The 72,089-nt window shown below is 33.7% G+C and overlaps 3 protein-coding genes and 1 long non-coding RNA gene across 4 annotated transcripts; 1 reads left to right on the top strand and 3 right to left on the bottom strand.

Annotated features, from left to right (window-relative positions):
- Nucleotides 1–24,537: 24,537 nt before the first annotated feature.
- On the top strand, nucleotides 24,538–28,765 carry LOC120090986 (transcription factor EMB1444-like). Its single transcript, XM_039048733.1, has 10 exons — nucleotides 24,538–25,325; nucleotides 25,417–25,623; nucleotides 25,997–26,090; nucleotides 26,174–26,215; nucleotides 26,413–26,472; nucleotides 26,663–27,778; nucleotides 27,876–27,977; nucleotides 28,076–28,228; nucleotides 28,316–28,441; nucleotides 28,515–28,765. Exons 1-10 carry the CDS (start codon nucleotides 25,222–25,224, stop codon nucleotides 28,602–28,604), a joined length of 2,094 nt encoding a protein of 697 aa, XP_038904661.1. The 5' UTR covers nucleotides 24,538–25,221; the 3' UTR covers nucleotides 28,605–28,765.
- A 75-nt stretch (nucleotides 28,766–28,840) lies between these two features.
- Nucleotides 28,841–30,187, bottom strand: LOC120090987 (tropinone reductase homolog). Its single transcript, XM_039048735.1, has 5 exons — nucleotides 30,034–30,187; nucleotides 29,749–29,956; nucleotides 29,462–29,681; nucleotides 29,270–29,382; nucleotides 28,841–29,185 (listed from the first exon to the last, which is right to left on the bottom strand). Exons 1-5 carry the CDS (start codon nucleotides 30,108–30,110, stop codon nucleotides 28,994–28,996), a joined length of 810 nt encoding a protein of 269 aa, XP_038904663.1. The 5' UTR covers nucleotides 30,111–30,187; the 3' UTR covers nucleotides 28,841–28,993.
- An 8,018-nt stretch (nucleotides 30,188–38,205) lies between these two features.
- LOC120091235 (tropinone reductase homolog) lies at nucleotides 38,206–39,560 on the bottom strand. Its single transcript, XM_039049174.1, has 4 exons — nucleotides 39,385–39,560; nucleotides 39,089–39,296; nucleotides 38,785–39,001; nucleotides 38,206–38,710 (listed from the first exon to the last, which is right to left on the bottom strand). The coding sequence occupies exons 1-4, from the start codon at nucleotides 39,456–39,458 to the stop codon at nucleotides 38,430–38,432; spliced, it is 780 nt and encodes a 259-aa protein (XP_038905102.1). The 5' UTR covers nucleotides 39,459–39,560; the 3' UTR covers nucleotides 38,206–38,429.
- Nucleotides 39,561–67,963: 28,403 nt separating this feature from the next.
- Nucleotides 67,964–70,817, bottom strand: LOC120091619. The gene is made up of 3 exons (XR_005485757.1): nucleotides 70,627–70,817; nucleotides 68,252–69,022; nucleotides 67,964–68,144 (listed from the first exon to the last, which is right to left on the bottom strand). It is a non-coding gene; the product is annotated as an uncharacterized LOC120091619 (long non-coding RNA).
- Between the last annotated feature and the right edge of the window lie 1,272 nt (nucleotides 70,818–72,089).

The raw sequence follows: 72,089 nt of genomic DNA, 5'->3' as shown, positions 1-72,089 counted from the left end.
GTTTAGGAATTCTTTTAAATAATGCTATTTTAATAATTATCGAAAAAAATATGGTTCGGCTAAAAGAATTGACAAAAGTAGGGTAGTGCAATGGTGGTCTCGTAGACAATTGCAGATAAATCATGTACTCGGTCCACGATTTAACCCAAATCATGGATAGGCTCCATGACTTCTTTCCACATCACGTGAACCAGCTGCTGACCTGCCATACGACTGCCACATTTCTGGCATGCAACTTTGACCATGTAATCGTGGACCAGGTAACTTCTTTGGTTAGGCTAACATTCTTTCGCACAATACTATATTTTGAAGTCGAAGACAAGAGATAAACAAAGCACTTAATTGTGGGGACATATATACAATATATGCCAAGAGGGGGGAAAAACGAGCGTTAGCACATATAGTGGCATGACACCTATTAAGAAGGAAACCTAAAATTTTGAAGTACAAATTAGCATAAGTATGATTTCTCCCTATAAAGGTCAACACGCACAAGTTGTGAGCTTGAAAGAAAGGGCTTGCTCTTGTAATAAATGGTAGTCATTCAAGATTCCATGCTCTCATGTAATTGTAATTTGTAATTACATGAGTTCGACAAACTTACCTCTTATTGATGAATGATACAAATTGTCTCATTTCAAGCGATGTTATGAAGATCGCTTCCATCCAATAGAACACCCAGATTATTGGCTAGGATTATCATTTATAGAAGTTCGTCGAAATGAAGACTTACTAAGAGAACATGGTCGACCAAAAAGTGTAAAACCCGAAACCTACTTTCCCTATTTAAATATGTTTATTGTTGAGTTTAGTAAAGTAAGGGGGTTAAATATTTATGTTAGTTTGGAGTTGTGGGAAATGGGTAAAGGATAGGATTTGAAGAAGGAAAATATTTAAGTATGGGAAACTTGGCTCTCAGGTACTTAATAAGCTAGCCTTACAAAAAGAAATTTTGGCTAAGTGTTGGTCATGAAAATGGTGGTTGAGCATCGAGTAAGCACAAGGTAGGCATTGAGTAAATGCCATCGAGCATTGAGTATGTGCGTCCGAGGAAGGATCGTGCATCGAGTATGTGTGATAGAAGAATGACCATGCAACGAGCAAGCCATCGAGCATCGAGTTTTTCCATCGAGTATTTTCCAGAATACCATTGAATTTTCCATCGAGTAATTACCAAAATACCATTAAGTATTCCATCGAGTATCGAGTTTTGCATGAGCGATCAGCTTTAAACCCTAATTAATCCAAACAGTTGGCTTAATCTAGAGGCCTTAATCCATTAGTGGACGAGGTGGTGTGTTAGAATTTAATGTAAGTTCGTGTGGCTGGCAGTATAAAAAAAGAAGACAAACTTCAAAAGGTCGCTTTGGACAACTCCTCCGGGAAAATCAAGTGATCTTGGTACCGTTGGCATGCTCTATGAGTCTAGTTTCTAAAGCCGAGCCACTGAAAGGAAATCTCATCAGAAGAAGGACGAAGAAGGAAGGAAATAGCGAAAGGTTTCTTTTTCTGGCGAATCCGGGCCATCGACGAAGAATTTAAGATCCAGGCCGAACTACGTGAAATTTCAAGCTTAAAATTTAAGGTAATATTGTTATCACCATTATAAGTAAGTTTGTAGAAGGAACTTTTGCAAGATAAGGTTGTTGAGGTTGATGCCCTAAAGTCTCGTGTCCTGTAGTTTGTAAACATTTTTTGTACGAACGCTTGTGATGTGTAATGTATGATATTTACTTCATTTCTTGACTTTGCACATTTGGATGTTTTATTTGCTTTACCACAAATCAATAAACTTAAAATCCCTGGTTGTCTTAATGTAACTTAAGCGTGTATGTGGTAACATACAAGTGGATCATGTCTTAAGTGATAACCAAAATGGTCTGTAGTATATGGATATAGAAGGGAAACCTTATCCTAGTAACGCTACGGATGCGACCCGCTTTGTAGATTAGTTACAAGTGTCATGACTTGTCACAGATCGTCTAATCCTGATCATTCTTGTAGAGGACATGCGAGCGGGGGTGTCCTATACAAAGATTTTGTATAAGACCTAACCACAAAGTGTTAACGTCTTGTCATATAACTCCGTTCATGACAAATACTTCACTTCACTAAGATGACCATAGGTAACATGACCTCAATCCTGAGTGAGTTGGGAACTCCTGCCATTAAGGGCGGTCCTTTGATTTGCTTGGGTGCGAGTGTCCAGAGCGCCGACTCAAACCTACCACTTTAGGGATTCGTCTAATTTGGGAGCTGGGAACTCAACTTTACAATATGGAGTTCACTCCTTCCTTGAAGCAGGGATAAGTAGATTGATTGCTCCCTTAAGGGTTGATCCTAGGGCGCTCAGACCCAAGAGGTGTTCACACATAGTAATACTATATTGTATTGTTCATTAGAGGGATCAGTGCTACTTAAGGAGTAAGATGTAACTACAGGGGCAAAACGGTAAATCGGCCTAGCTATACTAATGAGCATCTGTGAACGGTCATCGTACTGATGATTGGTTATATCCAATGGAAATATATATCTATGGTAAGAAGAGTTCAGCTGTCGGTCTTTAGTGGAATGCCTGACAGTTAACGGATAGTGGATATCGTGGCTAAAAAGTTTAGTTAGTTATTCATGTACCATTGAAGCTTTGAGCCATAGGTCCATAAGGTTCCCTTGGTAGCTTGGATACAAGTTGAGAATTAGTTTTTGGGTCAGTTTGAAATGTTCAAATTGACAAGAGGGAGTTCGATTATATATGATATAATTGAACTAATTAATCATATATGATATAATTGACTTTATGTATGAGATACATTAATTTGGAGGAAATTGGATATAAATATGATTTATATCTAGTGGAGGAAAAATGCTATGGTTAATATATGATATTAAACCATAGGTTATGAATATAATGTGATTATATTTATTATTTATTAATTGGACAGTTATGGGATAATTGGCCGGCATCTCTTCTATTTTCGTAATGGATGAATAAGATGAAGAATCGTTTTGAGACGCTTAAATAGCTCACGGTGTAGTGCGAGATTTAAAAGGGAGTGTGTCATCGCTTAGTAAAATCAAAGCCTATATGATAGTGTTGAACAATCTCTTATCTTTTACTAAACGATCATTCAGGACCCGAGCTTTACTAAACGATCGTATAGACGATCACTTAGCTTTTCCTACACGATCATATAGACAATCGCTTATCTTTTCCTACACGATCGTATACTTCACCTAAACGATCAAGCATTTTGTCTATACGATAGACGAGTCTTTCTCACACTTGCTTGATCATTGTATATGATCTCTTTTCCTCCTCCCCTCTACCAAATTTGAACAAAGCCCACCATTTGGATTCTCACTCCGAGAATACTGAGGGCTTCGAATGGTGGTGACGTCTCCGTTTCCATCTATTTGTGGTAGACGATTGGGTGTTGCCGAACGATAGCTTGTCGTTCTAGAAAAAGTAAGATTTTCTGTGAAGAAAAGTCTTCAACTGGTATGATCTCTCGGTCTCTTATTTATTGATCCTTTAAGCATGCCAATAATTTAGCATTGTGAACCCATATTTGTATGTTCGAATGTATAGGTGGAAATTCTGTCACAATGAATTAGAAAGATTCACTTCCACTCATAGGCACTCTTATATAAGAGTTTCTTCAAAGGTTTGGGGTTTGAGTTACATATTTTGGAAGTTAAACCTAGAATTTGTTGAACAAGCAGGCAGCTATGTGGATTAGGGACAATGAAGAAGATTTAAAGCCCTAGATCAAACCACGAGGAGTTTTATATTGAAATTTTTAGGTAACATTGTTAACACAATTTTGAGCATGTTTGAAATAGGAATTTTCTTAAAATGAGTTATGGATTTCGAGTTATTGACATTAGAAACCGAATCTAGAATTTGTTGAACAAACAGGCAATTACTTGCTAAACGTTAGTTTGACACCCCAAAAATCCTACTAAGTATTGGGTGTGGGCGTTAGAAAGGAGGCGACCATCTACTGTTTAAGCATTTTAAATTCGACTAAGTACCCTACGCCCTAAGGTAAGTTACAAAGAATTGAAAGCGAAAGGAATAAATGTGAGCTTTGTTTGAAAAGGGTAGCCTCAATAGGGAGACCAAGGTAGTAGCTGAATTAATATTCTTGTGTGTAGGAGCAACACCCATTGGAGAAGCCTACCAAGCCTAAGAAAACAAGCTTAAAGACCCATGAGTGACTAAATGTCTTTAAACTTTATATATAAAAGATCATGCGTTCCAAATGAATTTCATGCTAAGGTTTATATGTTTTCCAAGCAACTAAAGTTTATACATATGATATTAGAGATTTCATAGCATTTCTTAATTATGATGTTTCAAGCTATTTAAGTAAGTTTTACTAGTTTTAGCGCATGTCAGGGCTGAATGTAAAAGTATTGTAAAAGCTAAATGCTTATATTTCATGAAGCATGCATGTCGAAATGTGACAATGCTTTTATGGTGAAAGCTAGGTAAATGCTATGCTTAAAGCTTTATTTACACATATTTTCTATGAATGGTACGATTCTAGTAAGCCAGATGCCAAAGGTATAGAAGGTATCCGAGGAAGTACCTAAGGTGTTGACGGTAGTTAGTATACTCCACGTGTACATAGGTAGTTCAGTATGAGAGGCCGAAGTATGGGTCTCCTGGCCACAGTTCATTATATTGGGACCGAAGTATGGGTCTCATGGCCATGAATGGACGTTGGGAGCTTGAGCTACAAACGCTCGTTCTCAACTAAGGTTTGTAAATATGTACGAGGTGTGATGTTATGTTTTAATGTATGATTCTATAAAAGTTGCTTGAGTTTGATTTCAACATGTTTACATGTTTAATATGTGTATGAAAGGCGTGAGATGAACTGTTTCATACAAGTCACTCACTGGGCAACCAACTCATTATTTCCCAATGTTTTTCTTTTTTTCAGGTAGCGGTCAGATTCCCCGAGGTTGAACATGCTGCCACTTGCCACTCAAGACTTGGCCAGGAAGGAGAAAACTTAGGTTAAAGTTTGTAAATAATATACACATGTTGTGAGAGGAGTCAAGAACTAGTGAATATGTTTTGGGACCCATCGTTTCTGCTCTTATGTTGTTTTGTTGGATGTTTGTTTTGTTTGTCAACTCTGAGATTGTAAATAATTTTCATTTGCTGGTTCGGTTATAGAATATTATCCTGCTAAGTCATAAATGTATAACAAGGCTTTAAGCAGGTTATATAGGTAAGTTAGGCAGTACGTGCTGGCGAGAAGGTCGGTAACTGCTAGCATCACATCCCCTTAAAGGTTAAGAGGGTAAACTAGGAGGGGGTGTGACAAAAAGTGCACGAATTCATTATGAAATGGATTGGAGAGGGGCTAGTCAAAAAGTTTGATGTACAATTTGCAAGGGAGGACATAACAAGCGTACTTGTTCACATCGTTCATTAGGTGCTTCCTATTTGAGCCATTGATGACTTTGTTATTTAATGGACTTTTTACATAATTGAAATTGTTATGTAATGGACTTTTTTATATAATTGAAATTGTTATGTAATTGAATTTTTTATGTAACGAACTTCTTTTATATAATAAACTTTGTTATGGAATTGACTCTATTAATATGTGTTTGCATTCTTTTAGTGTTTGTGCATCATGGATCCTGATCCTTCTAATCCTATGCAAAATATCAATAAAATATTCATCATTTACAATCAATATGGGATAGTTCTTCTGCTGTAGTTTTGGGCTGTCGAAGAAAGGAGGGATCTGCACAATGTACTATCTCGTTTGATCCACGTATTATTCCTTATGTACAACAAGCTGGTTTTCTTGGGGTTGCATAGATTGGATTTATCCAACTAGATTGACACCTCATTACTGCTTTAGTAAAGCGTTGGAGACTAGAAACCCACACATTTCATATACCTTGTGGGGAATGCACAATTACATTGTAGGATGTCGCAATTCTGTTTGGATTACTAGTGGACGGAGGACTTGTGACAAGTTCATTACAATATGATTGAAAAACTATTTGTGATGATCTTTTGGGCATTTGACCAAATGATTTGAAAGGCTCAAGATTGAGTATCCCGTGGTTAGTGTCCCAATTTCTAGAGTTATCTTCTCATGCCAACGACATCAGCATACAGAAGTATGCATGAGCATATATTATGTAGCTTATTGGAGGATTTTTGTCTGCCAACAAGTCGAATTCTCGGGTACATCTTATGTTTCTTCCACTATTGGATGATTTCAAGCATACTGGTACGTACTTGTGGGGTGGTGCCTGATAACTTGTAGAAATACAAGTTATTGTTTTCTTAAAGTTAGAATAATTAGGGTCAAATAAAGAGAAACACATTCATTTCAGAAAAGTATCGTTTTTAAAGAAACGTGCACTACTAACGCTTGATAATGCAGCAATCGTGGAATTTCACTAAGTGTTGTAGAGAAGCCAATGCAGGAAGCATGCGTTGGAACCCAGCGAATTCAAGAAGATACATTTCGCTCGTGCACTTAACGCTAAATCTTAACTTACGGTATGGGCAACCTAACATGCGAAGTCTGAGTAGATTAGAATGGCAAATAGCTACAAGAAGGCTTGAAAATTAATCCTATCACATCACAAGTTGCTGAGTCCAAGTGCCTATAAAAGAGATGCTATCCACCTAAAAAAATAGTTAGAGAGTTAAAAAGTTAGACACCTAGAAGTAGGCAGTAGAATCTCTGTACAAAGTAGTTCCTCAACCGACAACAAGAAGAAGAGGAGTCCGACCACCATTTCCACCGTTGATTACGGAGGTTCTGCTAGAGTTAGAGCTCGAGAGAGACGACCTTCAACACATCCTCACCTCAGTCACGGCAGCAAGCATCTAAAATCAAGCAAAAAGTAGAATGAGATTGACCCCAACGACTTGACACTTTTCTTTCCTTACTTAGCATTTTCTTCCATTATTTGTCTTGATTGAACTGGGATTTTGTAGAAATATTTTGTTAATATTAATTTAATCATGATTTCATCCATTTCCACATCCATGTTCTTACTTTCCTTCATCATGAGTAGCTAAATTTGTCGTGGGTTCGGTGGAACTAAATATTAATCTGCTAAGTCACATGTATGTGCGTTTAACTTGCTTGATGTATACTTAAATGTTTTATGCTTGAATCCATCTAATCAATCGATTTGAGTAGAAATAGTTAATTGCTTCAGAGAGAAAATAACTATTGAACGCATTAAGTAATAATATTGAGTAGCTTTAGAGATAAGTTAGTCATGTTGATCTGTTCATATTTGTAAACACATGCATCTTAGAGATAAGATAAATGTGGCCAATGCATCGAGAGATATTGAAATACTTAAGTAGAGAACAGAACCTAGACACATCATACATGTATACTTAAAGATTACCCGTTAATCTTCCCAACCCCATCTCATTCCCTTGATTTCACATAAACTTGTTGTCTGTTACTAAGGAATCATCACGTTGCCCCAACGCATTACATATTTTGTCAACATATCCCATCTTTCAAACCTCTTTCTCTTACATGTATGTTAGCTTAGCTTAGTTTAGAATCTCAACACATATATCTATACTTAGAATCACACAACGAAAGATCATCTCACCATCTTGCGTTAGTACTAACTAATCCTTGCATTTAACCCTGGGCTTGCCAGGAAACTTGGGCTAGGTTTATACTTAGATCTAACTCAAGAAAACTTATACGCAACTAAGAGCTTTGTATAAAACTTAATTTTTATCTCCTAACGCATAAACTCAAAATAAGATAGAAAACGACACAAGTGCAAAGAATGATTAAAAATGCAACAAGTTTTTGGTGCCATTACTGGGAATTAGGCGATGTAGCTAATAGTAATTTGGTTTATTGAATCTTTCTTGTAGAACTCTCAACTAAAGGAGTATTACAAGCTGAGCTTGAGCCTATAAACGTTTTATAAGCACAAAAGACTCTTTTGAGCCCAAATACAACCCTGAGATTGAAAGAACCTTATGTCAATGAATCAGAGCTAATAGAAGGTGGAGGCAAAGGCAGAAAATAATGGCTAACGATCAAAATAACCAACACATGGCTCAACAATTAAAAAATATTGTCAATAATACTATCTAGATGGCGAACAATAGCAGGCATCTAATGCATGAATATACTTCACCTATTCTATATGACTTTACACCTGGGATCATATATCCAACCCCGATGGGACCAGATTTGAAATGAAGTCTGTAATGTTATAGATGTTACAAACTATAGGGTAGTTTGGTGGAACACGCGGGGAGGATCCCCATGTACACTTAAAGTGTTTCTTGGAGACATGTAATTTATTTGTGATTCCTAGAATCACACCTGAATCTATAAGGCTATCTTTGTTCCTTTGAAGGGAAATCATGAACTTCGAACAGAGAGATTTTGAGACCTCAAGTGATGCGTGGGAATATATTTAAATGGTTAGTTAAGAACTGTTCGAACCATGGGTTGCCTCTCACGGTTCAAATGGAAACGTTCTATATTGATCTAAATAAACATTCCCAGATGGTTGTAGCCTCAGTCGCTGTAGGAGAGATTATGATCAAGTCCTATGATGAAGCTAAAGAGATTTTAGATTGAACAACCAAATAAAACATGGAGCGGGATGAATCTCAATTGAAGGATAGGCGTCGAAGAGCAGGAATGATAGATAATGACGTAGTGAGCAACTTAGCAAAGAAAGTGGTCGCCATGACGAACATGCTGAACAACTTAACCATGAACACATAGCTTAAATTAGAATTTGCATAAGATAGATGCGTCGGGACAACCTGTGATTAGCTGTATGGGTTGAGGCGAGCCACATTCCTCTAATCTTGTCCTCAAAATCCACAATCTGTCTTTTTTGTGAAAAACAACCATTTCTCCAACACTTACAAACCAAGATAGAGAAACCATCCTAATTTCTCTTTAAGAGGCCATCAACAAAACCTAGAGCATTCTAGCATGCAGCAGCAGCAGAGGCAGGGAACCCCATCGAGATTTCAGCACACTCAGCAAGAACCACCGCAACAATCTTACAACAGAGGTATAACTGCGTCGAGTTCCTCTTTTCTACTTGAGGCTCTGTTGAAAGAGTACATAGTTCAGAAATGACGCATTATACTAAAAAGTCAAATTGAAGGAAATCTAAACATAGAGATCCAATGAGCAAAAACGGATTGTTCCAAATCCCATTGTGAAAGAACTTAAACTATTACGGTCTAAACAGAAACGATTATGCATAATCAGTAAATTACAAGCATGCTTCTTAAAAGAATGAACAAGGGATAGAGTATGTAAACCTTTGAAGAACTCTTTTTTCAAGTATCCTTTGATCAATCTCCAACGCGTCCAAAGAAGCACTTGAACATAACGAACATAATAGCCAACAACACGAATTGATGAATCCTCAATCACTATTGAGTCCAACTCGATCCCCAAACCTCGAACAGAACTAGAACACCACCACAAGTGTTACCTTGGTATTCTCGGTGTGAGAATCCAGGAGTTGCGGGCTTTGTGTGACTTTGAAGAAAGAAAAGAAGGAGATAGACGATCGAGTAAGTGGGAGATGTATGAAGTTTATCCTATAGACTAGATACTCGATCGTTTAGAAAAAAGAAGCCTATCGTATAGACTTTGTTATTCGATCATGTAGCAACGAGTAAGCGAGTAACTATCGTATAGTAAACTCGGTATTTGATCGTGTAAGCTGTGAGACACTATCGTTTAGTAAAACGTTTTTACTCGATAGTCCTTTCTTTTGTCAAACAACACAAATGAATGATCATCTGATTTTTGGAAAATGATTTTCCTTTTATCTAACAGTTACCATAATCATTCCAATAACCTCCCATTCAATCGGTTATTAAAGAAAAAGAATAATTATCATATAATTAATATTTAAATAGATATGATAACCAACTTATCATATTATATTTATAGCCTATAGTTTTAATATTTCATCATATGAAACATATAAACCATAGTTCTTTTTCTATGTATGGTATTTAATATAAATCATATTTATATTAATCCTCCAATTAATGTATCTAATACATCAAATCAATTATATCACATATAATTGAATTAATTTAATTATATCACATATAATTGAATTAATTTAATTATATCACATATAATTTAATTAATTTAATTATATCACATATAATTTAATTATATCACATGTAATTAAATTTCCTCTTGTTAATTTGAACATTTCAAACTAACCCAAAATCTGATTTTCAACTTGAACCCATTGAGCTACCAAGGGGACCTTATGGACCTATAGCTTGAAGCTCCAACGGTACGTGAATAACTGACTAAATTCTTTAATCACGAGATCCACCATCCGTTAACTGTTGGTCACTCTACTAAAGATCGACAGTTGCACTCTTCGCACTACAGATATATTTTTGTGTTCATTGGATATAATCAGTCAACAGTGTGATGACCCTTCATAAATCGTTCATAAGTACAGCTGGGCCAATTTACCGTTTTTCTTCTGTAGTTACATCTAACTCCTTAAGTACCCTAATTCCGCTAATGAACAATAAGTTATAGTCCTACTATGACTGAGTTCTCTCTTCCCAAGAGAGGGTGTGGCCAATTCAAGACTCGGAATTAGCCCTTAAGGGAGCAATTTATCTACTTGCCCATGCTTCGGGGAAGAAGTGAATTCCGTCTTGTGTAGCTAAGTTCCCAGCTCCCCAATCAAATGAATCCCTAAATGGTAGATTTATTGAGTTGGCAATCTGGCCACTCTCACCCATACAAATCAAAGAACCGCCCTCATGAGCAGGAGTTTCCAACTCACTCGGGATTAAGGTCATGTCACCTATGGTCATCCTAGTGAAATGTAAGTCTCAATTATCAACAGCGTTATATAAAGAGACTAATCATCTCGTGGTCTGGTCTTATACAAACTCTTTGTATATGATACCCCCGCTCGCATGTCATCACATGAATGGTCAGAACCAGACCATTTGTAGCACTTTACAACACTTGTAACATCTACAAAGCGGGCCATATCCATAGTGTCACCAGGATAAGATATCCCTCCTTTATCCTTATACTACATATCATTTAGATTATTACTTAAGGCATGATCCACTTGTATGTCTCCACAGGCATGCTTAAGTTACATGAAATAACCACGGATCTTAGTTTATTAGATCGAGTAAATGCTTATAAAATAATATTTATTTTATTAATATCAATATGTTTACAGAGTGTTTACAAACTACGAGACTACTAAGAGAATTAGAATACCAATCCCAACACAAACATCCTCCTTAGGAACTGGAGTTACAGGTAGGTCAGATTGCTAATGAACTAAAAAAACGCCTGCAAGGAACCTTGCCAAGCAACACGGAAGCTCCCAAACAACATAACAGTGACAAGGGGCAGTGTCAGACGGTGACACTACGGAGTGGTAAACCTATGACATAGGTTAAGAGAAAAGAATTAAGAGAAAAGATTCACCCTAACCCAACAATGAACACACTTGAATAAACATATGAGAATACCAATGCATCTAAGAAGGCTAGAGTAGAAAGAGCACCTGGTTTTACGATTCATTCTCCAGCGAATACCTCCAATGCAGGGGCTGACGTGCATCCAACTACGCCTTCCCCCAACTATTACAAAAAAAGAATGATGAAAATAAATTCAAGTGTTTCCACACAAATCTTTAAAAAAATTTGCATACCTAGGTATTTGTTAAATAGCATTAAGCAAAGGGATGTTAATTTGTACCTTTTTGAACATCTCAACAAGCTCTAGGTCAGTATCTTCTATCTTAGGTTTTGCAAATCTACTGGGGAAGGGGCCTTAGGTACATACGATTCTGCTTTAGAGGGAGAGTAGTTACATACCTCATGAAAGATGAGAGTTTCCTCGGATTCATTTACCTTGTTTTCTTGCTCATTTACCTTTTCTAGCTTCTGGGAGATGACTGAACTGGGCTAGCTTCTTGAAAGGAAGAATGAATTTCCTTCCCACTTCTAAGAGTTATAGCACTTACATTCTCGTGATCCGGTTGGGCAGAAAGCTTACCAGATGTTTTACTCTCAAGTTTTCTTGCCACAGTTGCAAGTTGAGTGATTTTAGTGCCCAAATTGGTGAAGCCTTGCCTAGTCTCTTGTTGAAAGGATTTGGTGTTTTTTTGGAGTTGGATGTTGTCTTTTTTAAGTTGGTGAAGTTCCTGTTGAAATTTTAAAGAGTGGCCAGTAAGTGATTTTACAACATCCTCTAGAGACATACTTAAGAAGGTTGAAGATGATGATTGGTTCCAGTTCTCGCATTGCCCTTGAGATCTCCATTTGAAATTGGGATGATTTCTCCATCCTTGGTTATAGGTTTGCCCGTGGGGGTCATATTTCCTCTAAAATCCTCCAATGGCATTGACTTAAGCTTATGGGCAAGCCTCAGAAGTATGTCCGACTACTCTACATGCTCTACATGTTTTGACTTGAGGAAGCACTCCCTGAGCTACCTGAGTAAAAAGAGAAACGAGGTCAGACACTTGAGATCTTAGCTTACTTACTTCACTAGATTGAGCAACAGTGTGATTGAGAATCCTTGGCACAAAATTCTGAGAGTTCTCCACCATAATAGATATGAGTTGACTTGCTTCAGTGGGCGTCTTGTCTGCAAAAGCCCCTCCGGTGGGCACATCAATATTGCACCTCTTCGACTGAAGCAAACCTGAATAGAAATATTAGATAAGATATTGTTTAGAAATTTGATGATGAGGGAATAAAGCCCAAAACTATTTATATCTTTCTCAGTATTCATAAAAAGAGTCTCCTACACTCTACTTAATTCCATATATTTCTTTTCTTATATTATAAGCTTTAGATGCAGGAAATTTTTTTTCTAAGAAATTTTTTTTCAAACCATTCCATGTAGTGACGGATCCCTTCAGCAAGGAGTACAACCAATCTTTGGCCACATCCTTCAAAGAGAAGGGAAAGACCCTAGATTGAGTTGCTCTTGTATTACCCCTGAAAGAGTTAAACAACGTGTAGCGTAAGTATCAAGGATCCATAAGCATTCTAATTCACTAATTTTGACAAAAACTAAAGCATGCTCTTCTTAAAAAGTGGGTTTTCAGAACATACCTTTGATGAACTCTCCAAGAAACGTCTGTTCAGCTACTGTCTTCACTTGATATCAACGTGAACCACCTCAAAGCCTTCCCTACTATGCTCTTGGAGCTTTAGGCAGAGCAACTTGAAGATGTGAAGAAACAAGAAAAACTCACAGCAGCCCAACTGAAGAAGAAACTTTCTTCTTCAGAAAATTTTCTCTCAAATTCTGTATCTCTCCTTCTCCAACAACTCCAATCTTCTTTATATATAATAGATGAACATGCAAAGAGATGGGAGTGCATGGCTTGCAGCTCATGCTTGGGGAATCAAAGTAGAGAAGATAATGCCTTTTATGTGAGCATAAAGATGATGGTAATGGAGAAAAATTATTTTCTATTTTGTGCAACCATGCAAATGATTTTCCATTTTTTTAAAAAAAAACATAAAATGATTTAAAACCATTTTAATTCAAAAATTTATTTTCTTAAATTAATTTCATAAATTAATTTCATAAATTAATTTAAAAATTAATTAATTTAATATCAAATATTAAATTAATTTTTGCACAATAATCAACTTTATATATTTAAATCATATTTAAATATTTATTCTCTTGTTTCGTTTAATTTGAACATTTCAAATTAATTTCTCAAGCTACCCTAAAGCTTATCCATTTACGAGCTAGTAAGGGGACCTCGCGGACCTACAGATCATGGGCTCCAACGATTCGAGATTAATCGGCTAAACTCATTATTTCGATCTAACCCCCATTCGTTAACTAATGGGATACTCTACTATAGCCCATAGTTGAACTTCCCTCATTGTAGATATATTATGTCCACTCAATAACTATAATCAGTAAGTCGATCCTTCACAGGTTGTTCGTAATCACATCTAGGTCAAAAATTCCATTTTACCCCTGTGACTACATCTTGTTCCTTAAGTTCCTACTGATCCTCTAATGAACAATTCTGATTCATAATCTCTATGAATCAAATCCTTTCTCTATCATGAGAAGGCAGGGCCCCGATTGTTCAAGACCTGGAGTTAGTAGTTAAGAGAATAACCTATCTGCTAACCCTAAATAGGGTAGGAGTGAATTCCATCTTCCAAGGCTATGTCCCCAGCTATTCATCTGGTCTTATCCCCAAAATGGTAAGCTTATTAAGCAGTGCTATTGGACTACTCTCACCGTTTTCAGATCAAAGGATAATCCCGAACAAACAAGAGTTCATAGTTAGCTCAGGATTAAGATCGAGTTAACCTAGGTTATATAATAAATGAAATAGTCAGTTTTAATAGTAAACGGTCGTTATAAAGAAAAGTGACTATTTTCGTGGTCCAATCTATATGTAAACTCATTGCATAGGATGCCCCCACTCTCATATCTCAACATGAACAATTTGTGGATCACATCGTTTATAGCACCTTACAACTTCTTGTAACAACTATAGAGTGGGCCGCATCTAATAGTGTTACCAGGATGAGATACCCAATTTCATCCATATACTCATTAGACCATTTAGGCTATATACTGTCAACTTGATCCTGTTTATGTCACTACATAAAGTTACAGCATTCAGACTATAGCCAAGGATGCATTTATTGGATTTTCATAATAAGATGAAAATCAACAAGTCATTGTTATTGATAAAATAGAATGTTTAACACGAACTGCGAGTTCTAGGACATTCCTAACAACCTCGTGTGGGCGCATTCCATCAGAAACTAAATGAAACTCTTTCATGTGTTTGTGCGAGTCTTCTTGGGTTGTCCTCTAAATTTAGGCAAGAGATGCACAAGTCCCAGTTTAAGTTTGAATGGAATGTTAGTGATGAGAGGAAAATGTAATCTCTTTTGATATGCATTGATTTCTATGCGTTGATGGTTATGCGTTAATATGAAGAATATGCAATATGCATTAATTGTGTATGCGATGACCATGCATTCCTGTCAGAAGTTTTCTTGCTCTCTTGCCAAGTATAATAAGAATGCAAGTTTCTCAAAATGATTCTTGAACACAAGAACTTGTAACTAAATAATGTTTGCAAAGTAATACGTTTGAGGCGATGAATAAAAGTAAATAGAAAGAAGTTAATGGACTATGCGCTACTCCTACTCCTAACAAAACAGATTGAGCAATGGAAGTTTGACTATGAGAAATAGTATAGATACGACAATTGTTAACGAGTGATAAGATGTTCATGGAGAAATAGAGTTGCAGAAGAGGTAAATTCACCACGTCATTAAGCTTGGTCGTAAGAGTAATCCCAGCTCGCCATACTAACGCATCGCACACCTCTCGGTGGTCAGTCACATGCTTATATCTCTATAACGCATGGTTGCGTTGAACATAAGATCATTCCTACTTCTAGGAACACTGCTTACTTTGTTTATTGTGTTCCACTACATACCCTCTCGAGCAGTTAGTTGTAGCTACTCAGTTCATAGACAAGCATTGTGATAGCCTCACACCAAGCAAAGAGGATTAACTCACTATACTCGTGCAATGCATACCTCTCAGTGGTTTGCTACATGCGTCATATCTCTAGGCCGCATGATTGAGTATTAACTCTTGCAATCAACACTTAACTAAACAATGAATGTAAACAATAATAAAAAAGAAGAAGATGATGAAGATGGTGTTGAAGCAACTAAAGAGATGCATTGATTACAAAATCAATTAGTGTCTTAAGCCAAAATGTAATACAATACAGAGATAAGAAGAGAGGTGGAGGGTTAAATGTAGGCAATCTCTTGCTTCCATCAGATGTACTTCAAGACTGTCAGTGGTGGAGAAGTCTCTCTCGAGCTCTATCTCTAACGAAGCTCCAGTCGTCACTCAAAAAGGGTTGTGGAAGTGAAGAACTTTTAAAGAATGTCTTGCTCACGCTCTCATCTGTGATCACAAGAATCTATCTAAGGCAGAGACTCAGATTGATTGAAGTTGGGCTCCAAGGCTCTATTTATAGAGCTCAAACGCCGACAACATTGGTAGTCCCACTCTGAATCACTGCCACTTCTGATACAGTAGGTAAAATGTCAGCATCATCTTATCTTTTCGATACTCCCAAGGTATGTGTTTATGATCGTTTCTTATGGAGTATCAACGCATTCCACCCACCTTGCGATCAACCTTCTATCACGATTATCATTCTGTAGCTATAACATTCCATGCGACGAACTAGTCTTCATGAAGATTAATGCATGCGATCAGCTTTGCGATGGTCTGGGATCAACGCATGCTCAATTCCTGAAATAGCTACAAGGGCAAATAGGTTCTTTCGGAAGAGAAGGTTTGCGACTAGCAGTAGCTGTCAACGGTCTTTGACACTTAGCTGAATTGTGGCCGTGAGGCTTTTCTCTCGTACCATGCCTGTTTTAACTTCCTTTCCTGTAAACAGAAGTCTAGCAGACATGACCAATAGCTCTTACAAAAGGCAATGTAATTGACGAGGAAAAGTCGGCATTTCTACAAGTTATCACACCCCCAAATTTAGAATCATGCTTGTCCTCAAGCATGCCTCGTACTAAGGAAATTCGAAACTTGCCCTTTGACTCTTCTTTTGCGTTGATCAGCCTCTTAGAATATAATTCACTTGCACCTCTAACATTGGTTGCAACACTGTCCTCAAACTTAGCCACTTCTTTTAAGAGATATTTTTTAAGTTTAATTCTGGCAAGCGTCCACTTTTTACTCATCGCTGAAAACTTTTCTTTTAACTTTTTACAATGTGATCGTTTAATATGATTCAAAGCTTTGCAATTCATTATTGGATTGGGGCATTGAACCTGGTTACGCTCTTCGTTTTGGCTTGCCTCCACGAGTGTCATGCGGGCATCCAACTTTGGTTGCGTGCCATATTCAACTCAACTTTTGTCTTAGATAATTTTAGTTTGTGCCAGTCAAAGGAGTTGTTATCATGCATTGATTCTGATCACCTACTTTCGTTTTGGCTTACCTGCATGGGTGTCATGCGAAGTATCCAACTACGGGTGAGTGTCTTTCACAACTTTAACTCTTATCAGCTTGGGTCTCCTCTTTGCGCTGACAGTGGAGTTTTTATATATTATTATTATTATTATTTTGAATAATCATTGCAATGTTTAAAAAGGACGCATTTGCATGGACCACTGCCACCGCCAAATTTAAAGAGTGGCAGGGTCCTTGCCAAGAAGCTAAAAACAAACTCGCTCAGAAGCTACTAAAGCAAGGTGAGCCATGCAACGTTTAGTTAGTGGATGTAGTGAATTTACATAAGTATCATCATGGATGCTAATCTATCAATGTAAAAGAGAGCAAGCGGACAAAAGAGAATTTCAAAAGGATAATGCATAAAAGATAACAAGAAAAGAAACATGCGAGCAGAATATCAATTGCATCAATACTTAGAATTCACACGGAGGAAATAACCATGCATTGAATGATGGAAAGGATTCTTCTTTCAAAACAACACACCGAGAGGAAATTATTGTCGCACCCACAAGGAGCGAATGCAACACCACATCAAAAAAAAAAAAAAAAAAACAACCGCAAATCCAAAACAACAATAATCAAACTATTATACTTATGATTCTTGATTTAATAAAGTTCATTATTTCATCAATATTCATGAGCTAAACCTCTCTAGGAGTTTAGTAATGTGGATATTTAGGGTTGATATGTCTTAACTTTTGTTGCATATCATTCCACCATGATTTATGGGTTCTCTTTATTGAGTTAAAAGATAGCATTGGTAGGCTAAATTAACCACTTAACAATATAGTGAAACTCTAATGCTAAAAAGGTTAGAGTGTAAACTGAGGTCACGGAGGGATATGAGACTTCGAGCCTAGAAATATGACTGTCATGTCCCCTTAGAAATAAGGGACACCATAGGATAAAGAAATCGAACTTGAATTAATCTAAGAAGCAAACCATGGAAACATTAGGCATTCGCTGCTTAGACCTCCTAAAAGAACTTGACACAAAACCGAATAAGTGTAGTTTTTTGTCCATGCATAACTCATTGCACTTATGCTCACATGATGCGACCGCATCACTTAAGGCATAACACCCGAAAGTTGAAACATTGTTGCCCCCTTTTCATTCGTCATTGTTACTATTTTAAATTTATTTTCTCACTCACTATATCATATATTTTTCATTGGTTACCTTGGGTATTTGGTCCATAGTCATAATCAACTTAGAAATCAATCTGTCCTGTGGGATTCGACACTTGGAATACTCCAAATTTATAACTTCATTGATAGTGTATGCTTGGATTGATATCTCATTTATCTATTACTATTTGTTACTCATACATCTGGTCGATCACCTAACTTAGTAAATGATCACTTAGATTCCTCCTAAGTGTGAGATTCCCTCTCGATGAAATTTAGGCCCCCATAAGTGTGAGACTTCCTTATAATGAAACTTATACTCCTCCTAAATGTGAGAATCTCTTCTCAAAATATAGTAGAATGATTCAATATGATCAACATACCACGTCAAGATCAATAGCAACAAACACTTTACAATCACAAGGATTGACACACTTGTAGATTACAACAAAACCACAAAACAAATGACACAACAATTCTTCAAAAGCGGTAACCCTAAAAAGAGTACAACAACCACTTAAATATGCAGAACATACAAAGAGAACCAAACCTAAACCATAATCTACATAGCCCATAAAAAGAAACAAATCCGTGAGAATAAACACAAAGTATTTTTCAAGTAAAAAAAATACATTCAGATTGAAACAACATTTGCATAAACATCTCGAAGGACGATATAAAAGACAAGATGACAAATATTTTAAGGGACAACTACCACAACCACAACAACCCTAAGAAATTACAGTAACACTAAAGAAACACTAAAATTTTGGTATCCATTAATAGATATTTGTAATTTCCACCAAACAACACGATTCCTAAAGAGAAATAGAGAGGAAAAAAAAGAAAGTAAAGGTGGGTTATCCAATACTATAAGAAAGTGCCCAAATATGGTGAAACAAGGGTGTAGTGGCATGTGGCTTTTACTATTGAATGATGTTATGGTATGTGGCTTAAAGTTCACTCCAACCCTTTAAGAAATCACACTCTCTCTCTTCTCTTTTCTTTTTTTCTTGTCAAATATCTCTCATTTTGATGCTTTGAATTATGTCCCTTCTGCATTCATAGCATTCTATGGTCCCCGCCGTACACTACATAAAGTAGAGCTGTCCCTTTCTTTGTGGGGTACCCTCCCCCTCCAACATTAGGGACCCCCCACCTTTCCTTTCTTCCTAAGCTTTTTTTTCCTTCCTCTTGTCCCATTGATTGGATCACTAGCTAGCCTTTTTTTTTCCTCTCGTTTTGGTCCATACGTGTGTCCAATTCATGTTAGATTGCCTACCCCTATTAACGTGTATTTGTTACGAGGAATTGGTAAGTCATTCTATTAAAAAATATCAATTTTATAACTTATCAACTCCTTATATTATAGATTCAAAACTTTAAAACTCAACACTATTTGAATATCCTTTTAGAGGAACAATAAGAGAGTATTTGAGTATGATTTTAAAATGGTTAAAATCATATTTTTTATATTAATTTTATTCATTTGAAATTGATTTTGATTATATGAAATTCACATTTAAAAGAATAAAACTAAACATTAAATTAATTTTTAAAAAGATTAAAGATAAATTTGAATATGATTTGAACCTTATGAAAACAATTTTAACGTTTTCAAAATAATATTTAAATATGTCCTAAATAAAAGCATTGTCGTGTGCTGTGAGGCTGAACATATTATTGGTTTAAAATAAATATAGTATTTTGCTAAGAGTTTATTTTTCTTTTTCTTTTAGTACGCCAAGAGCATTGTGTTATTGTGAATGGATCTTTGATTTTAAAATTATTCCCAAGTAAATTCAATAAATTATATAGCTTAATTGAATACGTGTGTATGTATTTTAAAAAACTTACCATTAAGTTTCTTTTTTTTTTCCCTATAAAAATGATAGCATATCATTAAGTTTTTTTTTTTCAGGACAGACCTTCTACCCAAAATAAGCCACATTTTCCAATTAAAACCAAACCCTACGATCCACTTCCACGTCAAGCACTTCAAATTAGTTTTTACTTATTTATTTATTTTAAAATTTTTAAATTGTTTTTAAATATAAAAGAATGAATTAAAATATTTATAAATCATAACAAAATTTTAAAACTATCAATAATAGATATTGATAGACGTCTATCACTGTCTATCAATGACATTGTTAGACATTGATAGAAGTCTATTAGTATCTATCAATATCTATCATTCATAGTTCTGAAATTTTGCTATATTTTGTAAATATATTTTTTAGGCCAACTTAAAAAAATTTCAAGTTAGTTGGATTGACAATTAAGTTGCGTTGGGTTGTTGGATTATAATTTATTTTTCTTTTCAATTACAAATATATAAATTTATTTACGACACATGATTAATAATTAAAATCTCATAAAATTCAAATGTTAATGACTAAATATCTATGATATTTATTACAGAATTTAAACTAAAACAAATATTATTACAATTTTAAAAGAAAAATATTAAAATTCACAAACTAATCAATATAAAGTAATAAAACTTTAAATAAAGTGGGTTCGGTGAACCCAAATTTTTCTTTAGCCAATCCGTATCCCAATCTAACCTAACTCAAGAACAAAATCAACTGACCCAATTCTTATATTCTAAATTGGATAGTCAAAATTATTCGAATTGTTGAGTTATTTGAACACCGTAACCTAATGAAGGTTTAATTACTATTTTGTTTAAGCAGCAATGGGTGTCAATAAAATAATTAAAAGAGAGAAAGAAAAAAAAACATTCGTGCTATTGGTTGATAGATGATAAGACTTACTTTGTGGTTCCAATTTCTCCATCAGTTGCTTTCTTTTGCTTTCTTTGCATTTTATTAATAACTAATGTTGCAATTTAACACTACGTGGACATTAAATTTGTCAACTTTTTTCTTTTTAAATTTAAATTGTCAACTTGATCTCCTTATTAAAATTGTACTGTAGTTCTCATTTTGCCCCTTTTATTTCTTTTAAACCATTTTTAATACTGTAGATTACATTGAAATTTGAAATCAATTTCTTTATATAAATACCATAACAAAATAAGTCATCTGTTATAAGCAAACCGCTTAACTAGAAGATTATCCTCATAAAAAATAAATTTTTTCTTTTCTTTTCAAAATACAGTAAGTAGAAGAATTCGAATCAACTACCTTTTGAAAGATTCATGTTGCCAAAAATTGTTTCGTTGAACAAAATGAATTAATTTCACTTCTTATTTAGGTCTATAGTAGTTTAAAAAATAAAAGTAAAAGTTTAATGTATAATATTTATTAAAAAAAAAAAAAGAAAAAGAAAAAAGAGGTGGTGGATGGGGGTCCACCTGTAACACAATAATGATAGTGTTTAAATCAGGACTTTGAGTATGTGGGAAAATGATAGAATGTGTAGAATATTCCTTTAATTGGAAAAATCATAATTCCACAAGATAAGTTTTAATTTAATGGGAAAAAAGTTGTAAAATTCAATGAATCCAAGGATGCCGCATCACTCCATTTCGAATCTCTAATTTTATGACTTTTTTTTTTGTTCAGATATTCAATTAAAATGACTCTTCAAAAGTCGTGGTGCCACCCACATGTGTTTATAATATATGCTGTCAATTGTTATCTAACACTATTTTTAAAAATAAAATCAAATCAAACAACAATATTTATCAAAATATAGAAACTTCACTACACAACAATAAAACATTTTCAAACAAGTTTAACCAGAGCTACAATTTAAAGGATTACTTTTAAACCAAAAAAAAAATTAGTCAATTTATTTATAAATATAATAAAATATCATTATTAATTAGTGATATTATTCCTGATAAAAGTCTATCGCGATTTATCGTTCAATGATAACAATTTATTGCAGTCTATCACGAATAAACAATGATATTTTATTATACTTAAAAGAAATTTCATAAGCTTTACCATTTAAAATAATTACCCCAATTTAAATCCATGTATATACATTTTTAAGCTGCAAATCAATATTTGATTTTAATTTACTTTAGCCAAAATATCATTTTTTTTCTATGATTTTGAACTCTTTTTTTTCTAATACAATTTCAACGCGTTCTATATTTTAATAAAACGAGCAAATATCAATTTATACCTCTAAATTTTTGAATTGTATCAATTTAAACATTAACCTTTAGGGATTGTATCAATAACTTCGAGATTTATATCAATTTAAGTCTCAAACTAATAATTATATCAATTTACCTGAATTTTCATAAGTGTATTAATTTAAACCTCGAACTTTCATAATTGTATCGACTTAAATCCTGAATATTCATAAGTGTATCCAAATAAAACATAATTGAGGGATTAAATTGAATATACTTACAAATATTTAAAGTTTGAATTGATATAGTTATGAAAAATTTAGGATTTAAATTGATACAATCCAAAAAAATTAAAGTCTAAATTGATATAATTATTAATTTATGATCTAAATGGATACAATACTCAAGAATATAAATTGATATTTGTCCTATAAATTATGTTGGTGTCATTACGTAATTTAATTTAGTGAAATGACGTAGAGATAGTTAGGTGAAGTCGGCAAGGAAAAGCTATTTGCTACTATGTTTTATACTTTTTTTTTAAATTGAAAATATTATCTTATAAAAAATAATGGGTATATACATGATGCAAACCAATAATAATTTGAATATACTCAAAAACAGAAATAATAATAATTTGAATATACTCAAAAACAGAAATAATAACAATTTGAAATGTAGACTTCTTCTTTATCAAATGTTTATTTAATTATGGTCTTAAAGAGCTCTCATTCAAAGCCTATCGACTTTTTTTTTTTTGGGAAACAATTGATTTTAGTTTTAAAATTAAACTAATATTTCAAAATTATGTTTCAATAATATCTGGAAACAAATAAAGAAAATGAATAACATAACCTACTTTTTGGAGAACATACACTATAAAAAAAATTGTTATTGTTGGTCATATAATTTTATAATCATAAAATTTTATTCGTGAATCCAACAATTAAAACTGGAAGTTTTATATATGATAATATTGAGTAATAAAGAAAATCTCAAAAGTCTTGATGGCTTTGTTTGATTTTAAAAAGTTGTTGAGAGTCTAAAGAAAGTATGATTAAGTATTTGATTAGTTGAATTATTGGAAGATTTTGATGAATGGAAGATATTCATGTTGATAATAAAGATGACTCAATACATCCAAAATAAAGCAATCAATCTATCTTTTATATTTTCAAGAATTATGATTCTAGAAAGCCATTAGCCCATTATATACCTAAAAAATAAATCCTTCAATATTTTAGCCATGTGGTTTAATTGATTGTATAAATGTGTCGATAAAGATCTCAATTTCCAATCTTATGAAAACGAGTATTTTTTTTAATAATTTAGACCTTATTTGATAATTATTTTATTATTTTATTTTTTTTTTTAAAAAAAATAAGCCTATGAAGACTACTTTAACCTCCATATGATTTAAAAAATTAAGTAAAATTTTGAAAACTAAAAAAAGTTGCTTTCGAAAATGTTGTTTTTGCTTTTTGAATTTGGTTAAGAATTCAACCTTTATGCAAAGATACAAATAAATAAAATGATTACCAAATAAAACCTTAACTATCTTTATATTCCTTTATAAAAGTATTATATTGTTTCACATAAAAGGATAAATTTTATACAAATTTTAATTACTATTATTTTTTTTCTATTTTTATTAAATTTTAATATTGAACTGAAAAAGGAGTAAAAATCAATTACGGATAAGTTAAAAGCTTAATTTTGTTGTACCATTTGGATTATGATACATACCAAATAATGTGATAATTTAAAAACATATCAAAATATTGTGGTTAGTGGGTCGGTTTCATTGTGGTTCATTTTCTATTGAAACGATTTATTACAGGTGAAGTTATCCATTGCATTGTAAATGAGAATCACGAAAAGGATAGGTTTTAAATTTTATGGGTACCTACACTTCTTCTGAAATTAAATACTACTTTTTTTTTAAATAAAATAAATTATGATGTAGCTCTTATTTTTTTTTTTTATGTTATTGGAAAATTATCATTTATTTAATCAAATACGAAACTAATCTTCACTTCAACAAATATATTTATATCTCAACATTCATAAACATAAATTGAGAAATATAGAATAATAATAATAATAATCAGAGTACATCCGAACTCAAGAAGTTACAAAAAAAAAAAAAGTAAAAATGAATAAAACAAAAAGAAAAAAGAAAAAAGAAAAAAAGAAAATTAGAAACCGGATTGAAAGAGGGGGGAGGAGGTGACCGGCGACCGATGGCGGAGGTTGGGTATATAAAAGGTGATTGCGCGTGAATTGGAAAAAGGCCAATTTGGCGCTTGGCAATCGGCCGCTCCATTTTTGTCATTCCGTCTCTTTTCTAATTTTCTCTGCACAAACAAAGAAAGAGACAGGCCATGGAATCAACCGAGTTTGAAGTCTCTCCAATTGTCTGATTCTCAACCCTGAACTTTCATCAATCTCGGTAACTCTCTCCCTTTCTCCTCTTGATTCGTTTCCCAAAAAACGGGAGCCCCATAAACTACTCAATTCTTCTTTATCTCAACCTTACTCAAAACCCCATTGTTTTGTTTTACTGAAACTACCGCAATTCTTTTCGCAACCAATTATCTGATAGGATCTGCTTCATTTTCCTTTTCATTTCTCATGGAGACTGAATTCCCAATTGTCAATGAAACTCTGCCCTTTCCTGCTTCTTGTTGAATTTAACTGTACTATATAGTGGTAGAGTAGAAGACAGGGGGGCGGGGGGTTTTCTTCAGCGATGGGATTATGGCTGTTAGCTTCAACTGGGCCACCAATTAAGCGACGAGCCGGTCTAAGAATAAAACAGGCGGGTCGGGGTTCTTATAGCGGCAGCTAGTGAAGCCCTTTGTTTTTCTCGTTGATTAATCTATATTTCGTTACTTTCGAATTTGCTCTGCTTATTTGTAAAGCGCTCAAGCGAAGAATGGAGATTTCGTCTTCGTCTCTCAACAACCTCTTGAAAAGTCTCTGCACCCATTCACAATGGATTTATGCTGTCTTTTGGAAAATTAAGTATCAAACTCCACCGTAAGTTTCTTGATATATCTATATGATTAATTGTTTATGGCTCAATTCCTTAAGCACTATGGTTAATTTTAAAACCTTGGATTATTTTCAGGATATTGACTTGGGAAGATGGGTATTGCAATTATTCAAAATTGGAAAAACATATGGGAAGCATGACAGAGTATGGAATGATTAAAGACAATGATGAACATGTTACTTCGTACTATGGAACAAATATTTATAACGGTGATTCTGGAAGTTGTTCTGTTGAACTAGCAGTGGCTGATATGTTTTGCCTTCAATATGCGCTGGGAGAAGGGTAAAGTCTTATTTATTGTCATTTTCTTACGTCTTTTGTGTTTCTACTTTTTCCAACAAAATTGATATGTCTGAAACTTAGCAAATATTTGCTTTTCTTGCTAATTTTGGTTTTTGTGTGGAATTTTTCCTTGCTGAATCTTAAAATGAAGGTTTTGAGGACTTGGCTGATTTCTTTATTGCCATGGTAATCATCTTATGCTACCATGGACTTTTGTTTGCAGTTGTGGGTCCATTACCATCGGTCCTTGCAACCTTCATATTTCTTAGAATTATTTTAGTGAGTTAACAATGCTTAAGAATAAGATACTACTGTTCTTTCAAATAATTTAGTCTATGTGCCTAATTTTTATCTTATACAAACTTCACACCAGGACTGTGGGAAGCGTGGCAAGTTCTGGAAATCATAGTTGGGTTTTCCTTGAAAATATTTTTACTAGCAATTCATCCACTCCTTCTATTTATGAGGTATGTGTGAATTTCACTTTCTTTGCTATATGAGGAGGATCCAAAAATGGGGCATAACATAATTTAATGTGTCGATGCTGCAGGGTCCTACTGAATGGCTGATTCAATATGCATCTGGTATCAAGGTAGTATAATTTTTGTGCCACCTCATGTTCTTACCTCTAGGTGCATTTGACAATTTATAATTTTACCAAACATTGTTGAGAATAAAAAATACAAGTGCTCTAGCTTGCATATCCGTGCTTGCACATCTCGATAGTTCTCTATTTGTGTAAAGCACATGTTATTGCTTTCAACTAAAAGATCAAGTATTCATTTGCAGACTATTTTATTGGTGCCCATTCTTCCTTTTGGAGTGTTGCAGCTTGGCTCATTGCAAATGGTGTGTATTTTCTGAACTTTGGTGTGTGTGTCAAAAGTTCTATTCTTTTAAATGTTAAGTCTATTGGTTGTTTAAAGCTCCTCGGGGGTAATACTTTGAGAAACAATAATTTGATTCCTCCCCACTTAATTGAATTGCTCTATAACTATTCATCTCATACTCGGCTTTCCTGTGTCCTATTGAATCTCAGGTTACCGAAAATCTCTCGGTGGTTGCTTATATCAAAGACAGATTCAATGTCATTAACTTTGTTGCTGGAGATGCCTGTGCATCACTTGTACCCAGTCCCTTTGAGAGCTTGGATGAGCAAACAAACTTTACCACTTATATGCTGGAAGCTGAAAATCATGAGGTTATTCATGATATTAAGCCACCAATGTCAAATTTAAATCAGTTTGTAACCATTCAAGATGTGATGACTGCATCTAGAAGATTTAGGCCCGAAACTCCTCACTGTGAAAAGGAACATAAGGGTGATATGCAAGGGACTAATATGGAAGAAGCATTCGCTTCACTTTATCAATCTATTAGTGCTAGTGAAGTGGAATTTTCCGATTGTATTTCTCTGGAATCCCTGCTTCCTCCTTGCAGTCAGTTGAGAAACCATGAGACTGGATTGTTTGAGATTAACCCCCACATTGTTCACTCTTATTCTGTGGACAATGTAGTTGGACAACAATCTGGACATAATCTTGTGACTGGGAAAGAATATGGCACTGCAGACAATTTCTTTAGTTTTCCTGATGACTGTGAACTACGGAAAGCACTTGGACCAGTATTTCTTGCACAGAAACATACTGATGTGTTAGCGTATGATCCATCTAGCTCAATCAAAGACACAACATCAAGTATGTTGTGCAGTCGAGATTTCAAGGAAGGTGATATCGAGTATCTCCTCGAAGCATTGATAACTGCAGATGATAATTCAGATGATACCTTTTCTAATAACACAATCAATGCCAGGATTCCCCCCTTGGTAGCAAAATTGAGTCTTTCTACCAAAACATGTCAATCTGAATCAAGTGCAATAATAGTGGATGATCCAGCCCCTTGGATCATTCCTGAATCCAAAATGACTGCAACAGGCAGGAAAAATTTAACTAGTTCGTTGACATCAAATTCTCTAGTTGTTAACGAGCGGGAAGAACAAGATTGTGACATCGCTCAATATAGGAAAGGGATGAAACGTTCCAATTCGAGCCGTCAGATCAAAGTTACGTCTAGTACAAGACAGAGACCGAGGGATAGACAATTGATCCAGGATCGTATCAAAGAGTTACGGCAAATTGTCCCAAATGGTGGTAAAGTAGGTGTCTCGAGAACTGTTGCGGTGTGTCAATTTGAGTTTCATTTGCTTGGTTTCCTTCTTAGTAAGTTTGCTTTTTTTGTCTAATGGTAAACAGTGTAGCATTGACGGTCTCTTAGAGAAAACCATAAAGCACATGCTATACTTACAACGAGTAACTGACCAAGCCGAGAAACTAAAGCTACTAGCCCAACAAGAGGTATAATAAAAGGATTGTGCTCTACATCAAAATAAATGCCTTCTAGCGTTAGAATTTAGTAAATTAGTGCCCTAAAATGCTTTCAAATGCTTTTATAGGATTTTGATTCTGACAATTGCACTGATCTTGAAAATGAGGAGTTTCAACCAAATGGGACTAGTTGGACCTGGGCGTTTGATATTGGGAGTGAGCACCAAGTTTGCCCCATAGTCGTAGAGGATCTAGAATACCAGGGACACATGCTTATAAAGGTTTTTGTTGATTTCTTTTTAAATGTTTTTTTCTCAGAAACTGGAAGCTTGTGTTTCAATAATGTATTCAATTTCAACATCCTGTAGATACTATGCAATGACATGGGATTGTTCTTAGAGATCACTCAAATAATCCGAAATTTGGAATTAACGATATTGAAGGGTGTGATTGAACGCCATTCAAACAAATCATGGGCTTATTTCATCGTCGAGGTATGCAGTGTATATGTCTAGTTCTATCCAAATTGGTATATCAAATTGAAAAATTATGTTAACTTCTTCACAGGCTCCAAGGGGATTTCATAGATTGGATGTTTTCTGGCCATTAATGCATCTTCTCCAGCGCAAAAGACATCCTATTTCATGTAGGATCTGAACTACATCCTCCATGTCAAAGCTGAACTTCTGTTGTTCACTAATATTTTCTTGTCAAGCAGAAATTTGATCAAAATGAAAAGACTCGAAACATGAACGCCTACATGTATCACTACTGATGTATATACTTCAATATTACACATAAAATTTTCACCTTTATGACATTTTTTTCTTTGCTAATTGAATTGTTGAGGCTTTTCTCATCCATAGCTTAGGACCAACGGGTCACACAACAGGTGTACGATTACATTTTCTGTAAGCAAAAAGGCTCGAGAAATATAGGTTTGGAATTAAAGCTATAGATATGCTACAATTACAAAGACAAAAATGGAAGGAAATACGGAGTAGAAGACGAAAATGAGATTTGAAAAGCAATAATTTAGTTTAGTTTCAGAGATCGGAGATGGGGTAAGCCTTGACAGTGTGGCCACCATCAATAACAAAAAGTTGTCCAGTAATATATGACGCAGCTGGAAGACAAAGAAATGCAACCATTGACGAAACTTCATGTGGTTCCCCAGCGCGTTTAAGAGGTGTTACTGACAATAGTTGTTCCATCGATTTTACATATATTGGATCATCCTGCAAAATAATAATAATAATAAACTTGTAGATATATATATGAATTAATTTGAAAGAGACGTTGATAATGAATAAAATTTGTACATTGGGAGGCTCCACAAAGCGAGTTCTGATGATCCATGGAGCCACTGCGTTTACACGGATGTTATCTTTCGCCCACTCGCATGCCAAGTTCTTTGTCATTTGATTTATGGCAGCTTCATCAACAAATCCGTTTATAAAACACACCCCTCATTCAAAATAAGATCCGTAATGGTGAAGAAATTTGTGGGTTACCTTTAGAGGCAGCATATGGTGTAGAATAAGGAAGGGCCATCAATCCTGAAACAGAGGATATGAACACAATGTTTCCATTACCAGAAGCTTTCAGCAATGGATATGCAAGTTGGCTAGAATGGAACGATGCCTCAAAATTTGTATTCATTACACTCCAAATCTCTTCCTCTGTTACTTCTGCCGCCGTCTTCAACTCCGACGTTGTCCCAGCATTATTCACCTAATTCAAATAATCAATCAAAAATCAAATTAAAATCTATAATTTTCAGTTTGTTGTTGTTAATTACCAGAATGTTGAGGCTGCCATTGAACAGAGACGACACTGTTTCCATCAGCTTCTTCCTCTGTTCTCTGCTTTGCACATCGCATACAGAGCCACTCACTTTCAAACCCATTTCTTCCCATTCTTTTAAACATTTGTCCAAATTTTCCTGGCTTCGGCAGCATGTGTGAACGGTGGCCCCAAATTCTGCAAGTTCTTCCACCGTGGCTCGCCTGACCGAGGAAATGACATTGCAGGAGGAGTTTGATCTTAAAAAGAAAAGAAAGTAGAAATTGAAAACTAGGAGTACCCGATACCGCGGCTGCCGCCGGTGACGAGAGCGGTCATCCCCTTGAGAGACCATCTTTGGTTTCTGTTGTTGGCCATGGCTGCTGCTTGGTTTGGGTTTCGACTTTCGATTTGATTAATTTAAGATGTACTACATATTAATATGAAATACGGAAAAAAACTACATTTTTTTTTTTTGTCGCGGATATTGGATCTAGTTTTTATTTAATCACTAAATTCAAAATATTACATTTTTTTTAAACTTTAACTTTAACTTCAATTTAGTTTAGAGTTTCAAAATTATCATTTTACCTTTTCTTTTTTTTCAATTTCAGGTTTGGATTTCAATATTTACCTTTTAAAATTTTTAACCTTTATTTTTATTGGATATCCACTTCTAGTTATTGACTTATGTTTTGTTAATTAAATTTAAATAATTATAAAGCAAAATTTTAAATTTAATTTCAATAATGATGAAAAATAGTGAAACTTAATTAATTATAATTCTTATAAATTATATCAACATTGAAGATAAAGAATAAATATTTAGTTAAAAATCAAAGTTAAAAGTGTAAATATTAAAGTTAAGTTATAACATTAGAAATTTAGAAGCCTAAGACAAAATTGAAAGCGAACTCAAACTTGACAATTAAGATTCTTTATCAGTTCGTCTTTTTGTTTTTTGTTTTTAAAATAAAACTTATTTTCTCACTAATTCTTACATTGATCTGCATATTTATAGACCTAATTTTTAAAAATTAAAGTATAAAACCAAACGGTTACCATATTATTCCTAAATTTATAAAATTAGAAAATTTATGAACTAAATACACACTTTATTCTATAATTAGGGAGAAAAAAGAATTTTTCGGTAAAAGTAATTAGTACAGTAAAGATTAATTACAAATCTTAACAAGATGTGGAGTTGTAAGTTAGTGACCCACCACGTGATTCATGCATCCAGTTTTAATACATCAACCTAGGATACCATTTCAATTCACAAACACAAAAGGCAACATTGTCACACTAGGAAGCAACCCACGTCCGAAAAAATGGAGAAAAAGTAAGTAAAATACAAAAACATTGAAAAATTGACAAAAATGACAAAAATGACATTTTTTCAAGTTTTTATTTTGATTTTTGGATCCTTTTTAAAAAATATTTTTTTTGACTCCACAATTTTGAAAATAATAAAAATTACCCTAATACCCTTCACAATTCAAAACTCACTCAAACCCTCCAAACCCTAACTTTTCTTTTCCATTTTCACTCTCCTCCATTTCAAAAACTCAATCACACTCCATTTCACTCTTCCCATTCTACATTTCCTTGTCATTCTCCTTTTCATTAAAGATCATTGGGATTTTCATTTTGTTTCACTCAATGTGTTAGTTTATGTTAGGTGTTCTTGTGTGAATATTTGAAATCTATGTTAGATCTATGTTGAATCTTATTTTTTTTTTTTCCTAAAAACATCATGTTCGGCATTTTCTGAATAAGTTTGAGCCTAAAATGCGTTTCCGGAAATCGGTCTTATCCGGCCGGACTTCATAACATTGTGACCGGGTGGGCAAGTTTGAGGTTGCTTGAGGATAGGTTTGGGGAAGGGGGATTGTGCCCCGTGGTAGAACAGTCGGGCGGTAAGTGATTTCGACTGGGTATGGGCGGGAAAGACTGGGTATGGGTGGGAAAGATAGGAAAGGACGAAGGGGAAGGGGGCAAAACCGGGTAGGAGTAGGTGGCGCCCGGTCTCAGCCGGCCGGGTATTGGACTGTGTAGGGGGAGGGCACCATGTAGAAAGGGGGCGTACAGAGAGGGGGGCAAGTATGGGACTAAACGATCGCTTAGTAGTACTAAACGATCGCTGAGCTATGATCGATGGGAACGTGAAGGTACTGGGTAGAGAGGGGGCACGCAGAGAGGGGGCGGGTATGGGACTAAACGATTGTTTAGTAGTACTAAATGATCGCTTAGTAATACTAAACCGATGGGAGCAGGAGGGCACCGGGTAGAGAGGGGCGTGCAGAGAGGGTGTGGGTATGGGACTAAACGATCGCTTAGTATCATCGCCTAGTACTAAACGATTACTTAGCTATGATCGATGGGAACTAAACGATACACTGGATTTTCTAAACGATGGTACTACACGATCGCGTTAAGCGATGCAATGAACTGCTACGCGATAGAATTGAGTAATCGATTAGATGTAGACCTAAGCGATCGTGGTGTGGGAACTAAACGATACGTTGGATTTTATAAATGATGGCACTACAGATCGCTTAACTATGACGCGTGCTAAGCGATGCGATGAAGTGCTACGCGATAGAACTGAGCGATCGTTTAGATGTAGACCTAAGTGATCGTGGCGTGGGAACTAAACGATACGTTGGATTTTCTAAACGATGGCACTACACAATCGCTCGCGTAGAAGGGGGCAAGCCGTGGGGGGTGCTTCTAGAATTTGGCCTGGCCCGGCCTGGTCAGGTATTGGACTAGGTAGGGTATTCTGTTTTTTTATTTATTTATATTTATATATAATTTTTTATTTTTTTTAAGTATGCATTGATGATCATGATGTTTTGTCTTCTAATTTATCCATTTCATGAAAAATATAGGTTATAATGGAACTAGATATGAAGGTACACTCTAATGACCATTTTCCTGCGACCCTTTCATGTTGTTCCCACATAGGAAAGACTATCCATAAAATTAAGAAAAAACTATCTTCGACACAATTAGCCATGTTTAGACAAACATGTTTTGGTCCTCTCCTTGACACAAATATCATATTCAATGGACCACTAATTCATTATATTTTTCTTTGGGAGGTAGAGGAACCTAGGAAAGATGTGATTAGCTTTGATCTTATGGGGAATAAAGTATCCTTCAGTCAAGCAGAATTTAACCTTATCACAGGACTAAACACATCAAATAGAGATGTGAGGGGAGAAAATTCTTTTGTTAGACTTAGAGCCAAGTATCTGAATGACAATGAGGGCATGAAGGCATATGAGTTGGACTCTTTTTTCCAACTCTTGAGTTTGAAAATGATTTTGATGCAGTGAAAATTGCATTGTTTTATTTTATTGAGTTTGCTATGATGGATAGAGAGAGGAAAAAGTAAATGGATTTTGAAAATTTAGCATAGACGATTGGAATAGATTTTGTAACGAGGATTGGAGCAAGAAATTTTTTGTCAATACAATTAAACGATTCAAACACGGGCTGAAAGATAGAGCACTGGCTTATAAAGGCAATACAGATGGAAAACAACAGACGTATAGTCTTTACGGATTTTCCTATGCTTTTCAGGTAACTTAATTTGTTTGAATTACACTTACATTTGTTTGAATATTCATAAAAATACACCACTGATATACACTTACATTTTATATAGGTATGAGCATATGAAACGGTTTCATCATTATTTGGACGCATTGCAAATAGATTGAATGAAAATGCGATACCACATATTTTGAGATGGTCGTGCTCACATTCTCCTCCATATGGAGTGATTAGAGAAGAAGTCTTTGGGTCAGATGCAGTATATTTCTTCTTAATTTTTTTGGGTTAGAATTATCTTGATACTTATAGCTTCTTAGTTTATTTAGTCATGATTACAATGTTTTGTAGGTGAGAATTACATTGGAACTCGTTCCTTCTAAGGAAGAGATTCAGTTTATGAATCGTGTTATGGAGCCACCCATCCCTCCACTTGCACCAATTGCACCACCTGCACCACTTGAACCGGATTGCACCTTGAGAAAACCGGTCACTTAGCTCCATCGTTTAGAAAATACAACGTATCGTTTAGTTCCCACGCCACGATCGCTTAGGTCTACATCTAAATGATCACTCAGTTGTATCGCGTATGGTAGGGTTACCATTATCCTTTTTGCAATGACGAATCTTGTATGTGTTCCGAAGAAAAGTTGTTCATTTTTGGGTCTCGAAGGGGTGTGGAAACACATAAAAACTCTGGAATGGAAATGGAAAAGAGATGTAACTCCAGTTCCTTCGGAAATGGTAAGATCTTTGGCACAAGAAGAAGGGGTTGATCCATATCATCTTGACTGGGTTCTGATTTCTCTATTTTTTTTAATAATACCGAGTTGGGTTCTTTTCCTACCCGTATCGAATAGAACATGACCACCTTCATCGCATCGCTTAGTGCGCGTTGTAGTTAAGCGATCTTGTAGTGCCATTGTTTAGAAAATCCAACGTATCGTTTAGTTCCCATGCCACGATCGCTTAAGTTTATATCTAAATGGTCGCTCAATTCTATCGCGTAGCACTTCATCGCATCGCTTAACGCGATCGTGTAGTTTCATCGTTTAGAAAATCCAACGTATCGTTTAGTTCCCATCGATCATAGCTAAGCGATCGTTTAGTCCCATACCCGCCCCCTCTTTGTGTGCCCCCTCTCTACCAGGTGCTCTTCCGTTCCCATCGTTAAGTGATCGTTTAGTCCCATACTCGCCCCCTCTCTACCCGATGCCCTCTCGTTCCCATCGATCATAGTTAAACGATCGTTTAGTCCCAATACCCGCTCCCTCTCTGCACGCCCCCTCTCTACCCAGTGCCTTCCCCATACCCAGTCCCAATAATCGCTCAGCTTCAGTGAATATTCGTCTAACGTTTCTTCACATTGCTATAATCGCTCAGCTTCGGTGAATATTCATCTAACTTTTCTCCCCATGAAAACGATCGTCTAACTATTTTTTTCATTTTTTTTTATATAAAATATCATTCTGGAAATAATTTGATGTAGATAACTTTTTGTGGGGTTGTAAACAAATTAAATTTGGTGGAGGAATTTTTAATGTTGGAATGTGAAAAATAATTTTTTGTCAATTATTTTTGGATAAAATAATTTTTTTGAATTAATTTGGTAGGTTGGTTGTTGAAATTGAAAGTGAGAATTTAGTAAGGAACATAAGAGTAATTGTACAATCAATCTTTTTCATGCTTACATCATTTTCTTCATCAAGGGGGTCAAAAAAACTTGTTTTTCAAAAATAGGTCAAAAATACAAAATCAAACTCCAAATAGGTCATTTTTGTCAATTTTCTAAAAACATTCCAAATCAAAACTAGCAATGAACAAGTTAAAAAAAAATCGACACAAATATTAACAATACTTATCATCTTGGCCAATACGAGGAGTAAGAATTGCATACGAGGAGAGGGAGACACACGACACTTGGACTCGTTTAGTAATTATTTTATTTTTAAAAATTGAGTTTATAAAAAATTTTCTACCTCTAAATTTCTTGTTTTGTTGTCTACATTTTATTCATGTTTTAAAAAATAAACCAAAATTTCAAAATTAGAAAAGGTAGTTTTTAAAACTCATTTTTTTAAAAAAAAAAATTGGCTAAGAATTCAACTAGAATTATTAAAAAAATAAACTAAAAGAGAAAAGCCATGGTTAATTTAATGATGGGCTTAGTGTTAGACTTTTAGTTTTAGTATTTTGAAAAATTATAATAATTTAATTGTAAATTAAAGTTTATTATTCAATTTTTGTAATTAAGTCATTTTTTAAAATTTACACAACTACTTGCGTTGTGGGTAGTATTAAACTAGTCTATATAAAAGTATGAAAAAGAAAAAAACATTTTTTTAAGACAATTTTATCCTAAATTTGTTTAATATAATGCATACCTTACCTTTTTTTCTCTCCCATATTGATTTTTTTGTTTCTAATCCCACATTCAAGTCTCCCTCACTATGTTCTTTTTCTCTTTCTTATTAACTCTCTGACTCTCTCCCACTCCATTGATCTTGACATTTATGTTTGAGTATTAATTGCTTATGAAATTTTAGATATTGTTTCATAAGGTTAACAGTAAACGAGAGCGTAACTCAACTGGTACAGTATTTATACTATCAATTTTGTGGTTTAAGGTTCAATTTTTCATTCCAAATCTTCATAATTTACGAGTCTTTGACTATACTTAATGGTGAAATTTTAAAGGTCGAAGCTTTTAACCTTCCACAACTATGTAAAGGGATCTCTTCAACTTTTATTTTTTGTAAAAATAAAAAATTTCGATCAATCAAGTTTCGCTACGTTGTCACAACAAAAGTGCATTTTATTAATGGAAATTGCAATGGGAGGCAAATGTAAAATGTATAGTTGCAAGCATGTCTTTGATGTATGGAAATTTGTAGATATAGTAAAATTCTCAAATTTCATTTTTTTTTAAATTTTTTTTATTTTGTATTCCAAATTTGCCAATTTTAACAAACGTATGCTCTTGCTCATTGATTCAACCGGAAAAAGAAAGAGAGAAAGAAGGATAGTGGAGAAAAACAAAGAGAGAGAAACTGATGAAAAGATCTCATTGGCGAAGATTCACGCGACGGCAACCGGGCGTGCACCGAGGTTGCAGCTGTCAATGGAGGAAGGTGGAACATTGAGCGGCGATGGTGGATGGAAACTGATGAGAGAGAGAGATGTGAGGGGGAATGGGCGGAGAAGAAGAAATTGAGTGTTTCTTTCTTTCCTCCTCCTCCTCCTCCTCCTCCTCCTTCTAAAAAAAAAATCTAAACTTAAATATATTATATATCAACGGTAGCAATTGTATAAACCAGTGAATCATTGTAAAGTATATCAATGATATAACCTAGTGTATCATTATCAAATATATCAATAAAATATAGCAATCAAATGTAACAACATTATACAAGAGTGCATCATTATCAAGTTTATCACTAGTATATCAGTCAAGTGTATTAGTTTATCAACAATATAAACAAATGAGTGATATCTGTAATTTATCAATCAATTACATCATTTTCAAGTATATCAAGTATATCAATCAAGTGTATCGAATTTATCAACAATATAAATAAGTGCATGATTGACAAGTATATCATATATCAAGTATATCAGTTTATAAAATATATCAAGCGTATATCAGTAGTGTATCAAGTGTATCAGGTGTATCAAGTGTGTATCAGTAGTGAAAGCATCGTGACATTTTACATCTTTTACAATGTGGGTTGGACTATGTTTTTTTCATTTTTGTAAACAACAAAACATGTAGGCTATGTGCCTAATTAATGTATTTTGTTTTGCCCTTTTTGCAAGTGCCCCTTTTATTAAATTAGTGTAAATTAAAATTTGGAGACAAATAAATGACAAACTAAAAATTATCATGTGTCTCGTTAATGGTCATTTGATCACAATGATAGGCTTGTTGAATTCAATTGTGATTAAGCCTAGACCATGATCAATAAATTTGACTAGTATTCCAATTGAGTCTCAAATTATAAATTTGATCGAACCGAATAATTAAAGTCATTCGGATCTAAAATCTAACCCAAAGTAAATCCATGGTGAAAAATTAGGCCAAATAAAAAATTATACCTAGCATGGGCCCAATTCAAGTCCAATTGTTAGGCCCAAAAGATAACCAAACCCAGGGCTTTTGAAAACTCTATAAATAGAAGCATTATCTTTAATTTATCTCTCTCTAATTGTACATTTCTCTCTTCCACTTGTCCATAAATTTTCATCTCACACAATCAAATAAACTCTTAATATTAAACGATTTTGAATATAAAATATTTTATAATTTATTTCAATAATCTAATTCTGAAATGTTCGTATTATCTTAATTTATAACTTATTATGAAATACCAAATATTTTTAAATTTTTTTTTAACCATCTCCACTCCTTAACACTAAATAAAAAGATCTCTTCTAAATTGTTTTCTACAAAAACGAAATGCTTGTGTTTGCTAATATACCTCCATTTGTGCTATTTTTTTTCTTCTAAAAATAGAGTTAATATATTTAGTAAAATTTTCAATTTAATCTAATAATCTTTCAATTTAATTATTAAACACAACTATTTTTTAAAAATCAATTGGTTATCAAATGATCATAAATTTTTAAGTTTTTATTTATTTACCCTTTAAATTTTAAAGATATCTAATAAATTATTGAACATTCAATTTTTTGTATCTAATAAATCTTTCAATTTAAATAGTCTAATAAATTCATGGAATTTTCATTTTTGTATCTAATAAGTTCTTTAACAGATTAAAAAATATTAAAATTAACTGCTTTATTTGAATTTTATATCTAAAAGAATTCTCTAACTTTCAATTTTGCTTGTCTATAAATTTTAAAAATATTAAAGATATCTAGATTCAAAATTTAAAATTCAATAACAGACGGGAGACAAAATTGAATAAATGCACATACACAACTTCCAATTTTTCTTTTTCTTTTAGAAAAAAGTAAATAACACATGGAATAGGAGAATTACAATTTTTTTTTTTCTTTTTTTGAGTAAGGAGAATTACAACTTTTAGCCTCTTTGGTAGGAAGATAAATATCGAAACATAGAGGATTAAACTGTAATTTCATTAATTTCCCAATTATTTTTGTTATTTGATTTGCCTACCAACCACCGGCCGTGTAGCCGCCATCCACACAAATGATCTGTCCAGTCACGTAAGAAGCCGCAGGAAGGCACAAAAATGCCACCACCGAAGATATCTCCTCCGGCTCTCCGATCCGCCCCGCCGGCGTCCGCCCGATCAGCCGCCCATATTCTTCCACAACCGCCGCATCCGGTTTAGAAATTGTTGTCCTAACCCCCCACGGTGCCACTGTGTTGACACGAATGTTATCCTTTGCCCATTCACACGCCAAGTTTTTAGTGAGTTGGTTAATTGCCGCTGCAAACACAAATTACCCAAATACTTCGAGATTAATCTTTAATTACCCGGTAATTATCTATGTAAATCCATACCTTTGGATGCCGCATAGATTGAAATTCTTGGCAAAGCAGTGACTCCTGCAATGGACGACACAAACACAATACTTCCATAGCCAGATGCCTTCAAAATTGGATGCGAAATTTGGGAGAGATGATAAGAAGCCTCAAAATTTGTGCTCATCATGTAATTGTAATCCTCGCTTGTGTGCTCTGTTGCTGGTTTCAATGTTACCGTCCCGGCGTTGTTGACCTTAAAACCAACGACCCATTTTCAGAATTTCGACAATTTTCCATTTGGGTTTGTTTAAGAAATAGGAAAATTAGAGAGAGAAATTACGAGGATGTTGAGTTTTCCATCGAAGATGGAAGAAACAGTGTCAATGAGGTGCTGACGCTGAGATTTTGAAGTGAGATCACAAACAGAGGCAGTGACTTTGAAGCCTTTTTGTTCCCATTCTTTTAGCCTTTCGTCGAGCTCTGTTTGGTTACGGGAACAGGTGTGTACGGCCGCCCCAAGTGAAGCCAGTTCTTCAACTATGGCGTACCTAAGAAATTTTCAAAGACTCAAAAGTAAGAACATCAAAAAAGGAATGAAATGAAATTTTGGATCGATAAGATTGATTAAGGGCTGACCCAATGCCTCGGGTTCCGCCGGTGACGAGGGCGGTGAAGCCGTTGAGAGACCATCTTTGAAGTGGGGAGCTCATCTGCAATGGATTTGAATAAAGAAATGGAGAAGATAAGGGAGAATCCTTTTGGATTTCAATTCTGTTGGTAGATACCCAAAAATGAGATGGCCCACAATTTATTCTCTCTCCAATACTCTCTGCAATTCATTTATGAAAAATATTGAGATGCATCTAACTTGTATACCGTCATAATATGTAACGAGACAAATTCTTTTTTTTTTTCTTTTCAAAATTTTTATTTTGAGAAAGAATACATATCGATGAATACATAAGAGAATTACTTGGCTACACTACGTATTCACATTACTTATTAACAATGTGTCATCTATATCCACGTAAGTAAGCAGAGAAATATACAATACAAAGATAATGTATAAATACGATGACTTATATTGGACGCTGCTCTATAATTCTAAAATAGATTCAAAATATAAAAGTCAAAAGCATAAAAAAAAAATAATAATCTCAAGACTTCTGTATGTATTATATAATGTCCTCTCCTCCATAGAAATATAAATACATACACATCAAACAATATTTTATATAATTAATAATGTGCGCTGGAAGAGCATGGGACGTAATCCGTGCTCATAAAAAAAAGGGCATTTTTGGTTAAAAAAAAGAAGGAATGCGTTGACTTGCCGGCTTATACCTTTCTAGATCTCGAAATTGTATGTTTTGGGTTTGGACTTTCATTGTATATTTCCTAATGAAAGAGAGATTAGAAAAAGTCTTTAACATATATAAACAAAGATAAATTAAAAGAAAAAACACCAATAGCTTTTACGAATTATATAGGTCAAAAGAGATAAATCCTAAGCAATCATTTGCCGCCCTTCTAATTTTTTAAAATTAAAAGATTGTGTATGAAAAACTTAGAAGGTAAAGTATCAGAACTTCCTTGATTTTTTTTAATACGGATTCTTCTAACAAATATATAAAAGTTACTTGATCTTTTCATCGCTCTAAATTGTTTGATCTTTTCATTTTACTCTATTTTGACATCGAGTATTATAAGTCATTATCTTGCTAGAAATTTTTAGGAGATGCACCTACTTTTTGTGCATCCTATCATAATCAAACACAAAAAGAAAATTAAAAAAATCTAAAAAAAGAAGTAAGAAGAGATGTGATTAGATAATTGAGTGAAATGTACAAAGATAAATGTAGACTAAGATTTACATAAATATTTTTTATTTTTAGGATGGACAAAATTTTATAATATTTCAATTTTGAAACTGGAAACTCCTTTTTTGTTCACTACACCCTTCATGTTTGAATAGAACATATATTTCCAAAAAGATTATAGGGTTAAAAAGCTGTTTCTATTGAAGTTAATATTGGAATATCCTAAAAATAAAAATCTATTTCTTAAACCATTTTTTACAAACCTGTCTCTTTTTCAAATTTAACTTTGGCACATACACTTTTTTTTTTTTAGGAGGTTCATATTCTCATATACTTCATATTAGTTACATTGAAAATAAGTTTTCTTTTTTTTTAGTTTTCACTTTTGATTTCTTATCTCTTTCATTTTCACTTCATGTTGAAGGATAAATTTTGGACCAACTACAAATTGCCACGTCGTTTACTAAATTAATGATGAAATTCAAACATATTAAATTTGGGACCAATTAGGAGTTGACATGTGTCCAAATTGAAGTTGAAAATAAATTTGGATGATAGCACGTGGTTTCATCATGATCGTTGAATTGGATAAAATTAACTTGGTCTAATTTAATATTATTATTATTGGGTTAAAGTATCTAAACCCAAAAATATGTTAATTTGACCTAGATGTTAAATCAAACCCAAAAACCCATGGGTCAACCAAGCCGAAGCCCATGAATCCCACATGAGAACTCTATAGATAGAGAACTCTCTCCATTTGTAGGGGGTCAGCAATTCTACCTTCAGAGAGCCCAGACAGAATTCACCAACAAATAGAAAACTCCTAAGACTCCTAAAAGACAAAAAAAAAAAAAACTCTTCCAAGACCCTTGAAGACACAAAGACTCTTCCAATACTTCTACTTCAAGAACGTTCGATGCCTTTCTAGACTTCTACTTCAAGAACGTTCGATGTCTTTCTTCTTCAAGTCAGGATATCCACTCAATCGAAAGAGAATCAGAGGCTGAAGTACTAGAGATTGAATCACATCACATCAAATCAACATCGACGTCAACACTAACTCAAGCTCAACTCCGCGGAATAAGTTTCTCCGGAAATTTCATGTGAACCCTTCATTTTTAAAAAGTTGTTACGGATCCTATTTGGTATTTCATTTTACAATAGATTGTTTCATTCAACAAGAGATTTTTTATTTGAAAATTTTGAGACTTTTTTCTTTCCCCAATAAAGAACATGTCAATGTCATATAGATTTTTATTTTTCCATTTTTTAAAAAAGAAAAAATCTATTGTTCTTTTGTATTGGGTGGAATTTGATTTTCATGTTTGCCTTCTTTTCTTGAAACGAAGCGCGGTGAATTGTTAAAAATCTTTTTAATTTATTAAAATTTGTGACATGAGATTGGAACATACACTCAATAATCCAAATTAAATTAAATCGGTACAATCTTAGTACTCATAATATCTAATTTATTCCAAAATATTCTTTTAACTCCTAGTTTCTTTTAAAGAACACTTCTATCTTTGTTGATCAATTTTTTATTATGTGCCCCACTACATTTTGGATTTGGATGTATTTATTTTAAAAAAGTACGCCTAAAATAAATATAAAAAAGATATTTTTCCTATGTTGAGGCTTTAATCAATTATCCCACTGTTCTAAAGAAAAGAAAAGAAAAAACAATCTTTTGTTTGTGGACGATTTTAGGGCTGGGCCTCAAAGATTCTAAAAAAAGCCCACAATCTCGGCTCGATTTACCAGGCCCATACAGTGCGGAAAGCGTTCTTAATATTCACATGGCCATGCTAATAAATTTTGGGTTTCGACCTAAAAGACTCTAGAATAGTGGCTATATCTATTGAACATTTCATTTTTTTTTTTTTTTTTTACAAAAATGACTTATTGGATTTTGTTTTTTCATTAATGTGAGTGGCTATTTACAATTTAGCCATAGGTCTCACGCACAAATATATATAAATATATATATATAAATATATAATTGTGATTCTCTCTCCTCCATGCGCTTCACGCTCATTAATGTTTTTTTTAATAAAAAAGAAAAATCATGGATTCTTCCACTTCCCCTTTCTTCCTCTTTTTCTCCTTCCTCATCCCTCTTTTTTCTCTTTTCGACGATTTCACACGCCTCTGCTGTTGCTGTTCGCTTGTCGAATTTGGCCGATCGCCGCCTGTTGTTCACCAGTCTGCCTTTCGCTTGTCAGATTTGACCGCCGTTTGCCAGTCCGCCGCGTTCCATCCATCCTCATTCATCAGTCATTCGCCCATTAGAATCAGTCTTTCGTCCTTGTCCATCAATTTCCATCATCATCAACTTTCAATCACCGAGGTAAGTTGCTATTTGTCTTCTCCTTGATTCTCTCTCCCATTTGTAGTTTTTTCCCTATCCAGACCCGTGGAGGCCATGGCTGAGAAGAATTAAAGATGAAGATGGAATATTATGTGTTATAGGCTCCATATGATGATAGAGAGATGAAGATGGACTATGTTTGTGTCGCCTATACAAATCCGCCACACTAAGATCGAGGATAATTTTTTTTTAAACCTTAAATATACATGTTATAAACCCCTAAAGGAATATGAATTTTTTTACTTGATATATGTGAATTATATACTGTTTTTTATTTGATATATACTATGATTTATGTTGAATATTAAGTCAATATGTGATTTATATACTGTGTCATAATTGATAAAGAAATTCGATTAAATAAATATATACTCTTAATTTTGTATATTTTAATATCTACTGATCTTAATTTTGTATATGTTCCAAAGTATATTGATAATGTTTCAATGTATTTGTTAGAATATAAAAATTAATTGAGAGTTTTCTTTTATTTATTTAAATTTTATGTGTATTGTGATATATAAAAATTTTGATGTGTTGGGATTTCAGATTACTTAAATAGATATATATACTGTAAATGAAATTTATGATATATACTGCGATTTATGTTGAACATAAAACTAATATTATTTATATATCGTAGTATATTTCATATATTAGATTATAAGGTGATTTTGTGTTAAGCATTGAATCAATATCTAATTTATATATTGTGGTATCTTTTATATATTGGTTAAAATATTTTCAAATACCTAACAAAATGTTATGAAGTATATTTTTAAGGGGAAGTTGCATGAATATTTATTTTACAATAAATATTAGAGTTTATGTAGTAAGATAAAAGTATTTGCAAATATAGATTTTTTATATTAAAAATTTAGCTCAGAAAAAAGAAAAGACTAAAATGGACATGGGCCTATATAAAACCGTTTGGCCACAATGTAAAGGACTATTTTACTAATTATAAATTTCATTTCGACCCTTCATCTTCTTCCGAAAAAAGCAAAAAACACTTCCAACCCTTTCTAGCTCCGACAGTACCGTCTCCTTCCGATTTCAACCTTTTGATTTCGACAGTGCCGTCTTCTTCCCCATCAATTTCGCTCCAAACTTCAAAAGGTACGTTGTTCTTCTTCGTTTCTTTTTTTTCTTCTTTTTCCTTTGTTCATCTCTTCATCATTGATAGCAAGAATTCGAAAACGTAGGGCTTTGTTCTTCTTCCATTGACAGTTTATATAAGAAGATAAATAGTTATTTCAAATTAGGGCTACATGTATTCTCCAGCTTTTTTAGGTGTTTCATTTTATTATGCATTTTGGTCATAGTGTAGTCATCACGGTGTAGTCGTCACAGCGTAGTCATCATAGACTAATAGTCATCGAAATGTTGATTATGTAAAGATTATTTGTAATGTTGATTGTAATTTGCTAGTTTTTCGAGGAATATGTAGATAGTTTATTGTTGACTGTGTTTGATTGCTAATTATGTGAAGATTAGTACTGTGTTTCGTTGTGATTTGCTGATGTTTCGATGAATATTATGCTAATTTAGTTATTTATTGTTGTTTAACTGAAGTTATCACTGATGCTTTAGGGAATATGTTGATAGTTCATTGATAGTTTGTTGATGGATTTGTCTATCAACAAACTATCACTGATGGATGCTATCATTGATGCTAATTTAGTTCCCTTTACTGTGATTTGATGATTGTTTATTCATAGGAAAAGTATCTATCACTATTATTGCTATCAATGATATGAATGTAATGGTTCCACATGTTTGTTTTTAGGATAGAAGTTATTACTGATGCTTTACGCAATATGTTGACAGTTCATTGATAGTTTGTTGATGGATTTGTCTATCAACAAACTATCACTGATGGATGCTATCATTGATGCTAATTTAGTTCCCTATACTGTGATTTGATGATTGTTTATTCATAGGAAAAATATCTATCACTATTATTGCTATCAATAATATGAATGTAATGGTTCCACATGTTTGTTTTTAGGATAGAAGTTATCATTGATGCTTTAGGCAATATGTTGACAGTTCATTGATAGTTTGTTGATGGATTTGTCTATCAACAAACTATCACTAATGGATGCTATCATTGATGCTAATTTAGTTCCCTGTACTGTGATTTTATGATTGTTTATTCATAGGAAAAGTATCTATCACTATTATTGCTATCAATGATATGAATGTAATGGTCCTACATATTTGTTTTTAGGATAAATAGAGAAAGAAAATAGAAAACATTGGAAGGATCAACATCTGGGAAAAAACACAAGAAGATCAAGGTCACAATCTAATGATATTTTATAAATTTATATGGATTTGTGGTTGCTTTTTTCTTACATTTATGTTATTGTTATATATACAGGAAAATGTATTAATTGTTCCAGAAAGTGAATGGGCAAACCCATTAAAAGTCAGTTCCTTCATAAGTTTAGATGTCCTGTCTAATATAGAAAAATTAGATGAGCCATCACTCCAACTATTTAGAGAAGGTCCTTTTGGGCACTTCTTAGATTGAAAATGAAAAGGATGCCCAACCAACTCATATCACACCTTATTAGAAGGCAATGCACAACTACCAAGTAAAATATATTGGCCTTTAATTTAGAAGGACATATTTCAGAATTTGGCCTCAAGGATTTTTATTTAGTAACAGGTTTAAATTGTGATGATTACCCTATAGATAGTATCTATAGTGAACAGGAATCAATGGACAACACAATTAGGAACTTCTTTTTCAAGACAAATAAAAAAATTATAAGAAGAGAGCTCCAACCTACTTTTAATTTGTTATGTTCTTATGCCAACATACCAATTGATATAAAGGTCAAACTTGCACACTTGTATTTTCTAGAAAGCTTCCTAATTCCTACACAAAGACATAACAAAGTAAGTTGGAAGCATTTAAAAATGTTGGATGACGAAGAAAGGTTTAGATCTTATCCATGGGGCAGAGTTTCCTTTGAACTAACTATAGAGTTTTTTAAGAAGGTTGTCATCAATAAGCCATCTTCCATTTTCCTCCAAGGATTTCTACTAGCTTTGGTATATTGGCTTTTGAAATTATACTAAGATTATCCAACCCCACTATTGAATTTGCACGAAGAATAAAAAGCGATGGACCTAGACTTACTCAATGGGAGTTTTAAGAACCTAATGATTGACAACACATCAACAACAATATTTTCAAAGCCACTGGTGTAAGTCTTTTATCACTGTTATTTCCTTTATTTTTATATATTATTAGTAAGTCTTTTATCACTGTTATTTTCTTTATTTATATATATTATAAGCATGCTATCAAATGATAGAAACTATAACTGATGTTTTAGCTTTTATGACATAGAAGATACCACTATCAGTGATAGTTTCTATCAGTCATTTGGAACTATTGTGATATCTTCTATCATTGATAGCATGTTATTGTAGATAGAAGCAATCAGTGATAGCTTGAAATCAGTGATTATTTCTATAAATTAATTGTATCACTAACATCTTTATTAAACTTTCAGTTTACTGTTGCTTCATTTGTTCCAATTGAACAAGAATTGCAATCCAACCATTATGCCTATTTTGCGGAGGTGGAAACCAGAGAGATGAATATTGAAAAAGAAAAAGAAGGAAAATAAATGTCAACCGGGAGAAGAATTGCATCATTACAAGAGGCAATCGAAGAATTAAAAAGAGGACAAGAAGATATTAAGAAGGACATCAATGAAAAGCACAAGGAGATTCTTGATATATTGGGCCACATAAAAGAAGCTATCAGTGATAAACTTCCACAAAAAAAAAAGTAATATCAAGAATCTCTTGAGAAGAACAAAGCACCATCATCTAGTTTGGAGCTTTTAGATGCAAGTTTGGAAGTTCTAGAGGTAAAACTTGTGATTTTCTTTTTCTGTAAAGAAGTACAATAACAAAAATGATATATGCATGCAGACTGAAGTTGACACTGCTAAGGACAAGGAGGCTCAAGATGATTAAGAGAATGACTAGCAAGAACAATTGCATGATGATCCTAAAGATGAAGATGAAGATCAAGAAGAAAAAGATAAAGAAGATATGACAAAAAAGAATGTAAGTATTGATTGATTGATGATCTTAATTATAACATTAGCATGCTATCAGTGATATCTGAAATCATTGATAACCAACTATCAATGATAACACACTATCATTGATAGTTTGTTATCAGTGATATTATAAATAATAGGAAGCTTTATTTACTTGACTGATACTGATAACACATTGATGTCATGTTATATTTAATTCCATGATTTCAAGTGATTGAAAAGACTCTTAAAAAAGTCCAAAAAAATATCGATCAAAGGTTGTCATCGAAAATATAGAGGACAACAAGAGACCAAAAAGACAAGTAAAACCAACCAAGAAAATTTTGGAGAACGCAAAGAAACAAAAGAAAGACAAAAAGAAGGACTCTTCAAATGTATCTACCAAGGTGTCTCCAAGCAAAGCTACAAGGCAGTCTCCAAGGTGGAATGACGATGCTCTAAGCTTTGATCTCAAAATATCACAACTTTGATTGACAATAGAGAGACTTATTTATTGACAATAGACTTTTGTTTGACAATAGTTTGGAAATTATTTTGACAATATATAGTGATTGTTATGATTTTGGAAATTACATTGTTATTTTACAAGATCAATGATAATTATATTGAATCAATATGAATCCTTCATAAATGTGATTGATATAGTTGCAACTTTCAATTTATTTTAGAGGTTGTTACTAGTCCCTCCTGCCAGCACCCACCACCCAAGACTTTTAATCTAAATACCAACCTGTTAAAACACTAGTAATATAAACAATAAAACTCCCTTAAGGTTCTACAAAGATTACATAAATACATGCATGCAACCAAGACATTACATTTACTGAAGAATAACAGATCCCCACAAGCGACATTAACGAGATCCTTTAAAGCGACACTGGCGAGATCCTCTAAAGCGACACCAGCGATACCCTCTAGAGCGACACCAACAATACCCTTGAGAGCGACACTAGCGATACCCTCTAGAGCGACACTAGCGATACCCTCTAGAGCGAAACCAGCGATACCCTCTAGAGCGATACAAAGCTTTTCCTGTGAAATTCTTAGCGATACTCACCTCAATTCCTAGCGAAATTTCCCCCGAGAGCGATATCCTCCTTATAAAATCCTCTAAACACAAGCTGCATAGCTTCTATCACTGATAGTATGGTATCAGTAATGCAATACGACCGTGTAGCATTTGGTTGGCGATTCTATCAGTGATAGAATTTATCATTGATGGATCTTCTACAAAAATGCTTATCTACTGTCAGTGATAGAATCTATCACTTCATTGTATTAATTGCTGACATAAGCTATTACAGATAGCTTGATATCATTTCTTTCAATTGTTGTGGCTAAAGGAAAACGAAAGCTTCATAAATAAAAACATCATATTGTGAAGCATCATATTGACTAAAGAATGGATATATCAACAACAAAGTCTGTTCCACTAACAACACATTACTAACAAGGTCTTTAATATATTTATGACAAACATCAATAACAAATTGTTTCATTATCTAATGGTTAAATTGATGACAACAAGCAACAACTACAATCTAATTGACAAATTGGTGAAAAACATCGGCTGTCTCACTGCATTGATAAATTAATGACAAACATCAATTACAAAACAAGCTTCTTCATTACAAACATCAATTACAAATCAAGCTTCTTCATTAAACAACTGGTGAAAATTTGCATGTCCTACAATTATGGCCACGACGATGACATCGATGCACTTCGAGCTCCTTTTCTTTTCACCAATTGATAATATTCTTTGTTTACGTGGTCGTCCAGTCGGACGTTTAACTATTGGAGGTAATACATTCACATCAACATCGACAGATCTCCAATCAGAATGATTTCCAATAGGATAAACTGATCCTTTATAGGTTGATAACAATGTACTGCAAAAATAGTAGTCTGACACAAAAGTATATATCTCTAAATTTAGCCCACGAATAACAACACAAGCATGAGCACATGGAATCTCCACCAAATCCCAAACATGAAAACTGCATGATTTATAGGCCAAATTTATCAAAAAGTGATTGTCCCCATCAACTACTTTATATTCTTCATTTTTAATAGGATCAACCTGAAAAATAAAACAGTCAACAAAATGTAATCAACTAGGTGAACTAATGGAATGTCAATGAAAACTAAAATATAAACGAAATTGTAAGTGATACTATCCCTACCTGATTAAATATTTTCAAGCTATTAGTGAAAACAAAAAATATCAGTGAAAATAAAAACTATCAGTGATAGAACATGTTATTAATGATATTTTCTAATAGTTAAGGTATTTGTACCTTGAAGCTTCTTGACTGATTGTATTGCTCTCACAACTCAAACTCTGCCCAACTAGTCAAAATAGTCTTCATAGATAATGCTGATTGACCCTTTTCATAAAACCAATTTTGAAGTATTTCTCTAATATAATCAAGTAATGATGCAACGGGGAACTCCCTAGGCTCTTTCAAAATATTATTCAAGCACTCTGAAATATTAGTAATCATCATATTATACCTTCTTCTCCTAGAATATGCACGTGTCCACTTCTCAAAATCAACTTTACTGAGATATTCCCGAATTGTAGGATATATTGATTCCATCCATTTCATATAAAACTTGAACTTATCAATTGTATAAGCTTTTGCACAACTATAATATATTTCATCAATTAAAGAATCCTTATAAATCAACTTTATATTTTGCAAAAGGTGTCATAGACAAACACAATACTCAACATTTGAAAAAACATTCATAACACCTTTCGGAATGCTAAAATGCCGATCAGAAATAATGACTAATCCCTCTCGTTCACCAAAAATTTTCCTTAAATTCTAAAAAAATCATCTCCAGAATGCATCATTTTCAGAGTCAACAATATTAAAAGCAAGAGGAAAAATCTGATTGTTACCATCAATTGTTGAAGCCGTCAAAAGAGTCCTGACATATTTACATTTCAAGAACGTCCAATCAACTGATATATTAGGTCTACAATGCTTCCAACCCTCAATTGATGCTCCAATAGCCATATAACAATACTTAAAATGCCCATTTATGTCCGCTTCATAGGTAGTAAATGTACCTAAAAGAAGAAAATAAACAGTTAAGCCAGATTACAAAAGGTATATATTGATTGATGCCTACCACCAATAGCTTCTATCACTGGTTGCAGTCTATCACCAATAGCTTCTATTATTTTCATGTTATCAGTGATGGAAGATATCAGCGATAGACTCCAATCAGTGATAGAAGCTATCATTGATAGATCATATAATAAGTCAGAAACAAGAAACCTGGATTCTTTTCTTTTAACTTCATAAAAAACTTTGGAATCAAAGCATATGATTCACGTGCATCGCCTTTCAAAGATTTCATTATTTGCTCGTTTGCCCTCCATGCTTTATAATAGCTAATAGTTACTCCAAATTCCTTACGAACTTTATGCACAATATCACTAGGAGTTGAGGTATGAGAAGAACTAAATCTAAAATTATTTCTTAAACATTCAGCTATTAAGGACGAAGAAGTTTGCCTATGACAAGTTTGAATACTTTTTATAGAACAATCATGAATATCAATAAACTTCCTAAGCATCCACAAAACAGTCCGCTTGTAATGGGATGCCCTCACATACCACTGAAAACCATCTTGAACACACATAATTGCTCTTGAATTTGAGATTATAGTCTTAAATTCAAAATTCTTCTTAACCGCTATCAAGTAAAAACAATTTGATAAAATCTCTTTGCTAGCAAACACATCTTTTTGTTTCAAATCACGAGCAATATATATATCCATAATCACTTGGAAATCACCATCATCAATCATAGGTTTAGAAGAAGGAACAGTAGACAAATAATTCTCAGCTCCACTAGAAACAACATTAGAAGACACTTCCAAACATCAACTACTGGCATGAGCAACCAAAGGATGTCGTGTATTGTGTTCCTTAACTAAAGCCAAAAACCAAGCTATATCTTTATCTTCACGAATTTGAACTACATTTTGAACCTGATTCATAACAAAATCTAATAGAACGGAAAGTTCTATAGAAGAAGTAGACACATCCAAACAAATCTCCTTAACTATTAAACCCATAAAATCTTCAAAAACCATTATATCATCTACTAAAACTCCAGTAGATTTGTAATTCACATAACAGTTTTTTTCATTCCATATTCCACTATGAAAAACAACTATTGGAATAACCATGTTTTAAAATTCCTGCAAAAGTAAAACAAAAACTATTGAATAACAATATCAATAGGTTCTAATAGCTATCAAAAGCAAATATAAATCTATCAATATCATTGATACCAATCTAAAACTAGGCATGCCTTTCAATGGATATCAATAAAAATTAATGAACAAATAAAAAATGATAGCAATCACACATTCTATCAGTGATAGATATTATCAATGATAGCCACTGATATCTTCCAATATACTGATAGACATTATCAATGACAAACACAAAGCCAATGTAGCTGTAATGTCAAACCTAAAAGTATCAAACATCAAAATACACTGATATGTTTATAGAAAGAATATACAGTATCAAATGAAACAGTGAAGAATGCAAGCCCTAACTTAATTAATCAATCAAAACTCAAAATATCAACGTAATGAACAAAGCAAAATTTCATGAAAGCACACAAACTCTACTCACAATCCATTATGTTCACAGTGAGCTGAAGAAAACATTAGGTTCTTGAAAAAAAAAGAGAAAGAAAAAACTAAATGACCAAAAACTATTTAGGAAAAATTGAAAAACAGAATCGAAAAAACAAGAACGAACGCTAAAAGAAAAAAAAAAACTCCCAATCAAAGATGAAATTGAAAAAAGAAAAATGAACTTACGAATCGGTATTGATCGAAGTATCACGAAGCTTCACGAATTGGAATTGATCGAAGTATCACGGAGATTCACGAATGGGATTTCATGGAGACTGATTCATCGATATTTCACCGTGAAAGAAAAGGAAAGAACAGCAAAAAGGAAAGCAAAAAAGTATCACGGAGCTTCATTGATTTGATTTCATGGAGACGATAGATATAATCACGATGAAAGAAGAAGAAGGTCACGAGACAATGTTCAAAGGAGGTGACGAACATGAAAAAGGAAAGTTAAATTTGGAATTTTGAAAAAAATGAAAGGTTGACCGGTCAATGTTTGCTATAATAGCAAATATTAAAAATGTGGTATATATAATCACATTCTTTTCCCTCTTGTATTATTCAATACAAATTTCCTATTTTTAAATGGCCATGCATCTGTAAAAAAAGAAAAAAAAGTGAAAACCAACGTAAATAAAAAATAAAATTTCATTAAATACATTTTCTCTCTCCAATTAAATTAAATAAATGAAAAAATCTCAACAAATAAATACATTTTCTCTCTCTATAATAAATGCACTTTCTCTCTCCATCATAAAAATAATAAAAAAAGGTAAATTTGTCCAAAAATAATGCTAAAAACCTTTCTTGAAAAAATTCAAATTTATTAGTTAAACAACTTTGTATTTTTAAAAATGGTCAAAATATTCCAACAGCATAATTTTGTATTTAAAAAAGTGACAACTATACCCTCGTATGAAATCCTATATTTTTTGTGTGTTTAAAAACAAAATCTTTTGAATAAAAAAAATCTCAAATATCCACATCTACACCGATAGCAGAAAGTACTAAAATATATCTCCATTTTTTACCCTAATTGTTATAGTATTATCGAAAATCATTCTATAACTACAAGATATATCACAAAACAAAAATCAAATCAAAATTGAAAATCAAAATCAAATAAACATTTAATACCTGCAATACGTCTTCCCACATGACCTTTACATATACCAAGGAGAAAGAACCCTTTCGTCTTACATATCCCATTTCATCTTCCCTATGCAACACTGAAGTAGACAACTATTCCATCTTTAGAAACCTTTGAATGCTTCATAAAACCTCCATTACATTCTCCCATAACATAGAATCCTTCAGAAAACCTCCATTTCATCCCTTGTTGCCGGAGTACCAACATTCCTTGTTATTGGAATACTAACATTCAAACTTTCAGAAAACCCCATATCGCAATCGAGGGTACAAATTTTCCTATCTTGTCACTGGAATAACTCATTCGATCCTCCACACCTCCTCTGTGGCTTGAATCTTTAACACAAGCCGTTTCCAAAAAACTTAACCAAGAACCTCGGTAGGGATTTTAATAGACAAAACTCCCAACATTTGCTTTCTTGAAATTCTAACACATTAGCCATATGGCTACCTTGAAATCGACATGTATATATATGGTTCTATTTGACAAATATTTTTTTTTAAAAAATATTTTGAAACAAGGAAGATCTTGGAATAGTAGTTTATTCCACCCTTGATTACATTTTATTTACTTTTTTTAACCACAACAATGTAACTTCGACAAATCTACATTGTAGGATAGGAAGAAGGTGACTTCAACTACAAGAACAAGATCGAGTGATAGATTACGGACAGCAGACATAACTAGAAAAAAAAAATGAAACCCACAAAGAATATACGCTGAACAGTAACAATGAGATATGTATACCACTATAAAGATATAACTTGGAAAACTAACCTACTGACCTATTGCATGCATACTATAAGAGACAACTGGAAAAATGCATGAGGGGGAATTGGCTAGGAAGTTAGACTCGCCAAAAGAAAAGTTAGAGAAAAATCTTGACAAGAAAAGGAAAGGGGAAACCACTGAAAATATCACCCCAAAAAAAAAAAAGAAGAACAAGGTAAGTTTACACAAAATTTTGGGTGCTTGTTTCACTGTCCTTTTTTTTTTTTTTTTTTAAAACTACATTCATCCAATGCAGAGGGAGACAAAACACAAAAAGAAGAAGAGATTTATTAGAGAAGACGACTGTTAAAGTGAATGAGGTATGTACAATCTATTTTATTAACAGATAAAGGTAGTATTAAGTAGTTTGATGGCAGCATGTGAAAAAAATGTATACATAGGGGAAAGAGGAATCTGATAGCCATGAACAATCAGAAGAAAACTCGATAAAGGATTGTGCCAACTCAAGTACAGATGAGATTGCCAATGACGTTGAGGAGAATCGAAAAAAGATCAACCAAGCTGTGTGTGCACCAGAAAAGGTATATCCACAAATGCATTGTACATGCTACTTTCTAAGCTGAGTTTTTAATTATTATGTATTTATGCTTATGTTGTATATGCTACTTCTTAAACTGAGTTGTCAATTACCCACTTAATTTTTATATGTGCTTCATGTATATTAATTATTTTTAAGCTTGTGTTTCTGTTATGATGTATACTTATGCTTAATGGATACTATTTTTAAAGAAGCAACTATGTACATGTACTTATGTTGTCTATGTTGGAAATACTCCATGATATTTAGTTGTATGTTTATGCATATGTTTCCCAAGTTCTAGCTATGTAAATGTTTATGCTTATGTTTTTGCTTATCTTTTCTAGATTCTATGTGCCTGGTCTACATCTATTTAAACTTGTAAAATACTAAGGAAAAGTGGAAGAAAAAATCCGAGGCAAAAGTAGAAGAAGAAAATACTTCTACAAAAAACAGCGAGGTGTGTATTGTAATACATGTACTTTATCATACAAACTACAGTTAATGCTATTTACATTCTTCCAATTGTGTTTTCTGATAGGGTGATTTATACTTGATGAGGAAGTTTAAGAGAACACAACCTTTAAAAATTATTCTCCAGACTAAAACGGAAGTAATTGAGAAAATGAAAAAAAAAACCTCCCTGAAAGTGTGCTAACTAGGTTCAAAGAGTGTCGTTTCGGCCATTTCTTAGATTTCTCAATTACTTACCAGATTTCCCAGTTGTTATTACACTTAATTCAAAAGCAATGTAAACCTTAGTCCCCAGATGAGCTCAAGTTTCTAATAGGAGGAAAAGACTTGCGATTTGGTCGGTGAGAATTTGCATAGTTATAGGATTAAACTATAGACCTATACCAAACATAGATGTAGACCAAATACAGGGTAATCACCATATCAAGAATGTCTATTTTGAAAGAGAGAAGTCTGCATTTAGGAGACATCTAAATATGGCATTCAATGTAAACAAAAAGACCGATGATGATGATATGTTAAAGATAGCCCAACTATATTTCCTAGAAAGTTTCCTCTTGCCTAGTCAAGATATTGTACATGTAGACATAAAACACGTTATTAGGGTGGATGATGAAAACTTGTTTAACAGTTACCCATGGGGTAGACTTACATTTAACCTTTTAGTGGACTATGTCCAAAAAGCATTACATAGTAGAGGAGCCACTGGGATATCAATGGGGAAGTTTGTGTTCCCTCGCTAGCATGGGCATATAAGGTAATCTCAGCTCTAAGTTCTCTAAAGAATTTCTTTGTAAGAAAAATGAACCACCGGATCCCAAGGATCATAAGCAGGACTTTCAATGCAAAACCAAAATGGAAGGACCTAAAGAAGAAGGTGTCTGATTCACATGAGGAATAACAATCTTGAATTGATACTGTATACATAACTACAAAAATATTATTGATAAATTTCCATTTGTTTTTAATACTGTAGTTGGAAATTTGTCCCTTATTGGCTATTGAGGAAGAAATCAGTATGTCGTAGTGTAAACCATTCATAGCTAAAGAAGAGGAAATAAGACGACAATTTGAAAGGAGTTGGAAAATAGAAGTGTAGTACATGGCATAGATGAAATCATAGTAGGAAGGGATATCACATCTTTATATGATCAAAGGTTTATGAAGGAGAAGTGGGAGTCCATTGAAGAATCACAAATCGAGATTAAAAAAAAATCAACTTGAACTGGCAGAGCACATGGAGGAGATTGTGGAAGTCCTAAACCAAATAGTGACAAACTTGAAGAATTTAATGGTCTCAAATGTCCAAATCGATTGACTTGCCCACGATGGTAACAATGAAGGAAATAGATTTGAAGTGTTCAAAGTATATTTCTTAAATACAATGTACTTAGTATATTTTTTTATACATCTTGTTTGCTGCTACCTGAAATTTCCTATATATTTTGGATCAAACAGGAGATAACTGACTTCACTAGGGAGTTGGATGAATTGGAGAAAGAGAAAGAAGAAAATGAAAAAGAAAAAGAAATTAATGGTGGAGAAACAAATGACCAACAGATACGATTTTGAAAAGACGAAAAAGATGATGATGACCAAGCACACAAAGCAAACCCCTCTCATGAAATGATTGGATCAAACACCAAAGTGATAGAACAGAATAACACTCTTGAAAATGAGCGGTAAGGGGGCAAAAGCAAAAGGATGAGGGATCCAAAAAGTTATGAATACTTACCTACAACTATTTAATAATCTATACAGGTAGTTAAAAATGATTGTACTATTTTAGTAACATGCTTATCTGGACGAGTATGATGATGTAACAAATAATTTAATTTGTTCAATTGATGAAAGAAAAGTGTATGAGGAATTTAATTATAGCTTAAAAGGAAAGGCTACTGTTAAAGTACTATATACAAGTAAACCATCCTGAGTTATATACTATAACTATAATAACTCAACAACTCTAACAATGTGAAACCCCTACAGAAACATGCACCTACATACACAACGGTTAATAAAAGTACTAATTCATTGGTAAGATATAACCTATTTATACACACCGTAATCTTATTTATTAGAAAACTACAACATATTATTGTATAAAAATTAATTTTGGTGTTCTTAAATTTACCTAGGGCGAAATAATAGTTGCTTTTACACATTTTAAATAGATTATTGGATATTGAAAATCATTACATAATACGTCTAGACCTAAAAATTTTTCTACTACCTACAAGAGAAGAACACAAAAATAGTAGTCACCATGAAATTGTTTCCCACGCTCCAACTGTGATGCAACATATACAACTTATATGTAAATGTTATAAACGTAACAAATATTTTAAACTGGACATTTGCCAAAACTATTTGGCAAAAGAAACAAAAAAAAAAAAAAAAAAAACATATATGATACATGTTATTTCTTATGAATCAGGATCGAGTTACAATGCCAATTGAACCAACCATAACTAAACCTAAAAAAAGTTTCTACTACCTACTAGAGAAGAATACAAAAATAGTAGATACCATATAATTGTTCCCCACACTTCAACTGTGATGAAACATATACAACTTATATGTAAATATTATTAACATAACCAATGTTTTAAACTTGAAATTTGACAGAGACTATTTAACAAAAGAAGAAAAAACATAGATGATACATATTATTTCTTATGAATCAGGATTGAATTACAATGCCTAATGAATCAACCACAACCAGACCTAGAAAAGTTTCTATTACCTACTAGAGAAGAACACAAAAATAGTAGATACCATGTAATTGCTCCCCCATGCTTCAACTGATGCAACATATACAACTTATATGTAAATGTTATTAACATAACCAATGTTTTAAACTGGACATTTGCCATAATCTATTTGACAAAAGAAAAAAAAAAGATGATACACGTTATTTCTTATGAATTGGGATCGAGTTACAATGTCAACTAAAACAACCATAACCATGCCCATTAATAAGATAAAATTATCTATTTAACATAAAAAAAAAACCCTCACATGAAAACTAAAATGTTGTTAGAAATCATGTGAAGAACAAAATACCAAAATCATTCATACAAGATATTACTTAGTAATCGTCAATAAGATAAAAGTATAAATAAACCAATGAAAACTAAAATATTAATCATCTAATAAATAAAAATAGAAGAATCTATTGGACATAAACCAAATATATTTTTTTAAAAAAAACCCGAGCATGAAACATAAACTTGCATTGTTGAAAATGACAAGCTCAGCTAACTAGAAAGTGGATTTTTGCATGTTCTAGAATTATGACCTTTCAAGTCACAATGTCCACATGTTTCTTGATGCTTTCTCCCTGCAAGTTAACAACCTCTTTTTCTTAGGTCTTCCAGCCGATCATTTGGAATTGGGTGGGAGAATACCATCTTCATCTAGAGAATTTGTTGAAATGAGCTGATCAACACCATCAATAGGGTACACACTCAAACTATAAACTTGGTATAATTTAGAAATCCGATAAAATTCATGTGCACATACAACTACAAGTCAAGGTTCCTACAACATAAGGCAACACATGCATGAGAGCAAGGGAACATGTCCATGTTCGATGTGCATGTTCGATGAAGAATGTCGACTTGAAAATATTTTTTTTGATCATGAACCTCGAATTCATACTCATTTATAGGATACAACTGTAAAAATAACACACACAACATTAGTTACACATACAAGATAATTGTTAATAAGAACAACCACATAGTACTCACAAGATAACAAATGTCTATTATGCGACTCTCAATCGATGCTGATCTAATAACACCTTTAGCCCAAGGAGATAAATCGGCCCGTTAGAAGCTATAAAATGTACGACGTTTAGAACCATCTTTGTATCAACGAATGCACGAACTCAAGGAGGGGGATGATAGGAAGCTCTCGAGAAGTTCTTAAATTTGAATTTATGCTATCAGAAATATTGATCGTCATCAAACCATACCTCTTCCTAGTAAAGAATGCCATCACCTACCTAGAAAGTCCAACCTCTTCTAACTCAGTCCTAATAAACAGAACTATTCCTTCCAATTGCCTCATGTAAAATTCAAACTCTGTCACTGTGTACACCCTTGCACACAAATCAAATGATTGGTCTAGCAATTTCAACTTATGCCCATCCTTAAAGATTTTGAGTAGATGGTATACACATAAGCCATGCTCAGCAGCAACATACACACTTCAAATGCTTTAGTTATGCTAGGATGTTTATTAGATACTATAATGAGATCATCCGGCTCACCAAAAATAACCTTCAAATTGCGAAAGAACCACCCCTATGAGCGATCATTCTCTGAATCAACTATAGAAAATGCAAGAGGGACAATTTGCAAATTCTCATCCAGGGTGCATGTAGAAAGTACATTGCTAAAGTACTTAATCTTTAGATGTGCACCATAAACAGAAATGATAGGTAAACAATGTTTCCATGCATTAATACAGGCAGATAGAGCCATGAAAAAGTATTTAAACCTACAATCGTCATCCACTTCTTGTGTTGTATACGTCCCTAAGAAAATTAATAATTAGTATAAGTCCCAAGTAAAGACTTAGTAATTTAAAAAAAAATACAATGAAAATTTATATTAAAAAGTAGTTTTATACCTGAATTTTTTTTCAATCAAAGCAGCTAAAAGAGTGGGGATCAGAGCATACGAATCCTCTGCTAACCCCCATATCAATCTTAATGCAATTTTACACCCTCTCCAAACTTTGTTGTAGCTAATGCTAACTTCACGTTTCCTTCTCATGTAGGCAATGATTTCAACTGGACGACATCAGATCTTATCATTTGTTTTTAAAATAAATTTAACACACTTACTCATAATGATTGAAGTTGCTTGCCTATGACCACTTTTGACAACATCTATTGAACATACGCGTTTGTCAAAAAATTTATGAATAATCCACACCTGACCCTTAGAAACCAGTGATGACCAACTAAACTAATTGCATCTATTCTCTTTACACCTCATTACTAATTGCATTAGACTAGATTTCACAGTTTTCAATTAAAAATTAACTTTCAAGGAAAAAACGTATATTAATTTCTTCGGTTGAATCTTGCTATGAAATACATAACCTTCTTTAAATACAACATCTTCTGACATGGCATCAACATTAACCAAATCAACAAACCTACACTCCATTTTACTATTACTAGAGCTATTAAGTACATGACTATCATTGTCATGCATAGACACAGTAATTGAATCCATATCATTGTCAACCTCAACCCAGTCCACCACTATGCAATATCATCAGACATATTTCTAGCAATAATAGAAAGACACCAGAAAACATCATTGTCTTCTAAAATCCTAATCATATTCAATTGACTTAATCTAGAGCTATACATAGTTAAACCCAAAATAACTTGATTACCCCGAATATGTAACTTGCAAGCAATAACCTCAGTGAACTATCAAAAATTGGAATCAACTGAAACATGCAAACAAGCAATATTAAATTCTTTATATCGTTTGTTGTTGTCCCACATGCCCCCACATAAAATCGTGATCTTTTAAAGTGACATTTGATTGAAATATATTAAAAAAAACTACAATTACGATGTGTTAACATTAAACAAGTATTTAAGATTCAAGATAAGAGTATACTTATAAATACTTTATGTTAAAAAAATACATCAGTAAAAGGGAAGAAACTCAAAAAATAAACTAGTAGAAGGGAAGCAACACCAAATTCAAAAAACTCCACTAATAGCATAAATATTTAAATCTATATTGGATAAATTTAACCCTAGGATCATTCATACTAAATTTTCAAGAATAAATAATAAACCCGATTCCATTGTGATTGATAATAGCTTCAAAATGACGATGGCCTTAAGATGACTATAGTCTTCCTCAAACAAAACTCCGAATGTCCTTAGTGGGATCTCTCTCTAGATGGGATTCAAGAAAGACTGAGTGCTTATTGTTTTGGTATATAGGGTGAAGGAACTCTTAACAAAGAGAACCAATGAGTGGAAACAGATTGTTCCAAATCCCATTGTGAAAGAACGAGACATTTACAACCAAAACAACAACAGTTATGCATCAAGTAATCTACAACATGCTTCAAGGACTAAAAACAAAGGGATCGAGTGAACATACCCTTGAAGAACCTTTTCTTCTCGTATACCCTCGATCATCGAGCGTCCAAGTGATGACATACAAAAATGCATGTCATCTTAGGCCTTTTACTTAGAATTATGAAGGTTGTTAAGCAGAATATGCGGCAATTGTGCTAGGAATTCATGAGAAAATGAGTTTGCGTCGATCAGCATGTTGAATCTCAGCTAACCCGTTATTATGTGTTCAATGCTCTATTTTTGTAGCTAATACAGGAAGTGGATGCAAATGCAGAAATCGGACCACCGCATAGACGACCGCATGTGGAGAAACTCTCCATCGCAAAGACAAACGCATCGATCAACGCATGGATGTTGGGGTAATCAGCCGTATTCCTCCATCGCATGGGAGTTGCGCTCGTCAAGCGATTGCGGTCATCGTGTAGAGTCTGTCTCTTATACACATCTAGATGTGTATAAGAGACAGACTTTGAATTATGAAGGTTGTTAAGCAGAATATGCGGCAATTGTGCTAGGAATTCATGAGAAAATGAGTTTGCGTCGATCAGCATGTTGAATCTCAGCTAACCCGTTATTATGTGTTCAATGCTCTATTTTTGTAGCTAATACAGGAAGTGGATGCAAATGCAGAAATCGGACCACCGCATAGACGACCGCATGTGGAGAAACTCTCCATCGCAAAGACAAACGCATCGATCAACGCATGGATGTTGTGGTAATCAGCCGTATTCCTCCATCGCATGGGAGTTGCGCTCGTCAAGCGATTGCGGTCATCGTGTAGAGTCTGTCTCTTATACACATCTAGATGTGTATAAGAGACAGACATTAATGTTGTCGATGACCCAAGCTCTATAAATAGAAGCCGATGAGCAGAAATTCAACTTGTCCGGGGATTACCCCTGCAATCCGGGGATTTTCCCTGTGGTCCAAACAAAATGTGTGAGAAGACGCTTGAGAGTTCTTTACCTCCTTCATTCATTTCGAGTGACGACTAGAGCTATCGACTGGAGCTAGATCTCGAGAGAGTCAGCTCCTCCGCCCATCCATGGCACCATCGGCAGCCTTTTCGCACATCTGCTGGAAGCAAGTCTTTGCTTCCAGCCGATCATTTCATTTTCCTTTCTTTTCTTATATTGTATTGTATGACATTTTGTGATTAAGAAATTAATACAATTTATTTTCAATGCATTTCTGTGTTCCTTCGATTCCATCTCCATCATCTTTGCTTAGCATCCTTACTTTCATTGCAACACTTAGTGAGATTACTTGAGTATCACATAGTTAGTCATGTGGATTAGGGATATGAAACATGTAGCAAACAATCGAGAGGTGTGCGTTGTGCGAGTATGTGAGAAAACCTTATTTGCTTAGTGTGAAGCTGCGGCAACGCCTGTCTATAGGCTAACGCATTACTTGTCTATGAGTAAAGTCAGCAACAACCAACTACCCAGGAGGGTAAGTAGTTGGTTGCATTAAGCAATGTAAGTCATTGTTTACTAGGGATAGGAACAATCTTAGGTCAGCCAAGTTCATGCGGTTACCTTGTCCTATGAGCGCATCATTCATCATTTAGGCATACTTGGGAGAGTAGTCTAACACCCAAATCTAAGACTTGGGAGAACGGATTGGAATGCATAGGTAAGAATGGGGATCTTAGAGATAAGCTCTGTTTGCTTTCACACAACATATGCACTCTACGGATGGGATATTGTATGCATCTAGGAAGTAGGATATGGTGGTTGTATGCGGTCGTCTCGACACTTATGCATACCCACCGCATACGTCCTAGACTTAGGCTTTTAGTGTGTGTGTAGCATGATCGTATGACCTGCGTTGTCTAAGGTTGCCCTTGCGGTCACTCTTAAGTATTGCAATGAAATCATCTCCACATTTTATCTATCTTTCCCATTCATTTGTTTCATGTCAAGAGTTTTCGTGTCATTACCTCTCATGCATATTCTCATTGCGTTGTCTGTTAGATAGGAGTAGGAGTAGGGTTAACTTAGCAACCTCCCTTCCATTCTTTTATTTAAACTGCCGCATGCACATCACTGCATTCATTGTGCTACAAGTCCCTATGTTCGACCTCAGATCATCCGAGAAACTTGCGTTCGCGTTATACTTGGCGTGAATGCAAGAAAACTTGTGACAGGACGCATGGTCATCCTATACATTCATTAACGCATTATCATTCCAACGCATGACCATCGACGCATGACTATCAACGCATATCTTAGGAACATGCATCACATATTGCGTCCAAGGGATTTTAGTTGTCGAGTAAAATTGACTTTTAATTTCCTGTCACCACCAAGAAAAATCGATCAGGCGCACAAACGCAACGAACAAACCAAACAAACTCGAATTGGTAGATACTAGAACACAATCGAGTAAAACTTGATCTTCGACCCTCGAACAAGAAACTCGATACCACCACTCGGTTACCTTGGTATTCTCGGTGTGAGAATCTAGAAGGTGTGGGCTCTGTATGAATTTGGTAGAGGGAAGGCGGAATTGAACGATCGAGTAAGTGGGAGATGGGCTAAGTCTATCGTTTAGACTGGGTACTCGATTGTTTGGTATCGAGGAGCTATCATCTAGAAAACTCGGTCCTTGATCGTGTACACTCTCAAAGCTATCATATAGCTTTTTCTCTTTTCCTGATTGGAATGCGTTGGATCTAAAAAAATGAAAATTATTTTTATTTTATCCATCAGTTATCAAAACTGAATATAACTTCCCACTCATTCAGTTATTGGAGAAAACCGAAATCAATTATCTCATAATTGATTTAATTATAAATAAATATAATAACTAATTTATCATATTATATTTATAACCTATAGTTTTGATATCACATCATATGCAATATATAAACTATAGTTCTTTTTCTCCTTTATTGCATTTAGTATAAATCATCATATATAATCAAATTCCCTCTTGTTAATTTGAATACTTCAAACTAACCCAAAAACTGATTCTCAACATGAATCCATTGAGCTACCAAGGGAACCTTATGGACCTGTAGCTTGAAGCTCCAACGGTACGTGAATAACTGACTAAACTCTCTAATCACGATATCCACCATCCGTTAACTCTTGAAAATTCTACTAAATACCGATAGTTGCACTCTTTGCACTACAAATATATTTATGTGTCCATTGGATATAGCCAATCAACAGTATAATAATCCTTCACAAATAGCTCATAATTACAGCTGGGCTAATGTACCGTTTTGCCCCTGTAGTTATATCTAACTTCTTAAGTACCACTAATTCCTCTAATGAACAATACATCATAGTCCCATTGTGAGTAAACACTTATTGGGCCAAGAGAAGGTGTGATGCCACATTGTTCAAGCTCTGGAATCAACCTTTAAAAGAGCAATTTATCTACTTACCCCTACTTTAGAGAAAGAGTGAATTCCGTCTTGTGTAGTTGAGTTCCCAGCTCCCCAATCAGACGAATCCCCAAAGTGGTAGGTTTGAGTCGGCAATCTGGCCACTCACACACATGCAAATCAAAGGACCGCCCTTATAGGCAGGAGTTCCCAACTTACTCAAGATTAAAGTCATGTTACCTGTGGTTATTCTAGTGAAATGAAAGTCTCTATCATGAACGACGATATATAACGAGACTAAACATTTCGTGGTCCGATCTTATACAAACTCCTTTGTATAGGATACCCCCGCTCGCATGTTTCCACATGAATGACCAGAATTAGATCATTTGTAGCAATTTACAACACTTGTAACATCTACAAAGCGGGCCATATCCGTAGTGTCACTAGGATAAGGTTTCCATCCTTTATCCATATACTACAGACTATTTAAGTTATCACTTAAGATACGATCCACTTATATGTCACCACATACATGCTTAAGTTACAACGATAACCAGGGATTTTAGTTTATTGGCTTGTGGTTAATGTAACTAAAATATCTCATATTTTATAGACTGTAGTGAATAAAATATCTCATATTATTACATCATAAAGAGTTTGTTCATACAGGTGTTTACAAACTACAAGACCTTACAAGATTTAGGGCTTTAACCCCAATATAGGGGACCATAGCCTAAGATTTTTCTTATACTAATTCAATTAGGGTTCCCATTAACCCTTAATTAACTAGGAATGGGCTTTTACCCATTAAGTTCATAACATATTAGGAATGTAGGGCATTAATTAGATCACATAGTATGGTCCAATCTAATAAAATAACCCAATGTGATAAATTATTAATCCACATAAATAGCCCATACTTTAATTAAACATATTATTATTTAAATATATCTAACAATCTCCCACTTGGGCTATGTCTGTGTACCTGATATAATTAAATCACATAAACCTTAAGCGTGCATAAATAGGTTATTTCAATAAGAGAATTCCCTTTTAGTTCAATCTGGTCCATCTCCTATATTAGCACGGAATCAAGGTGACTTTTGTCACTACCCTCGTAACTAAACCTTCCTTGATCACCAATTTCAATACATTCAATGACATAGATCAAGTATGGATGGATGACATGGAAACTACATGTAAAGTGATCTAGATCATCCTTGTTTCCATCTGGTCCAAGTTCCTTAGTGAGATCATTCTCAAAACTTTATGCAAAACTGCATGCATGATAAACAAGTTCAGATGATTAAACTTAAACCATCAACTTTATTCTATATAGTAAATAAACAAAATAAGGTCAAAGAACATCCTCAATAACAAATTCCCACTAAATCATGTAATCAGAAAAGTGGCTAACACCTATGTGAGCAACATGCTCGTGAAAAACTTTTAGGTGGTAAATCTTTAGTCAATGGATCTACCATCATGGAGTTTGTTCCTATGTGTTCTATCAAAATTTGACCATTATGAACTCTCTTTAACAACCAGAAACTTCACATCTAATATACATATTTGAGCGTACATTAGATTTCTAATAGCTGATGCATAAGGAACCTTCTGCATCTCTTTAATCTCGAGTGTGGTCTTGGGGCATTGACCTAAATTAAATTTATCACCTTTGGCGATCGGGTATCTCCTGGTGCACAATCTTTCATGCCAAATGTACTTAAAATATTTTCAATGTAGTTCTTTTGTGATAATCTCAAAATACCTTGAGAATGATTTCGTAGTATTCCAATCCCTAATACAAAATAAGTATCACCAAGATCCTTCATCTCAAAATTCGTTTTGAGAAATCTCTTAGTGTCATGCAACAAAACTACATCATTACTTGTTTTGAGTATGTCATTAACATATAACACCAGAAAGATTGATTTACTCCCACTGAACCTGTGATATACACAATCTTCTATTATATTCACCTCAAAACCAAAGGAGGTTATCACCTCATGGAATTTGTGATACCATTGACAAAAGGCTTGCTTGAGACCATAGATGGATTTCTTCAATTTTCACACCATAGACTTTGAATTATTAGACACAAAGTTTTCTGGTTGTACCATATAAATCGTCTCATCAATGTTCCCATTGAGAAATGCAGTTTTTACATCCATCTGGTGTAGCTCTAAATCAAAGTGAGCTACCAGTGCCATGATTACCCTAAAAGAGTCTTTTGATGAAACTAGAGAAAAAGTCTCTTTTTAATCAATACCTTCTTTTTGAGTAAAATCCTTTGCAACAAGACGAGCCTTATATCTTTTGATATTGCCATGTGAATTGCTTTTGATTTTAAATATCCATTTATAACCTATGGGTTTCACTCCTGATGGCAATTTGAAAAATTCTCAAACGTCATTGTCTTTCATGGATTTTATTTCCTCTTCCATAGCACTTATGCACTTTTGAGAGTTAGAACTCTATAGAGCTTGTTGGAAGTTGATTGGATCATCTTCCATTACGACTACATCATCATGATATTCTTGAAGAAACACAATATAATCATCTGAAATTGCATTTCTCCTCTCTCTAGTAGATCTCCATAGTGACACTTTTTGAGGTTGTTAAGTTTGAACGTCAGGTTCAATAACGGGGACTTCAATGTTATCTTTTTCTATAATTGGTTCAATAGTGAAGCCAGGAATTAGAGCCTAAATATCACTTATAACCACATGAGGTAAAAAACTAATTTCTCTTCAAAGACAACTTTTCTTATGTTATCTTCCCCCCAAACTCAACATCTTCAAGGAATCTAGCTCTTCCCATGATCTAGAAGTGAGATCATAAAACTTGAAACCCCCAGAGTGCTCAAAATACCCAACAAAATAATAATTAATAGTTATTGAGTCCAATTTTCTCTCATTAGGTCTATAAAACCTAGCCTTAAATGGATAACCCCAGATGTGAAGATGCCTGATACTAGGCTTTTTTCCTGTCCATAGCTCATAAGGGGTTTTAACTACTGCTTTACTAGGTACCCTATTAAGGATATATGTTGTAGTCTTGAGTGCCTCACCCTAGAGGAATTCTGGTAGAGAAGAATGACTAATCATACTTCTTACCATATCCTTAAGTATTTTATTTCACCTTTCCGCTACACCATTCATGCTGGGTTTGCCTGTCATAGTGTATTGTGAGATGATTTCACATTCCTTTAGGTATTTGGCAAAGGGCTCTGGACGTTGTTCATCTGATGCAACATATCTATCATAGTATTCACCACCACGATCAGATTTGACAACCTTGATTTTCTTTTCAAGTTGAAGTTCAACTTCAACTTTGAAAGACTGGAAAACGTCCAAAGATTGAGACTTCTCATGAATTAAATATAGGTACCCATATCTAGTCGTCTATGAACGTAATAAAACATTGTTGTCCATTCCAAGAGGCCATAGGGAATGGACCACAAATGTGTGTATGTATTAGTTCTAAGACGTTTGAGCATCTCTTGACACCTAACTTTCTTATGTTTGTATGTTTTCCCTTAATACATTTCACACAAACGTTGAAGTTACTTAAATCAAGGGAATCAAGAATTCCATCTGACACAAGTCTTTGAATTCTCTATTTAGAGATGTGACCTAAATGCTTGTGCAATAACATAACGAAGTTCTCATTTAATTTACGCTTTGTACCACATGAATTAGATAAATATGATCTTATTAAATGAAGCAAAAGAATCAAGCATATATAAATTATCAATTAAAGAACCGATAATAATAAGTTTAGAATCTTGAAAAATACTAACTTTACTATTTCCAAAAGAATAAGAAAAACCAAATTTGTCCAAACTAGAAATAGAAACTAAATTCTGTCTAAATGATGGTACAAAAAAGTCTTATTCATATCTAAATAACATCCAAATTTTATAAGTAATCTAAAATTCCCAATAGCTTCAACTGGAACTGCTTTGCCATCACCTGCATAGATGAATCTTTCAAATCACTTGGCGGCCAATTTCACAGGCAACCCTGCATTGATATACTTATGTGAATAGTAGCACCAAAATCTACCCACCAAGTATTTATAGGTACAGAAGCTAAATTAACTTCAGAACAAACCAAAGTAAGAAGTTTACCCTTCTTTACACGCCACTTAGTGTATTTGGGATAATCCTTCTTGAATTGACCTTTCATTTTGCAGAAAAAACAAGGTTTTTCAGTAGCTTGTTTCTTGAGATGTCCTTTCTGTAGCATCCACAAATTTCCTTTTCTTTTTATCACGAGAGCCTATTGCCAAATGAGCGCTTTCTGTCATTTCTCTCTTAATCCTATCTTCTTCTTGCACACATTGTGAAATAAGCTCATTAATACTCCATTTATCCTTTTGACTGTTATAACTTATCTTAAACTGAGTGAATTGTGCAGGAAGAAAGATAAGTACCAGATATACGAGTAAATTTTCATTTATCACGATATCAAGTACCTTTAATTTACCTGTGAGATTGGACATTCCCATAATGTACTGCTTTACGTTTCCATTGCTCTTATATCTCATAGAAGTTAAAGAAGTCAAAAGACTACTTGCTTCCCTGTTTTCATTTTTAGCAAAATATTTCTCAATTTGAGCAAAGAACTTATTGGCATTTTCACTTTCTGTGATAAAGCCCCGAAAAACTCCGAAATGGAGTACCTAATGATCATCAGACACATGTGATTTGACCATTCTCACTTCTCTATATTAGTCATATTTGGTTGTTCCTTAGTAGAAGTAGGTTTATCGGTCTTTAATGCAAGGTTCAAATCCATACACCTGAGAAGTATCTCTATGCTTTCCTTCCAAATCTTGAAGTTTGATCCATTTAACTTAGGGATTGAACTCAGATTTCCAAATATTTGAGTAAGACCAACTGAAACAATAAACAACAAAACATATGCTCACAATTAAAATATAACAAAATAATTTCACATGTGTATGGGCCCCTTAACAAGATACCTAACACAATATTGATGTCCAACCTTTGAGCAAAAATCACCAACTGTAAATGGTACTCTCAACGTAGTAATCAAAATACTGATAATAAACTTTGTCAAAAATAGCCTTTCTTTGGACCGACTATTTTTTCACATGAGCAACCCTTATAATTGCCACATACTCATTACCACATGCATACCCTGGCTAAATAATTATATTCCTTTGGGTCGATAATTATCTGCATAAATTCATGAATATGCACATCTTATATTTCATAATTAAATTAATCTAGATAATAGAGGCTACTTTGATAACATATTATTTTTGACCAATTCAATCTAAAATGTAAGACACAATAATATATAATATTATTGTACAAAAATAAAGGAGGAAGAACACCAAATAGTCTTTACCAATATTCACTTAATAACTGCATACACATAATACAATTAAAACAACATAAACATGTAAATATCGCCAAATATCATCAATCAAATTTAAATTTAAATTCATTAAAAAATCAATCAAATTTAAATTTAAATCACCAAAAAAATCGATGAAATTTAAACATAAACTTAAATTTGATTTTACTAAATTCATTGAATAAAACCCATTTAATACTATTTAGGCCTTAAAAAAATCCCAATCTTCGGCTAACTTTCGCAACAATTACGCCTTGGAAATTTAATTGCAGAAGAATCCATGATGCACAAACAATGACAGACAAATAGTTAGAAAAATTTAATGACGGACAAAGTATCACGAAAGTAGCACCTATACAAAAACCTCTCGGTTCTGCACTCCGAATCCCAATTTTCACAGAAAAATTGCCATAAATGAAACAGACTTACAAAGCTTGATTTACAAATAAGTTGCCCAAAAAAAGGGATTCGAACAATGATCATCTCATCATTAAATTGTAAATCTATGATGCCAAAAACCAAAAAAAAAAAAAAAAAAAAAAAAAACTATGATGCAAACGTCAAACTTTTCTTTACTGAATAATTGAATCATAAACAATGGTAAGCGATAAAAAAATCCAAAAATCTAACATGAAATTCATGCTCTGATACCACATGATAGCATAAATATTTAAATCTATATCGAATAGATTTAACCATAGTATCATTCATGCTAAATTGTAAAGAAAAAATAACACATCGGATTCCATTGTGATTGATGATAGCTTCAAGATGACGATGACTTTAAGATGACTATTATCTTCCTCAACTAAAACTCCGAATGCCCTTAGTAGGATCTCTCTAGATGGGATTTAAGAAAGACTGAGTGAGTGCTTATTGTTTTAGTATATAGGGGACCATAGCCTAAGGTTTATTTATATACTAGTTCAATTAAGGTTCCAATTAAACTTTAATAATAAGGAATGAACTTCTACCCATTAAGTCACATAAAATGATCCAATCTAATAAAATAATCCTGATACATAATTCATACTTTAATTATACATATTATTATTTAAATATACCTAACATCCACGACAAAAGGAAAACAAACCAAATTACAGAAGGGAGGAAATACCTTTTCCGCTACTGTGTTGTCCCGACGATCAGGTAAGTCGACGGTAGACCAAACGACAGGAGGGAAGAAATACTGTATTTTCTCGACGATTGCAGGTAAGTAAAAGGGAGGATCAATGGCAAGTAAACTAACCCTTTATTCTTTATTAAATTATAAATTGTAACTAAACAATAGAAACTATATCCACAAAAATCTCGACGGGTAGTTAGTTTAAAAAACGCAGAAGGGGGAGAATTATAGAAGAAGCTGTGAGATCTTTGGGGGCATGCTTGGAAAATCAAGTAAGAGATGGGCCCCAAACCAACAATTTTTGGCTCTAATTCATGAAAATTAAAAAATGGCTATATTCCCTATTTTGGCCATACAACACAATTATTCATAAATTTTCTATCAACATTCTCATATTCTTATCGAGGGTCGATGTCAATGTTTCTACTATATCATATAAAATAAAATAGTTTTTTTTAATAAAAAATAACAATAAAATATAATATAATATGAATATAATATTACGACAAGTGTTTTACCTCATTAAAAAATTTGTGTAATTGATACATCAACATTTTCAATTTTTTTAATATTTTTTGTTTTCATTTTTTTAAAAGTATTCATTCACATCAATATTTTATCAATATCTTCATAAACATTTCTATAAAATTGAGACATCAACATTTTTATCATATCAATATTTTAAACATTGATTGATAGGATTTAGTTTTTAATTTTCAAAATAAAATTTAGTTTAACATTGAAATTCCGAAACAAACAATTTCTTCACGATGATTTAAAAGATAAATCCAAATTTGAGTATAGTAGGTGGATAAAACATCGAAAATTTATATGGATGATCCAAAAATTGGGTACAAAGAGTCAAATGATCCATTTTTTTTTTTAAAAAAAAAATGCCGAATGACCATTTGCTAACGTTAAATTTAGATGAAATTATCAAAATATACTCGCGCGCACGTGAAAAAGCATCTCGCTCTCGGTCACTCTCGGTCTTGCTCTTGCTCTTCCTCTCGTTGATGATCCATTTGCGAACATCCATGGAACAATGAGTCGTTTTCTTCCCCCCTTTCACCGGTCTCGCTCTCGTCGATTTTGCTCTTCCTTTTCTCACTCACAAAATGACTCTTCTCTCTCTCACTCTCGCTCCTGTTCACACGGAGTTGTCGCGTCGAAGCCGCCCATATGAACTTACCGTATCGGAGAAGAAGGAGAAGATACACAAAGGAGAAAAAGTTGGAGAAGAAGAAAACAAAATAGAAGAATAAAAGAGGGGGAGAAAGGAAGAGGAAAAAGAAGAAAAAAGAAAAAAAAACTCATCGCATGGAGAAGAAAGGAAAAAGAAAAAAAAATCAAGAAAGCATGAAAGTAAGGACAATATTGTAATTTTATATGATCATGACATCAACAAAGGATCATTTCACATTTTTATTTTTCAAAATTTAGGCCATTTCCAA

Source organism: Benincasa hispida, chromosome 11 (genome assembly GCF_009727055.1).
Source record: "Benincasa hispida cultivar B227 chromosome 11, ASM972705v1, whole genome shotgun sequence".
NCBI classification, from domain to species: Eukaryota; Viridiplantae; Streptophyta; class Magnoliopsida; order Cucurbitales; family Cucurbitaceae; genus Benincasa; species Benincasa hispida.
This window is presented reverse-complemented; position numbering and strand designations above follow the sequence as displayed.

Excerpts from the sequence above, each read along its gene's own strand:
- LOC120090986 (XM_039048733.1), top strand. The coding sequence starts at position 25,222 with ATGGAGATTTCGTCTTCGTCTCTCAACAACCTCTTGAAAAGTCTCTGC. Across the intron at positions 25,326-25,416 it reads ATTAAGTATCAAACTCCACC|GATATTGACTTGGGAAGATG; the intron begins GTAAGTTTCTTG and ends GATTATTTTCAG. Across the intron at positions 25,624-25,996 it reads CAATATGCGCTGGGAGAAGG|GACTGTGGGAAGCGTGGCAA; the intron begins GTAAAGTCTTAT and ends ACTTCACACCAG.
- LOC120090987 (XM_039048735.1), bottom strand. The coding sequence starts at position 30,110 with ATGGCCAACAACAGAAACCAAAGATGGTCTCTCAAGGGGATGACCGCT. Across the intron at positions 29,682-29,748 it reads ATGGCAGCCTCAACATTCTG|GTGAATAATGCTGGGACAAC; the intron begins GTAATTAACAAC and ends TATTTGAATTAG. Across the intron at positions 29,383-29,461 it reads ACCATATGCTGCCTCTAAAG|CTGCCATAAATCAAATGACA; the intron begins GTAACCCACAAA and ends TTGTTGATGAAG.
- LOC120091235 (XM_039049174.1), bottom strand. The coding sequence starts at position 39,458 with ATGAGCTCCCCACTTCAAAGATGGTCTCTCAACGGCTTCACCGCCCTC. Across the intron at positions 39,297-39,384 it reads GGCGGAACCCGAGGCATTGG|GTACGCCATAGTTGAAGAAC; the intron begins GTCAGCCCTTAA and ends AAAATTTCTTAG. Across the intron at positions 38,711-38,784 it reads AATCTATGCGGCATCCAAAG|CGGCAATTAACCAACTCACT; the intron begins GTATGGATTTAC and ends TTGTGTTTGCAG.